We start from the raw sequence: 72,089 nt of genomic DNA, 5'->3' as shown, positions 1-72,089 counted from the left end.
TTTAGGGGGTGAAAACGGTATTTTACTATTTTTTCGGACTTAGTTTTAATTTTCTATTTTGCGTTTTATTTCCTTCTGAATTTCTAGGGTTTCTAGACGCTTATAGATAACGTTGTTTTTGTTTTTGGACGCAGTTGATTTTGATAATAATATTTTTGTTTTCACATAAACTAGGGTTTCTCTGATTACTTCTCCGTTCAGTCTGTTTTCTCTATACGTTTTGCATCAATTGGTATCCGATCCAGGTTGATTATCAATGGCTGAACGTAGACGTGGCAGTGGACGTGGCGGTGCTCTGAAAATAATATAATGCATGCACAATATTAACAAAACTGTGTTGATATTTGATTTTAGTTATAGATTGAAGTACTATGTGCATTTTAACATGACTATATATATTTATACGTAAATCATGCATATAATTAGTCAAATATTCATATCATCGTACCTATCACTCCGATTTGACTCTACAACAGAAGTAATTTAATTAATTACTCCCTCTGTCTCATTGAAGATCGGCGGCGGATCTAGGTGGGGTCGAGTGGAGTCGGCCACCCCACCGCCGGCTACGAAGAATTGCCGAGAAATGCTCTCAATCGACCCCCACAATCTCTGCACCTCTGCCCCGCCCTCAATATTAAGCTCTGCGGCGCCTATTTTGGCAGAGAAGAATGGTTTAGTTCCTTATACATTAGTTTTCTATTAAAAGTGAATTACATAAATGGTACCTGATCTTTCACTTTCGTACATAAATGGTACCTGATCTTTATTTTATATCGATTTTGGTACCCCGTGACAAAAATAACCCTAGGTACCAAACATGTGATTTTTTTGTTATGGAGGATATTTTTGAAAATTTCAATCAAATAGAACCAAATATGTGATTTTTTTTCTTCCTTTCTTATTTCTTTTTTTCTTCTTTAGATTATTCTTCTTTCTTTTTAGTATTTTATGTTTCTTTCTTCTTTCTTTTTTCTCCTTAGTTTATGTTTCCTCTTTTTTCTTTTCTCTTCTTTTTCTTCTTTCTTTTTAGCGTTTTTGCATACATTTAATTGCATTCATAATATAAATCAATAACAAAACACCTAATTAAATTAATTATTTAAAATAATAAATCAATTGAATATTTTTAATTAAATTATTTATACTCATTTTAGGGTTGAAACACCTAACTAAAAATATTCGAATCTTTATCATTATGAATATAATTCACAATTTTAAATTTGATAAGACTATACTGATTAGTTATTAATTTAATATAAAATAATAATTTTTATTTATTAATTACTACTATTTTTTACTATTACTATAATATTATTATTATAATACTTAAATATAATTATAACTATAATTATGATTAAGTTTATTTAAATGATATTAAAAAAGAAATTAATTATTAATTTATAACATCAAAGTGATAATATTAATATTGATTAATAATAATGCTATAAAGAGTGGAGAGAATGAGAGAAGATATGATAATATCACTTTTGGTACTAATTTTGTCAATGCCCAAAATATCTTTTATGGCACAAATGGAAAATTGAATTTGTTTAGAGGATATTTTGGGGTTAAAATTGCATCAGGTACCAAAAATGTGATTTATAGGTAACAAAAACGATATAAAAAAAGATCGTGTACCATTTATGTGCGAAAGTGAAAGATCAGGTACCATTTACGTAGTTCACTCTTCTATTAATTGGGCCGCCATCACTGCAGTTAATTTTGAAGCCCAATTCTTTTTACATTGTAATTTTAAGTACAAGTTTCAACATTAAATCAAATCTTCATAATAATTGAAGTTGAACGAAAATATAAAACTTTATTCTTGTATAAGTTTCAGCCTTAACATTAATAATATTCTAGTTCTTTCTCAATAAGGAGACTACTATTATTTTCTGTTTTTCAACTTTGTAGTACTAATCAATAATTGGTATATTCGCTGGTTTTGCTCTTATTCATAAATTTATTTGTACCCTAATTTAAATAATCATAATAATTGATTTTGATTATTGATTTCATTAATTTACTTTTTATGTAAAAATAAAATAATATTTAGTCATTTTTATATATTCATTGAATAAGCTATTAATAATGTACTGCAATATAACTAGTGCTATTTATATTTTGATAGTATTTTTTATTAAAAATAATTATTTAAATGTTGGAGTACTAACTAGTGCTATTTATATTTTAATGGAGTAGTATTTCTTATTAAAAATCATTATTTAAACATTGGAGTACTAATTATCCCATTCGTTCCGACCCCGCGATTATCAATTCCTGGATACGTTATTATTAAAGATGACTCACTTTCCTTGTTTGTTTGTCCCAATCAAAGTGACTCATTACTTATAGAAATCTTTTTATCTCTATTTTATTCATTCTCTCTTATTTTACTCTCTCCACTTAATACACAAAATCTAATTACATAAAATCTCGTGTAGTCCAAGAAAGGGGTCATCTTCGTTGGGACGGGGGAGTATAATCTAAACACGAGATTTGCTCCCATTTGTAACGTGCGCACCATCGGTAATGATGATGATTCACGAATTCCAACCTTTTCCAACATTTTTTCTATATATTTTGTCAGTTTCAATTAAGATACATATATCTTAATTGACATAAAATTTTATATATTAATGAGTAATAGAATATCTAATTAGAGATCAAAAGTGGATGCAAATATTAAAATAAAGAAAAAAAGGGGGAGATAAATATTTTAATTAAAGAAGGAGAAAAATGGTTAAGTATATTAAAGAGAGAGAAATTAAAAAAAAATAAAAAATTATTATCTTATTTGTGATAGATTACAAAAGGAAAACATGACAATTTGGCTGGGATCGAAAGCGTGTCAATTTAGTTGGCAAAGGGAATATTAGATTTCATTCTGTCTATAATTGTCTGGGATCGAAAGCGTGTCGATTTAGTTGGCAAAGGGAATATTAGATTTCATTCTGTCTATCTAAATTTTTTTTATCGATGGTATTTAAGGATATTACTCCCTCCCTTATAATTAAGCTGAGTCAAAACTTTTAGGTATGGAGATTAAGAAATTGTGTTCAAAAATAGGAAAACAAAATAAAATAGAAAAGATAAAGAGAGAATAAATTGGATGATGGAATAAAGTAAAAATGATTCGATGTGTTATTTTTTTATCAATAAAAAGAAATGACTTAACTTAATTGGGGTATTTCAAAAAAGAATATCACTCAACTTAGATGTAATAAAGGGAGCTATATTTATTTTAAAGTTACAATTCACACGAACTAGGTGCATATTCGACCTAGAGTTTCTTACCATTTGAACTAAAAAATCATGAATTTGTATAAAAGTGTAGTGGTACATGTCATGTACTCCCTCCGTCTAGTTGAGTTGTTTTTTATTTTTTTTAACAAAAACGATGCTCTCTCCATCCACAAAAACTAATCCTAATTATAGACGGCACGAGTTTTAATGAGAGAATTGGTAAATGAAGAGAGAAGGAGAAAGAATAAGTAAAGAGAAAGATAGAGAAAAAAAAATAGATAAAGTATGACAGAGGGGAGAATAAATGAGTTAAGTGTGAGATAGAAATTATCCATTTTAAGAAATGAAACTATTTTTTTATAGATATCCCAAAATTGCAAAATAAGATAATTTTTTTGGAGGGAGGGAGTACTCTCTCCAATTTAACTATTTAATACTATCATTTCTGCAAAACGGGTGTAAAAAAGAAATAGTCCAACTATCGTGGCACAGAGGGAGTACATAATTGGTAAAGTGATCATTACAGAAGTGGCTCTCAATACAAAGCGCAGGATCATGTGATTTGTCAATTTTATGCTTAATAATTAACCACAAAAGTTGTTCTCAATACAAAATTCAGGACAATGAGATTTATCAATCTTATGCTTAATAATTAACCAAAAACACAAAATATTATTATTAGTCCGTTTAGTTCATTCTATAAAATATGAATTTGAAGTCATTTGTATCTCATTTTAAGTCGTCCTTAATAAAATAATCTAAAAATAAACTACCAATTACCTAAAACTTATTTCCCTATGTTTGGTAATGTGTTTTGGATTAAGAGTATAGACCACAATCCTACCACAATCCTACATAATCGCATATTAAATCTAGGTAGTTAACCCAACATAACAAAATAATTATGAAATACAGGTAGTTAACACCATATAATCATAATTAAGGGAGAGTCTAGATTGTTACTAATTCCAATGCAAGAAACTTTGACGTAAGGCCGTAGATCAAATGAACTGATTGAAATGAATTATCCTTTTAAATTGTAATAGTAATAAATTAATAATCCCCAGTCACGTAAAAATATGTGCATTTTACATTTTCATCCATCCCATAAAAATACGTGCATTTCCATATATGGAAAGTTATCCCAAATTTATTATCCCTACACATCAAGTTAGTGGCGGACGCAGAAATAAATGGTGGTAGGGGCTGAAATATATATACTCCTTCGTCCGTGAATAATCGTCTCTTATTTCCTTTTCCCGTACGTGTTCGCATATTGGTCTCATTACTCTTTTGTTTCGATAAGTAGACTCCACATTTCACTAACTCGTCTCAATCACGATTTATAGTAGTAATATATGAAAATGTAACTCATAATGCACTAATTTATTGTAGTAATATATGAAAATGTATCTCATAATGCAATAACTTTTTTTTTTTTAATATAATTTTTAAGCATAGATTAAATCAAAGTAAGATGATTAATCACGGACAAAGAATAAACTACTCCTATTAAACAAAATATTCCAACTGAATAACTCAAAATGTTGTCCTAAGTAGTTGTAAAAGAAAAAAAAAATATTATTTGAGACAACTTCAATGTGAGCACCTTAAACTCTAAACGAACATTTTTGAAACAAATAAATATTTGTATAATAGAATTGTAAAGAAATAAAAAGAAAAGAAAAGAAAATAAAAAGAGTAAAGCAGTTATTTATACCACACTGTATATTGAAATCAACTGTCAACGCTACTTTCAAGGCCTTATTATTTTAAATATATTTATAATTAAGTATTTTAAAGGCCATCTTCTTCTCCAAAATAGCCGTAACAACAATCTTCTGCAAATTTGATTTCTCATATTTAACTCAGCAACTTCAGCCCCTTCTCAACATTAATCTCACACGATTTAGTCTTCGATAACCTTAATTTAGGAAGGGCTTAAGACTGGCTTTTAAAAAATTTAAAAGATTTTAGCGATAGGATAAAAGGAAAAAAAAAAATTGGGGAAGGACTTAAGCTCCTCCCTGGGCCTTACTGGATCCGCCACTGCATCAAGTTATTTAAAACCGATACAATCATTAAAACACTACACTATTAATAATAAGGATTCTACTATTCACTACTATTTTAACTGTTTTTTTTTTCATTTTACCAATATTATCTTAATTCCTATGTCATATCATATGCTAATATTTTTAGGAGACTGAGAGATTACTACTCCCTCCGTCCTATTTTAAGAGTCCCAGTTGAGTTCGGCAAGATTTTAAGAAATATAAAGGAATGTTGGTGAGAAAAGATAGTGAAACGTGGATCCTACTTTTATATATTAGTTTTACAATACAATGTGAGTGAAAAAAGGTGAGTGGAATGTGGGGCATATTACCAATTATGGAATATTTCAATCGGGACTCTTAAAGTAGGACATCTAAAAATAGTAAACCAGAACTCTAAAATAGGATGGGGGAGTATTAAAGACATATCAGGCTTTCAAAGCCAATGACGGATCTACCCTTAAAATTAAGTAGTAGTAATTATCTATAAATATAATCCAAACTATCGTAATTACATCGCCTCCCAAAGAAAGAAATAGTAACACATAAATAGAGAAAAATGTCGACTAAAGAAAGCAGAGCAAATCCGGCGCCGCATATTCTTATAATTCCGATACCACTTCAAGGGCATGTGAACTCCATGCTCAACCTTGCGGAGATCCTCTGCCTCTCCGACCTCCACGTCACCATTCTCCTCTCCGATTACATCCACGACCGCCTCCTCCGCCACGCCAGCCTCGATTCCCGCTTCTCCAGCTACACCAGCTTCCGCGTCGCTACCATCTCCGACGGCCTCCCAGACGACCACCCCCGCTCGGGCAGTCAGATGGTGGATGTCCTGCATAGCGTTCGGGAGGTTGGTGGGCCGCAGTTCCGCCGTCTCATGGTGTCGACTGATGGGATGAGTGACGGCGGGGCTAGGCCGCGCGTGAGCTGCCTGATCATGGACGGGATGCCGAATTTCCCTATTCCGGTGGCTGCAGAAATGGGGATTCCGTTCATATATTTTCCGACGATCAGCGCCTGCGGCCTTTGGCCCTATTTCTGTTTTCAAGAGGTCATCGACGCCGGCGAACTACCTTTGAGAGGTAAATTAATTTCCCTATTTGTTTTATATATTTTCTTCTGTTACTTAGTACTCAAACTTATATATCCCACCCCCTCCGTCCCTGAAAATTTGTCACTTATTTCCTTTTTCGTCAGTCCCTAAAAATTTGTCACCTTTCACTTTTATCATTTTTAACAGTGAACTCTACATTCTACTAATTCATTATCACTCACATTTTATTTAAAACTAAAATATAAAAGTAAGACCCACATGACACTCACTTTTTCAACCCAATTTCTATTACATTTCTTAAAATCCGTACCGGATCAAATGGTGTCAAATTTTAAGGGACGGAGAAAGTATTATTTTTATAACAAAATGTGAGTGGAATAAGTAGGGGGGATGTAGGGCCCACTTACCGCTATGATAAAAGTGAAATGAAATTATTATTATGAGACGGACTGAAATGGCAAAACAGAACTCTTATTGTGGGACGGTAGGAGCATTTGTTTTTACATAAGAATTTTTAAAACTAGTAATGTAGAAATGAGAATTTGGTGAAATTTTTTATTAAATATACTTCCTCCGTCCATAATTAAATGTCTCATATTTGATCGGCACCGATTTTAAAAAATTGTTTCACTTTATAAAGTAAAGTGGTATAAAAAGTTAAATTTGACACCTATTTTTATATATTGATTTTATAATAAAGTGTAAGTGGAATGAGTTAAGAATGTAGGGTCCACTTACCAAATATTACTAGTAAAAAAGTGAAATGTGATATTTTTTGGCGAACGGATGAAAAAACAAAAATGGGACATTTAATGACGGATGGAGGGAATACTTCTCATATGCACTCTCCATTTTCGTTCATCCCATAAAATATGAGCATTTCCACTTATGGGAAGGTATCCCAATTTATTATCTCTATACATCTAGTTATTTAAAAGTTATACCATCATTAACTATCATTTCCTTCTTCTTTTTATACTTTACAAATTTTATTTTAATTCCTGTTTGATATCATATATTTATATTGTATGGGACAGAGAGAGTATATGTAAATGACAAGTACATAGTACTACAAAATTTATTGTTTAAAGATCTAGGCCTTTCTTGGTATGGTGGAATGGAATGGGGAAATGGAATAACATTCCTACCTCCATTCCATTCCTTAGCTTGGTAAATATTTTTGTTAGGAATCACCATTCCTTTTGGAATAGCCATTCCATTCCATTTGGGAATATCCATTCCATCCATTTAGCTAAAGAATGGTCATTCCATTTTCTTTCTTCTTATTTTAAATTTTAACAATAATTATATAAATATTATTTTATATTATATTTAAATTTAATATCATCACAATTTTATAATAAAATTAAAATTTTAAAATATTTAATAATTGAAAAATCCCACACACACACACTTCCCGCACAACACACTACACACTTCACACATTTCACACACTACACACGCTTCGCACATTTCACACACTTCACACACTAAAACACTTCACACATTTCACACACAACACACACTTCACACACTACACACATTTAACACAGTTCGCACACTATACACACTACACACACTTCACACACTACATACACTACACACACTACACGCACTTCACGCACTTCACACACTACACACATTTCACATACTACACGCATTTCACATATTTCATACACTACACACATTTCACACACTACACCCACTACTGTGTGAACTGTGTAAAATGTGTGCAGTATGTGAAATATGTGAAGTGCGTGTAGTGTGTGAAATGTGTTCAGTGTTTTTTTTGGTAGAATCAACATATTAATTATTCATATTTCATTTCGTTCAATTTATATATTAATTTGTAGTTATCAAACATAGGAATGAAATCAATCAAGGAATAACAATTCCATTCCATTTGCATTCCTTGTGTTTACCAAGCACAAGCATGGAATGGAATTGTCATTCCATTCCTACCTTCATTCCATTCTCATCTCCATTCCATTCCCTCCTCATTTCATTCCACCATACTAGAAGGGCACTACAAAATATTTTACACACATTAGACGCCTTTAACAAATGATCCGTTGAGTCAGCTGAAAGTTAGATCTAAATTTGGAATTATAAACATTACACAAGCACATTATTAGTCAAATCGATATGGAATTTATGAAAATTTCCCTACGAAAATTTCGAATGGCCCTTGTATAATCGTTATCCTGATATTTTTCTTTAAACACAATCTATTGACAGTCAAAACATGATTTCACTTGTGCTCATGCAATTCTAAAACATATACTAGTACTATCAACAAACCAATTAATAAACTCAAAATACTTCATTTCCACACTCGCATCCTGACTGTTGATGGATTTGATTCAGATAAAAATGAAGACAAATTGACATTCTGGAGAAGGAGAGAGATGGACTTAATGGTAACAAGTGTGCCGGGAATGGAAACGGTCCTCCGGCGACGAGACCTCCCGTCGTTCTTCCGAGTCGAAGACGTCAACAATGCCGTCCTGCAGTTCGTCGTCGCAGAGATTAAGAGAACACGTCAAGCTATCGGACTCATACTCAACACATTTGAAGATCTAGAAGGTCCGATTCTTGATCATATCAAACACAATGCGAATCAGAATCTGTATTCCATCGGCCCCTTACACTTGCATTTGAAAGAATTGCTGAAGGCAAAGGGAGTGGAATCATCGCATCATTCTAGCAGCTTCTGGAAGGAAGATGACGACTGCATTGCCTGGCTAAATTCTCAGCCTCCCAATTCTGTAATATACGTGAGCTTTGGGAGTGTTGCCATATTGACAAGGGATGAATTATTGGAGTTTTGGTATGGGTTGGTTAATAGTGGGAAAAAATTCTTGTGGGTGGTTAGAGCGGATTCCATTGCCGGGGACGGGATTGGAAATGAGATCCCGGTCGAGCTTGAGGAAGGTACGAAATTGAGAGGGTTGATGGTGGAATGGGCGCCACAAGAACTAGTTCTAAGGCATAAGTCGGTTGGGGCATTTTTCACGCACAGTGGATGGAACTCGACTATTGAAAGTATAGTGATTGGAGTCCCGATGCTTTGCTGGCCTTATTTTGCGGATCAAATGGTGAATAGTAGGTTTGTGAGTGAGGTGTGGAAGATTGGATTGGATATGAAAAATACTTGTGACAGGTTGTTGATTGAGAGGATGGTTAGAGAGGTAATGGAAGTTAAGAGAGATGAGTTGTTGGAGAAGGTTCGTGGTATGGCGAATATGGCGAACAAGGCTATTTGTAAAGGAGGATCTTCACACCTTAATTTGAACCGTTTAATTCAGTTTTTGAAGTCCGGGGCGTCATCAAAGCTTTAATCAATTTAATTCAGCATCCATGTTTTGGAAACGAATTATAGTGTCTTGTATTATTCAGAACATGTGATGCAGTTTCAACGTAGAAATCGGGCAAAAGCTGGCGGTGTCAGATTGATTTGAAATTCGCACGAATTATAGTCGCGATGATGGACGATGGATTTTGGCCATCTGACATCGTTTAGGGGGCGAAAACTGCAATTTACTGTTTTTATCGGCTTATTTTTAATTTTTTATTTTCTGTTTTATTTCCTTATGAACTTCTAGGGTTTTTTAAACGCTTATAAATAGCGTTGCTTTTGTTTTGGGCCGCAGTTGAATTTTGATAATAATATTTCGTTTTTCATTGAAACTAGGGTTTCTCTGAATTTCTTCTCCGTTCAGTCAATTTCTCTATACGTGTTTTGCATCAACATGGCTGATATATTCTGAAAGTGCAAACAAATAAGTCTAAATAAAACGTTAGACATCCCTTTCAACACAAGTCTAAAATGGTCCTTTTTGATATACATAGAAAACCATCTCATAACAAAATATTTTGGTTCATAATTTTTCAAATTTGATACTCCATCCGCCTCATAATAAGAGTCACTTTTAGTATGAGCACGAGTGTTAAGAAAGATATAGAATAGTGGGTTGAAAGAGTTAGTGGAATATGGGCCCAGACCCACTTTTAGATTGATTTTGTAATAAAATGTGAGTGAAATGAGTTAGTAGAATGTGAGACCTACTTAACACTTGTGTTAAAAGTGAAATAAAACTCTATTATGGAACAGACTGAATGGAAAATGTGATCTTATTATAGACTGAGAGAGTAGATGCCAATAGATATTAACATGCATACATTTTAATATCATTAATTAGTAATAGTGGTATAGACTCTAATCACATGGTAGTATAAATATTATACTCCTTCCGTCTCGTAAGAGTGTGCACTTTTGGTTGGGTACAAGTTTTAATTGATTATAAATAGTTAAGTGAGAGATAGAAAGAAAAAATAATTAAAGTATTGTTAGTGGAAAATGGGTCCTACCCCACTTGAGTAAAAAAGAGTTTCCAAAAGGAAATATATAGTGTATGCTCTATAATTAGTACTCTCTTTGTTCCACAGTAATTGAATTATTTTTTTATTTTGGGTGTTCCATAGTAGTAGAGTTATTTTTTTTTAGTAAAAAGTACTCCTACTCTTACTTATGTCTCTCTCATATTTTATTATATCTTCTTTTTTTTCTTTCCTACACTTTATTAGTATCTTTTATTTATTACATTATCCCTTTCTCTTAATATCTGCTGAAAAGAAATGTTTCTACGACTATGAAACGGAGAGAATATTTACCTGGCAGAAAAGGCGGCAGAGAGAAGAGACGGTAAAGTTTGGTTGCCATATTTGTTTTCGAAAATTCAGTATTAAAGAACGGAAAGTGAAACTAATTAATAGCCTATTAATGGGTTTAAAGAAAGCGGAAGAAATATTAGGAAAATGGCCATTATGAATTTGACTTGGAATGGGCTGAAGAAAGCCCTTCAGATTGAAGATTTGGACTATCTGTAAGTACCAAATTGAGTAGGAGGAAGGTTCTTAGATAATTAACAATCTCAACGAAAGGGTAAAGTAGACAATTTACATAAAATTAAGCGCACAAGTTTTCATTTCATTTCTCAAAGTATTGACTCCACCTTCATCGCACCACTCACGCTGATTTTGCTCTCAAACACATCGATGATTTCAATCTCAACCACATCGCCACTGGACGATTTCACTCTCAACCACATCGCCGATTTCACTACTCCAACTACATTTCTCTCACTCAAAAACCAAAGAACAGCTTGAAACACTCCTTCTCCTCCGACGAAAAGCTCGACCTAGGGCAGATTAACAAATTTGAAGAAAAACGACAGTAAATATCAAATTTAAACTTCGAATATGTTTTGAACTTGCTAAAATTTCAACAGAAACGAAACTAATAAATTTATTTTGCAGTGAGCGGCTTCAAAAAAAGTGCAATGGTTTCAATCGAAATGCTCCTGCAGAATCGAAAGGTATTTTTCAATTTGATTTACCGATTTCTGATTTTTTGCATTGCAGTTTGAGATTTCTGATTTCAACAAAGAATTAGGGTTCAGATTTTGGTGAATGTGTTTATAAGCTTCTATAGTTGTGTTGTTGTTAGATTGATTTTTTATTTGATTAACATATGAGAATATGAATCTTCATTTGATTAATATTAGAAAGCTTTTGTTTACTATATCTAATACAAATATGGATATTAAGGTAGGTAAATGTCGATAATGTGTTAGCTATATATTGGTATTTGAGTTAGCTATATGTTGATATTGAGTTAGCTATGTGTTGATAGTTTGTTAGCTATATGTTGATATTGGGTAAGCTATATGTTGATATAGAGTTGCATATGTGTTGATGATGTCTTAGCTAAACATATGTTGTATGTTGTTCAACAGTATGTTAGAATGATTGTAGTACTTGACATAAGTTTGTTTGTAAGTTAATTATCATGGTTTATGTTTACCAAAAATATAGTTACAGGGAAAAGATCTAGACCAGATGAAGATGACAATAACTTTGACAACAGTGAGAACTTAAGGTCTTTTGTTGAAAAAGTTAAAAAGGCAAAAGCAGTAAAACAGAAACCAGAAGATAAAAAGGGAGTTGATGGCGATTCTTCAGAGGAAACAGAAAAGGTATTGTTGGGGTTTGTATACTAAAAGATGCTTCGAGCGTACATGCCTTTGTACAGTCAGCTCATGCATGTATACAAGAAACTCTCCATCCACTTGTTTACCTAATTATGAAAATAAATAACATAATATAATGGTTTATTATTGAAATATAATAAACGTGTCGAAGGCTTCTAACTAAGAAAGTTAAATTAGGGAAATAAGATGGCTTCCATATGTTCACCAATAGGGGACTTTACCAGATCTAGTAAGAAGAAAAACGTATTCACAACCTAGATAGGCATTGGCTACCTATTGGTATGGTTGCGGTGTTTGTGATAATTATCTCTTACCTAATAAGAGATTAGTAATACCGATGTGGTAAAGCACTGAAAAGATCTAATACGAAATGTATTCTTTATTGCTATCACTTAACTCCAAAAAGCTCCTAAGACCCTTGAAAAGTCCTCATTCTTAATAGCTAACTGTAGTGTCTACTAAGTGAATCTAACTCGCTAGAACTCTGTCACAGTTATGAAGCAAGTTATATTAAATCATACACGATTGTGTCACTCAATCATACAACATCAAAACTACTTAGGGAAGAAACAAAGTAAAAACAAAACGAATATTAGATAGAAAAAGGAATTGGTATAACCAAAGTCATTACTAACACATCCTTATAATCCTATGTGTTTAGTTACACATAATGAAATAAGCTAAATACATAGATTGAAGGAGGGAAGACAATTTGACCATAAAACTAAAGCAAATAAAACCCGTATCAAAACTGGACCAAATAATGGCCTTAAAATAGTGCAAAATCCGAGCGTATCAACTCCCCCAAACTTACATTTTTGTTTGTCTCGAACAAAACAATAAAGACACAAGAATAGGCGCACGGATTGCACAAGGACCAGACGTAATAATTGCCTCAAAAGATGAAACAACAGATTAAGCATGTATTAATGCAATCAAATCAAGCAAGGCTTATTAGTGCACTTTCATTACTAACTTGTGGAACACCTTGAATTCAGGCGCTCACATGTGGCAAACTTCCAAAGATGGGAAGTGTTCTCTCACTCTCGAAGTGTATGAAGGTAATGTGTATATAAGCACTCAAATCATGCATCGTGCAAACTTTACCATAGGCTTGCTCAAAGTCTAATCCATCCTCTACTAGATGTGATTAAGCATCAAAAGTCCAAAAGGTCTTTATCTTTGGTTGTAATGTAGGCTATTTGGTAGGTGAGGAATATTTGGCTAAAAAGTGACTAAAATAAAAAAAATATCCCAAGTAGAGTAAAAATAACTCCACTTTTCTAAACCAAGACATTTTTATCACTTTATTTTTTCTTCAACTCAGTTTCCAATCCTTTATTTTTTTCTTTTCTTCTTTTCACAACCTTTCACACTTTTTTTCTCTTTTTTTTTCTTTTTTTTTACACATCTTTTCCTTTCTTTTCTAAGATCAAACACATATTTGGAATTTTTCTCAATTTCACAACTTGTACTTTCTTTACATTAAGCACACTACTTTTTATACTTTCACCTTATCTCTCCAGTTCCTTTACAAAATAAGATAGTAAAAACTAACTAACCCAAGGAATTGTCCCCATTATATTGGCTTCCAAAGAATAGGCTTAAAGGCTCAATTTGGCTCCAAAGAGAAAAATTTTAAAATGTGATTGGGTCAAAACTTTTAGATAAAAGTAGGCTAGAAAAGATGACCAATCATCCTCCTAAATAAACTTAAACACTATGTAGACTTAGGTAAGACTAGGAGCAAGTTCTACAAACATATACATGAATGCAGATAAATCACACAAGAATGAAATAAAGGGTCAACTTCTCATAAAGTATAAAGCATGATTCAAGGCGAACAAGCAATTCACTAATTATGCACCTTTTCACCAAACCATCAAATCAAGACGTTAAACCACACTTAAACATAGATGGAATGTAATATCATTGGCAACTAGGTCTAAAGTGTGTCCCTAAGCATGCGTGTTTAAGTTCTTCATGTTAAGTTCACGACATGGATTCAAGAAAACATTTTTGGAACACAAAATTCTCCTACGGGGTTTTGAAAAATGAAAACAAAATCTTTTAAAACAAAAATCTAAACTCACGGTCCACCACTTCACCCCCCCAAACTTATTTACAACAAAGTTAAAAATAAGTTTGTAGAGTCGGTAGGGACGTGAGTGAATTACTGAAAAAAAACGTACCTTGAAAATATTCGCGTCGAGGCTTGACTGGGCGAAAATCGAAAAATTTTGAAGGCGTTCTCCCTTGGACACGTTTTGCATGTAGGATTAGATATCTCCTAGTTGGGCGGAGGTGTTTGCTTGAAACTCCTCATCGGGGTTCGGCCTTCCGCGGCGGCGGTTTGCTCTAGTCCGGAGGGGATGTCCCTCTACTTCCTCCTCTTCTTCTTCTTCTTGGCGACGTTGGGGCGGCGGTGGCGGGTGAACTTGACTCTCCTGGGCGTGCGAGTGTTCCCCTTCTTCAGTGTAGTGATCAATAGCATCGAATGCAGAGTCATACCTCGAAGATGGGGGATGCGAGCCGGTATATTTCTCTTCCTAAACTCCCCATTGATGGGGTTAGCCTCAATGGCTCTTTGGTGCACCGAGGTGTTGAGCTTCCAATTCACTTGGTTGGCCCAAACATCGACCTTAGTCAACTGCGGGATGGGAACGGGAAAGTGATCTACCGCCACTTGTAAGAAAAATCCTTGACCCCAATAGTTGGTCTTCAATAGCCCCACCGAAAAGAGCACCTCATAGGTGATAAAGCTCCCCGCCATCTTCCGTCAAACCGACAAAAGAACCTCCAAGTGCTCGGCGATCGCCGTGATCAAACCCCCACAACATATAATGCCTCCATCCTTCTTCGTGATCCGGTCCACATAGATAGTGAAAAGGGTTCCATAATCGAATCCCTTCTTGTTGAGGAGGCACCAAATCACATTCAACTCCGTTTGGGTGACACTTCCCCCATCGACCCTAGCAAACATAAGTTGGGTCATAGCTCGGTGGAGGTACCTCAAAACCGGATTGCGGATCGAAGAAGACTTGGCATAGCACGCGGCGTGCTCATACTCATTCGTCATCGCACCCCAAACCTCATTAAAGACATATTTCTTGTTGGCCTCGGGGACGGGATCGAAGCAATGGAAGATTCCGCAAAGATCCTCCATGGTGAGCAAGTGCCATCGGTTGCCTAGGCAGAAATCGATGCTAAGCGGGATGTTTTGTCGGCGGTCCTTGGTGACCTTCAACGAGCTTAGGAACTCAAGAGTATACTTCCTAAAAGACGACCACTTCCTCTCGAACATGTATCGAAGGCCGTTCCCGTCACCCACGTCACACAGCGCCCAGAAGTCCTCCGCGATCCCCAAAGTTTGGAGACGGTAATCATGGGGGTACCTCGAGGGCGCCGTCTCTCGCGCCGACAACTTCTTCCACATAGCCTTTTGTTCGTCCGAGGCAAGGCTAATGCCATAGTCTTCGCATTTTCGGGCTTTGCCTTTGATCCCATTTTCCTACAAAAAAAAGGTACAATATTTAAAAAGTATACCAACAATGGGAAATCAAAGGTTCCCCCAAACTTGCACTCTTATAAGAAATACCAAAAAAATCAACATATAAGTGCAAGCTAGGTGTTCAAAACTTCCTAGATGGTAGTATGGAAACATATAGAACATAAACATCTAAACTAGGAAACAAAGATCCATCCCCCAACGTGAATTCATCCCCCATGCAGAGACGTATCAACAATAAATCAATACATATCAACAATCTCTATGAAATACTCAAGTAGTACAATTCATGGAAGTAATAATAGCCTCAAAATTCTATGAACATGATTGCAACATATGAACAAGTATAAACAAGAAGGAATCATTAGTCACAAAGCTTCAAACTATCACCAAAACACAATATCACCATGGAAATCCAAAATAAGTGTACACAATCATCCCCCATCGTAAAATAAGAGTTTTCACCGAACAATTCATCCAAAACATGCTTAAATCCATGAAAGAAGTGAAACAAAAGTCAGAGATTTAGTTAGGATTCATACCTTGTGTTGATTGAGAATTGGAGAAGAAGAACTCTAAACTTGGAGAGAATTGAGATAATGATAGTGTGGGTGTGTGAAATTGGTGATTTATAAAGGTGGGGGTAATGTGCAAGGAAGGAATTTGAGAAGGAATGAGAAAAGGAATGGAAAACTTACCTTTTAATTAGATTTCCCGTCTCTGGACTGCGCGCGGCGGTCGCCGCACGCTGCGTGGTGGACCGCTGTACGGGTCGTTTAAAAACTGCGCTTCCTGGCGGGCCGCTGCGGCCGGTTCAGCGGTTCCTCCGGCCCGCCCTAAGCTTGCCCTAAACTCGACCTATCCTGCACATGTGAATACACGTGTGACGACCGCCACGCGTTAAATATATATATATTTTTTTAGACAAACGAATATTAAAAAAAAAAGAACAAAACTTTAAAGGAGTTGAGTTGTCTGCCAACAAGCGCTTTTGTTTTTAGTCGTTAGCCCGACTTGAAGTGGCCCACTACTTGGGCGGATCAGAGACCTGAGTACTGAAAATTGGCATTGGGAGCAACTTGGTCCCTAGCTTCTTCCACCACTTGTATTTCCCCTTATTGGTTTTGATAACATATATCTCAGGGTCCTCCTTGGGTGCTTTCTTCCTCTTTTGCTTCTTTTTCTGCGGGATAAAGGTAGACGGGAAGAGGAGTGATGGCGTCGCAGGTGGCGCGGTCGTGGCGGCGGGCGTCGTAGAAGAGGGAGGCGGGCGGCGGCGGCGTCGTAGAAGGGGGAGACGGGGAGGCGGTCGTGGCGGCGGGCGAGGGGGTTGGCAGAGCTTCGCCGTCTATTATTGACGGTTCCGTCAAGTTGGGACCAATTCGGGTCAGAGTTAATTTGTGAGGGACCAAATAATAAAAAAGATAATGTTCGGGATCAAATTGGTAAAACAGCCATATGTTGAGGACCATTTGTGGCCTTAACTCATTTACAAATATAGAAAGTCGACATCTTGAATGAGACAAAGTAAAAAAGAAAGGTGGACATCTTGAATGGAACAGATGGAGTATCTTCTAATTTGACTCTTTTGGTACCCTTTTAAGCTAGCTCGTACATTTGACTCACATGCCAGCCAGCATCTATGTTTCCATTTATTAGCCAGGTTACCACGGTTCCGGAATCAGCGGTTATGGTTCATAACCGCCGGTTCCGGTTTTAGAAATTTTCGAACCAAAATCGAACTACGAGGGTGTTTTGCGGTTACAGTTCCAGTTTCAAAACCGTCGGTTTTGGTTTCAGTTCCGAACCGGTGGTTTTCAGGAGATTCTTTACGATTTTTCACGGTTCCGAACCGTTGGTTTTCGGTAGTTTTTGCGGTTACGGCTTGGTTTCACGGTTTTTCGGTCGTTTTCGCAGTTCTAGTTGGAAACTGCCCGGAACCGGGGGTTCCAGCACGGTTTTGGTTCGAAAATTTTTGAACCTGAACCGAACCATGGTTCTAAAATCGATAGTTTCGGTTCGGATAAATTCCCACAGTTTCGGTTTGGAACCATAACCGCCGGTTATGGTTTCGCGATTAACCGGCGGAACCGTAAATCTTGGGCACCTCTAGCTGCGACCCTCTTGTCCGATTCTTATTAAAATTTTGGCATTACTTTTTTATCGAGAAAACAAAAATGTTAGATCGTTTTAAGTTTGAAAAGTAAAAATAAATTAGTAGTAGTAACAATTTTAATTTGAGAGTTGATATTTCCCTATAATTTCGTCACAATGCTAAGAACACATTATTCCATTAGAATGCTTATTTTTAATTACATCTTTCCCGTTTCAATTTATTTTATATATAAGAGTTACTACCTTCGTCCACGAATAGAAGTCTTATTTTTCCATTTTAGTCCATCTACGAATAGTAGTCTCGGTTCACTTTTATCATAAATGGTAATAGAATCTCATCTTCCACTAACTCATTCCACTCTCATTTCATTTAAAACTAGCCCCTATTCCACTAATTTTTTTTCCACCAACCTTTCTTAATATTTTTAAAACCCGTGCCGCCAAAAAATGGGGCTTCTAATAGCGGACAATGGGAATATAATAATTGTCATGTTGTGTGCCATTCATATGAGCTTATGTGGCCCAAGAAGGGTCAGATCCAAGAGGAATCATAGCAATTGATTAGCCCATGATCGAGGTATCATGTGCACGAGAGACTGAGGCTAGTCTCACAAAAATGCTTCATAATGTTTCATTACGTTATGGTTATTACACAATTAGTTTTAACAACTTGCAGTGTACTCCCTTCGTCAAGGAAGATGACCCCTTCTTTAGGCGACACGAGATTTTATGCAGTTTTATTTAGTGTGTGAGGTAGAGAAAATAAAGTAAGATAGAGTGAATAAAGTAGAGATAATTGAGTTTCTATTTTTAGTAATGGATCATCTTGGGGGGGAATAGACTAAAATGGGAAGTGGGTGATGTTCGATGGGACGGAGGGAGTATTCCCAACTAATTGTGCTTGCATATATCACGTCTTCTAAACCCGTGATTGCTTTAAAAATATGGCAATATATCACATCTCCCATATGTGGAAGTAACAGTATATGTGTTGAATGCAGCGGCGGATGCAGGTGGGGTCGCGCGGGGTCGGCCGACCCCACCGCTGTCCCCGGAGAACCGCCGGAAGACTCCTCCCAACAGCCCCCGTCCCCACGGCATCCGGAACTCCGCCCCACGACTCGTCCTCAAACCTCAAGCAACGCAGCTTTTCCGGTGAACTCAAGCAGCGCAGCTTTTTCCCATCTTCTTCTATTCATGTATTGGGCTTTAGGTTTAGGCTTTTTATTAATTAAAAAATATAATTTTATCTTTATATAAGTGTTTAAACTTTATTTATAAATAAGATGATTTCTAGTTTAATGATCATCTTTTAACCATAATTTATCACTTTTTAGTTTTATATTTTAGTACTTTATTGATTATTTTTTAACCATGTTTTATTATATTTTACTTTTATTTTAAACTAGTAGGAGTAGTAATTGATAAAATTTTTATCTAGTTTTAATAAATTTGCTTTTGATCATTGATTTTAATTACTTTTCATGAATGAATACATTTCTTTTATAAAGATTTTGCGCTTTCGTCTGTTCTTCTAGTACTAATATTGAACACGAACAACGACTAAAAGATATATTCAAAGCTATTTCCAATGAAATAACTTTAAGTTAGCTTCAAAACATGAATACTAGTAGAAGTCAATTATCGCGCTTAATATAAAATAGAGATATTTCATTTGCAATGTATTTTTATTACTCCCTCCGTTCCATATTAATGGAGGCGTTTCTTTTCGGCACGGAGATTAAGAAAAAATGTGTTAGGTGAGTTAAGTAAAGGGAGAATAAAGTGAAAAATGAAAAAGGTCTTCGTTCCATATTAATGGAGGCGTTTCTTTTCGGCACGGAGATTAAGAAAAATTGTATCAGGTGAGTTAAGTAAAGGGAGGATAAAATAGAAAATGAAAAAGGTAGTGAGATGAAGAGAGAAAAAAGTAAGAAATAGTAAAGTATGTGTGGAAAAATGTGTTGACTTCTACTAAAAAAGAAAATGACTCTATTACTATGGAACGTACCAAAATGAAAAAATGACTCTATTACTATGGAACGAAGGGAGTACTATTTTATATATTTAAATATTACTCCTTATACTATTAACTTTCTCGTCCAACCCCACCATTTTAATTTCTGGATCCGCCATTGGTTGAATGCAATCGATGATTCAAAGCAAAGAACTCCGATGAAACAGTAAAAAAGAGATGACAAAGGGAATTACATCGTTCGGTGTTAAAACTTACATCCAATGGAAGACAATCAAGAACAACGATAAAACTCAAGCTCAGCTCACTACCGTCAATGCATGAGCGCATGGCTTCACCCGAGCAATCCTCAACCGCTTCAACCAACTCTTGTTTGTGTGTTTTCAAGTTTGTACTCAATCTTGACTACTTGTTCATTTGCATTCACGATGCCAAAGTCAGGGCTAAATGAGTAATTTTCTATTATAAACTTACCTTTTTTTGAGAAATGCTAACTACGAATTAATGATTCAGTCAAAATTATGAGTTACAAATAAGAATTATTTATGACTAGAAAAATCCGTCACTAATCAGTGAAATTTCTTCACTAAACAGATTAGTGACAGATCAAGTTTGGGAAGATCTGTCATTAATGAACTTGTCGGTAAAAGTTTAAGTGGTGGTTTTTCCATCACTAAATTTACTATGACGGAAACTGTAAGCGACTACTTGGAATTAGTGACGGATTAATCTGTCATTAATTAGTGACTGACACTTTTCAGTCACTAGTTGTTGAGCTATTGGATGCCGTCACTAATTCCGTCAGTATTTTGCGTTTTTTTGTAGTGAGATAGTGTTTATAGTTATTTACTTTTGAGTTCTTAACATTGATAACATTCAATTTTTGAAATAATTATTAGTAATATATTTAGTTGAACTGGAAATGAATAGAAAAATTACAAATTGGAATTGATGAATAAGTATTTGTTGAAGATAGACGCGAAAGAAAAGATGTTAGGTTTAGGCATTGAGAAGCCCATGTCGATTCCACCTTGTCTGCCCTTACAAAGATGAACTGCTCCGTTGAAGTCTGTATGAATGCATTCATACTTAACAGCTCTCCCCCATCCATAATCTGCTCCATGTTGATCAACTTTTGTTGATCCTGCCACCCAAACCACCCTCTTCCCTTTCAATTCCGAAAGTATCTCTGATTGATTCTCATAAAACTCAGAAACTCTTGAGCTTTTCACAGCAATTTTAACTGCATCCGCAACCGCCTCCGCGGCAGCTACAAAGCCATCATTCCCTTTGAGTCTTCCACTGCTTGAAGCTGCAATTAATTGGATCGAGCAGTTGCCGAAGTAGTTCTCGGGAAGGGGCGGATTCAGCCGCCCGCGGCAATTGACTGGAGAGCATAAGTATTGTGACTCATCGTCGTCGTCGTTGTCGACCTCTGACTTGGCAAGGCAGCTCCAGAGATAAGCGCACGCCACCACGAAAGACGAGGGCCGGCCTATGGAAGGTTTCTTGATCGCAACCCATCTCTTGAGCTTCTCGATTTGGGAATTACTGAGGTGGAATGTTGCTCTGACTTTATCCGAAGGCGACGCTGGTGTTAGTGAAACAGTCGGCCTATTCGTCTTCATTTTGTCCCAATGAATCATGGTTAGTTTGTTTGAATCTTGAACGGAATCTCGGCCGTAGAAAGGCAGCTGATGGAGGAGCTGATCACCGCCGTTGGATCGGTTGATGGACGCCCACGTGTGGAGGAAGGAGGAGAGAGTGGTGGCGTCACAAATGGAGTGGTGGTGTGTGAATCCGACGCAGATCCCTTGGTCCGGAAACAAGGTGAGTTGAATAGCGAAGGGGCTGAATTTGATCTCGTCGGAGGAGTAAACAGCCGCCGGCATTTGTGTGACGAGTTGATGGAAATCGTGAGCAGGCTTGGGATGGTTGGACACTATGAAAGAGAAGTCATCGTCGGATGTGGCGATTGTGAGGGAGAGGGAGTCGCCGGCGGTGTAGCGGGAAATGGGCATGGCGGGGGAGGAAAGGGGGAAGATGATTTTGGATGATAGAGGTAGAAAATGTTTGAGAGTGAGGGATAATGAGTTTTTGAGATTGGCAACAATGGTGTCAAAGAAAAAAGATTGGGAGCATTTGAGGGGGTAGAAATGGAGGGTTTCAGTGAGAACGAAGTCGAGCCATATCATGTCGAAATACAAGAGTGGGAGCGTATGCTCAGCGGCGGTGGCGCCGGAAGACGGGGAGACGGAGTTGCTCTCTACGATTTTGACAGCCATTGAAATTCTGCTACGAAATCATAAATCTATGCTTATATATATATAGTATATGATTTTCCATTTCCATTTGACACGCATTTAATATTGATGGATTGAAAAGTATAGTTAATAATTGTAACACGCCTTCCTGTCAATATAGTTGGCCGAATTCTCAAAAATAGAAAAACGGCGTTCATGAAATGGAATTGCACACGTCAAACTTGCCGACTTTTAATCACTAGGAAGTTAGGTGCAGCCTCAAATTTATGAGCCTATCCAAATAATTTATTAAAGTTAGATTGTATTCTGTTTGAAAATAAAATAATAACAAGATATAACGTAGAATTGAGTTATGAGATTATTTTAGTCGTAGAGGTTAGCTATGACTAATTATATCATGATTATCCATCTACAATTGAATTGTAGAGTTAAATCTCATGAACCAAACACACTACAAATTTAATCGCAGATAAAATGTTGCAAATCGAACACATCCTTTAAAGTATTGGAATTGAAAACTTTTAACGTGATATTGGTTATAATCTTATGAGTTCCAAGACTACTCAAAAAATTAACCTAACATTTTATATTCAATAATTAAATACTCCCCTCGTCCATAATTTTAAGTCCCACTTTGATCCGATTAGTTAAAAAAAATTAAATGAAAGTACATTAAAAATGATAATAGAACGTGAATCCCAAATTTATTTGATGTCTAAGAGCGCACATAGATTTTTCTTATATCTAATTAAGAACCTTCCTCCTCTTCAATTTGGTAATACATAGTCCAAAGATTCATTCTTAAGGGCTATCTTCATTCTAAACCCAGCCCATTCCAAGTCAAATTCGTAAGAGCCATTTTCCTATATTTCTTCCCCTTTCTTCAAACCCATTAATAGACTATTAATTAGTTTCACTTTTATTCATTAGTTTCACTTTCCGTCCTTTAATTCTGCATTTTCGAAAACAAATTTGGCAACCAAACTTCACAGTCTCCTTTTCTTTGCCGCATTTTCCGTTCGGATAAGTGCTTTCTCCGTTCTATAGACGTGGAGACAATTTTTTTTTCTAGTATGGAGATTAAAAGAAAGGCGTATTGTATAAAGTAAAAAAACATAGAAGTGAGGAAAAAGAAGAGATAATAAAGTATGAAGGATGAAAAAGTATGAGTAGGAATACTTTTTACTAAAAAAAAATAACTCTACAACTATAGAACGTTGAAAATGGAAAAATGATTGTATTACTATTGAACAGATGAAGTACTAATAATAGAGTATACACTATTTCTTTTTATTCCGTCCCACAAGAATATGCACTTTCTAATTTTAGAAACTTCTTTTTTGCCCTAGTGAGGTGGCGACTCATTCTCCATTAGCAATACTTTAATATTTTTTTTCTATCTCTCACTTAAGTATCTATTCTGTATTAAAACTTGTGCCAAACTACAAGTGCACACTCTTATAGGACGGAAGGAGTATAATATTTCTACTATAGTATATGATTAGGGAATGTGATCAAATGAAAACTCAAAATATTATACAAACTCAAAACTATGATTTGGAACATTGAAAAATGTCAACAGATCACAAAAAAGCATTAACAGGAAAATGTCAACAGAATTTTAACGGTAGTCAATGATTGATGTTGTGTTGATACTGTGTTGACATTAAAATCTTGAAATTTTACACTGTGTTGATATTGTATTGAAACTATGTTGAAGCTGTGTTGAGGAGTTTTGAGTTTGTACAATATTAGGGGTGTCGAAACGGGTACCCATGGGTACCCGCACCCGATTCAGGCCGAAATTGTTGTCCCGATACTCGTCCTACACTATGTCGGGTATTACCCGATACCCATATAATAAGAGTCTGTACCACTATTACTAATTAATGATGATACTAAAATGTATGCACGGTAATACCTATTGGGATCTACTTTCTTTATTCTACAATAAGAATAACATTTTGTTATTCGGGTTGTTCCACAATAATGATAAGTAGGTCTCACATTTTAATAACTCACTTCACTCACATTTTATTATAAAATCAATATAAAAAAGTGGGCCTAGATCCTATAATCCACTAACTCTTCCAATCCATTATTCTTTATCCTTCATAAAACCCGTGCTCATACCGTAACTCTTAATAAGCGACGGAGGGAGTATCAAATTTGAAAATTATCAACCAAATATTTTTTATGAGATGGTTTTCCCTCATGTCAACTGTCGTAAATCACGTGGAATTAGGATGTTTCTATGTACTCCCTCCGGCCTCCGTCTTCAAAGAGTATGAAGTTTGGGTTTGCCACGGATTTTAATAAGTAAGGGCAAAAATTAAGAGCGAGATAGAAATGGTAGTGGAAATAATGTTAGTGGAGTGTGGGGTCCATATTATTATAATGTTATAAGTTGTAAATAAAATGATATGTAGGGGTAGTTTGTTATTTGAATTTTTCAAAATTAGAAATTTCATACTCTGTAGGGACGGATGGAAAAATAAATAATTCATACTTTTTGAGAAAGAGAGGAGTATATCAAAAAGGACCAATTTAGACTTGTGCACTCTTTCCTTTTTTTCCATCCCACAAGAATATATATTTTCCATTTTGGAAAACTCTTTTCTCTCTAATGAGGTGAGATTCTCCACTAATAATATTTTAATTACTTTTTTTTCTATCTCTCTATTATTTTACCAATTTTGCATTAAAACTCGTGCCGAACCCAAAGTGCATATTCTTTGAGAACAGAGGGTGTATACATTTTCTTTTGTCTCTTACTTTACCAGTTACTCTTTCTATCCGCCATTCATAATTTCATATTGACTTGGCACGAGGTTTAATTAAGATACTAAAATGAATTATAAGTTTTAAGAAATAATTTAGAAGAATTAGTTATAATTTGCTTATCGACCACCAAATTCCACATGAAAACTTATCGACCACCAAATTTTATTTCCTCAGTCCAATAATAGGAGTCATATTTGATTTGGGCACTAAATTTTAAGTCAAATCTAGCCCTTAAAAACATACTCCCTCCGTCCCTGAAAATTTGTCACATATTTCCTTTTTCGTCTATCCTTAAAAATTTGTCACCTTTCATTTTTACCATTTTTGGTAGTGGACCTCATATTTCACTAACTCATTCCCATTCATATTTTATTATGAAACTAATATATAAAAGTATGATCCACATGCCAACTTTTTCAACTCACTTTCCATTACATTTTTTAAAACTCGTGTCGGGTCAAATGGTGACAAATTATTGGGGACGGATGGAGTACAAAATTTCAATTATACAACTTTAAAATTAATACCCTCAAAGTTCTCCCTCCGTCCCACATAATTTTACCTAGTATTCCATTTTGGGACGTTCCACATAATTTTACACACTTCACTTTTACCATTTTTGGTAGTGGACCTCATATTCCACTAACTCATTCCTACTCACATTTTATTATAAAACTAATACTTTAAAAGTAGGACCCACATCCCACCAACTTTTTCAACTCACTTTCCATTAAATTTCTTAAAACTCGTGCCGGGTCAAAGTGGGTAAAATTATATGGAACGGAGGAAGTATTATACTATTCGTGAATCTTGGTATTTAATTGGATCCCCTTGCTTTTAGGATGTTGGGTGATGCGAAGGTGTTGAAAGGGACTATTAAATCCCTCGCCAGCCATAACCAGCAAGAGCTGTCCCTATTAACGTGGCTTCCTTAAATAAGACAGTTAAAAAATAGTATTATAGTAGTACAAAATTCAATACTGCCGACAATTGAGAAACCCAATTAAGACAATGAACAATCTCCACTCTACATATATATAAACACAAATATAGATTGAACAATCACAAGCAAAATCATAAGTAATAGTAATTCAGTAGTGGGAAGCATGAAGATCAGAGTGAAAGAATCAATAATGGTCAAACCAATGGAAGAAACTCCAAGGGGCAAAGTGTGGCTCTCCAATTTAGATTTAGTTTTTCCTGACAACTACCATAGTCGGTGGATGTACTTGTACCGCTGCGATGGCGCCGCCGGCTTCTTTAACACGACGGCGCTGAAGTCAGCTCTGAGCCGGGCCCTTGTTGAGTTCTACCCGTATGCAGGCAGGCTGAGAAAGGACAACAGCGGCCGCCTTGAGATCAACTGCAACGAGGAAGGGGTGTTGTTCATGGAGGCGGAGTGCGAAAGCACCCTCGATGACTTGGGTGATTTCTGCACCCTTAGCTCTGAACTCAACCTCATCCCCACTGTCGATTACTCTCAAGGAATTTCCACCTTCCCTCTTTTTCTGGTGCAGGTGCGTGGAGTATTAGTATTATCCAAAATTATTTAAGTGTAGATATCTTATTCTTTAATGTGATTTGGGTTGCTACATGTAGTTAACTCGTTTCAAGTGCGGCGGAGTGAGCTTAGGTTTTACCAACGAGCATCACACATCAGACGGGATCTCCGTAAACCATTTCATCAACACGTGGTCCGAAATCGCTCGCGGCCTAACCGTCGTCCCTCCTATTTCCTTGGACCGCCGCGTCCTCTCAGCGCGCAACCCCCCGCAGCCCCGCTTCCGCCACATCGAGCACCAACCCCCTCCGCGGCTCAAAACCCCAATCCACGGCGGAGACACAACATTCTCCACGTTCAGGCTAAGCCGCGATCACATCAACGCCCTCAAGCAAAAATGCAATGATGGTTCGAATTATACGACTTACGAGGTTGTGGCAGGCCACGTGTGGCGCTGCGTGAGCATTGCCCGCGGCCTGCCTCGGGATCAGGAGACGAAGCTGCAGTTCCCTCTGAATGCACGGCAGAAACTACGGCCCCCTCTCCCAGAGGGTTTTTTCGGCAATGGGATTTTCTACACGGGCGCATTGGCTGTGAGTGGGGATCTGGAATTCGAAGCCGTTGAGGTTCGCGGTGGAGAAAGTGCACGAGGCAATCACTCGAATGGACGACGAATACATGAGGTCTGCTTTGGATTACTTGGAGTTGCATATGCGGAATGTTGAAGGCATTGTTCGTAGCCAAAACAATGTCAAATGCCCCAATTTCGGGATAACCAACTGGCTTAGGCTGCCATATCTATGAAGCGGATTTCGGATTGGGGAGGCCTGTTTTTGTGGGACCCGGTGGAGCTATCTTCGAAGGGAAGAGTTTTCTGTTTGCTGATCCTCAAAATGAAGGGGACGCGTTGCTTGCAATTACGCTGCACCAAAACCACATGAAACGATTTCAAAACTTGCTGTATGCTAACGACGATTCATGCCTCGTGTCTAAAATTTGAGCTTTTTGAATGTGTTGTGTTTTTACTTCTCAAAATTGAATTCATGTACGAATCGTTTTCATTTTAATTTATATCCTTATCACTCTTAAATTGTTGTGATTCGATATGCATTGAATATGAAGATCAAAAAGAGGCTCTATGTGCATACTCCCTCCGTTCCCAATTAAGAGTCATACTTTTCCATTTCGGTTTGTCCCCAATTTCGAGTCACACTTCATTTTTACCATAAATAGTAAGTAGGTCTCATATTCCACTAACTCAATTTACTCACATTTTATTATAAAACCAATATAAAAAATGGATTCTACATTCCATTAACTTTTTCCACTAACTTTTCATTTCATTTCTTAAAACTCGTGCCCGATTAATCGGGGACGGAGGGAGTACTAACTAAGCAAAGTAGGAGTAACACTTGATTATTCCCTTTGACAGACTAATCACATGATTCTGCGCAGCTCATTTCTCATGTTCACTTACCATAATAACTAAGTTCTAGGAACAATACAAATATGGCGGTCATTTATGACTTATTTTTCCAACAGCAGTAGCTCTCTTTATCTCAACATGTTGTAACTTGAGGTTTTAAAAATCAATGCTGATTTTGGCTTTTTCATTTTAAATACAGTGGATTATAAAAAAGGTCTGTAGATAATAAAGCTTGTGTCGATCTTGTTCCTTCTTACCAATTCTTATTTTTCTATGATAATCAAAACTGATCTACACAGTTTTTATCACATACAAACTCATTTAATATATTCACTCCTGCTCCATTCTCACACACTACTGTTGGTATTGCTGAATTGAGAGAAATTGGTGAAATATCAAAATTAAATTTAGTCTCATAGATTTCGAATTCAAAGAGTCCTTTAATTTGGGTTATATCCTAGTCGACATATGTATTCAATAAAATGGGTGAATTGCAATTGAGGAAAACAAAGGAAGACATTGAATGTTGATGGGAAGAGAATTTCACAATGAAAAGAGAAACGAAAAAAATAATTAGATGGCAGAGGCAAAGCGCTCACACGGTCGCTCTATTTGAGCACTAAGGCCATCCGTAATGCATCTCTTAGCGGTCTCGATCTCGTCTCCATCTAGTCGCTTGGCACGTCCCGGAGAGGCGTCATTGAAGGTTTTTTTATGATGGCCAAGGTCTTGAGCTTGTCGATTTGGGAATCAGTTAGGTGGAATGTTGCTCGGACTTTATCTGAAGGCGAGGGAAGCGTTAGTGAAACCGTCGGCCTATTCGCCTTCATTTGGCTCCATAAGGCTATGGTTAGTTTTCCGGAATCTTGAACGGAATCTCGGCCGTAGAAAGGCAGCTGATTGAGGTGTTTGACGACGTTGGATTTGTTGATGGAGGCCCACGTGTGGAGGAAGGCGGAGAAATTGGTGGCGTCGCAAATGGAGTGATGGAGTGTGAATCCGATGCAGATCCCTTGGTTCGGAAACAAGGTGAGTTGAATAGCGAGGGGGCTGAATTTGATCTCGTCGGAGGAGTAAACGGCCGCCGGCATTTGTGGGACCAGGTGATGGAAATCGTCGGCGGGGTTGGGACGGTTGGACACAACGTGAGAGAAGTCATCGTCTGACGTGGCGATGGTGACGGAGAGGGAATCGCCGGCAGTGAAGCGGGAAACGGGCATGGCGGAGGAGGAGAGGGGGAAGATGATTTTGGATGAGAGTGGAAGGAAATGAATGAGAGCGAGGGATAATGAGTGTTTGAGATTGACAACGATGGTGTCCAAGAATCTGAGAATGGGAGCAATTGAGGGGGTAGAAATGGAGAGTTTCGATGAGAAGGAAGTCGAGCCATATTAGGTCGAAATATAAGAGTGGGAGAGTAAGTTCGGCGGCGGCGACCGAAGACGGCACGACGGAATGGCTCTCTAAAATTTTCACAGCCATTTTCAAATCCTATCGGAGATTGCAACGATATCAAATCAACGAGATACGAATGGGTCATATATATAAAATATTGTTGGATTGAAAGTGAAATCAATAATTGTAACACGTTTCATGTCAATATAAAATATTAAAAGTTGCTTGCCTCTAATAGTCATGAATTTGAGTCCACCATGGTGTTTAAAAATTTGTGTTTATGAGTATAAAAAAATCTGCTAACTTTAGAATGGCAGATTGGCAGGGTAAAAACCTTAACGCATAAAAGTTAAAATTTGATTAGTCTCTATATTGAATTGAACCTAGAATATAGTAGTACAATGCTATGTTTCATGACTAATTCGAGATTTTAATGATGTTATAATTGTGTATCTTAATAATAGTGATATTTCTTTTGGGCGTGACTTTTAAGAAAATTATGTTAATTAGAGATCAGAGAAATAATAAAGTAGATAGATGAAAAGAAAATATAGTAAAAATATTGAGATGTATTGCTTTTTATCATTAGGCAATACATCTTGCTCGCCTGATGCAATAGGTGCCTAGTTGTTCGCCGAGCCGGCTGACGGTGGCTGGCCGTCAATTGCTAGTGCTCTTAGTTCTGATGCAGAGTAATTATGATTATTTTTGGGCCAGATTTTAATAGAGTTGGGCCAAATGAAGCTTTTAAGCAAAGTGGGCTATTTAATAAGTCCTGAGCCTTGACAAATTGATGGACCGTATGATAATTTCCAAGAAGATAAATAATTTTCTGGAATTGTTAGTTCCTGAATTGTTAATCCTGGGAAAGTAATGTCTCCGCATTAATTATCACAGTTAATTAAATACACTGATCCAATTAACTCAACTGAACTCATAAAATTTCCTAAGTGAAGTGGATGAATAAAACAAGCAATCACGGAGGATGCATGCATTCTATTTAAATTCAATGATTTCACAGAGCCTAATATGATCTGAGAATTAAAATAAAATTGGTAAAGCAAGGGGGAAATTGTAGTTAAAGTAGTGATAGTGGATAGTGAAACCTACACTATTATTATAATAGTATTTTAATAGCGGTATATAAGTCTCTTTATTTATTATGAATACCTCACATTCCACTATATTTTATGCTCACGATTCATTATAAAACTAATGCCCCCGTCCCACTCAAGATGTATACATTCTTGACTGACACAGAGTTTTAGGTCGAGTATTTGTTTGTGATAAAGTAGAGTGAACAAAGTGATTGAACATTTTAATAAGGAGCGGGGAGAGAGAGGGATTTATTTTCAAATATTGAAAGTGAACATTTTGTATGAGACAAACTAAAAAGGAAATGTGGACATCTTGAATGGGACGGAGGTAGTACTAAAAATGAGACTCACATTTCACTAACTTTTTTATTCACTTTTATTTACAAAATCAAACAATTTCTTAAAATTTATTCTGAGTTAAAATAGCTCTTTAAATAATGGACGCGGTCTACACTTTAGTGATTATATTAACCGGGTATTCTAAAATAGTGATACACATATGACATGTTTGATAGGGATGATAACTCATCTAGGAAGCTCACGCGCGTCCTAGCTCCGCCGTCACTCATCGCATCACTCGACACCATGAGGCGGCACAACTGCGGCCCACCAACCTCCCCAAGGCTTTGCACGATATGTAAAATGCGTTTTCCGGAGCGGGGGTGGTCGTGTGGGAGGCCGTCGGAGATGGTGGTGATGCGGAAGCCGACGTAGCTGGAGAAGCGGGAGTGGAGGCTGGCGTGGCAGAGAAGGCGGTCATGGGTGTGATCGGAGAGGAGGATGGTGACGTGGAGGCCGGAGAGGCAGAGGATATCCGCAACGTTGAGCATGGAGTTCACATGCCCTTCAAGTTGTGTCGGAATTATCAGAATATGCGGTGCCTGATTTGCGCTTCTTTATTCACTCGTCATCAGGTTGACCCGATAATTACCCAATCCGCACGATTTGCCAACCCTATGAAAAACCATCATCATAACCGAAGGTGCACACCTTACGAATGGGCGAAACAATAATAAACTACAATGATTATATAATATGCACGAATGATGAAAGAAATTTATGGGAGTAATTAATGCAGTACTCCTTCCCTCCCACAATAAGAGTCTTGTGTTGCTATTTCAGTCTGTCCCACAATAAGAGTCCTATTTAACTTTGAAAGAAATTTATGGGAGTAATTAATATAGTACTCCCTTCGTCCCACAATAAGATTCTTATTTTGCTATTTCAGTTTGTCCCACAATAAGAGTCCTATTTAACTTTTATCATAAATGGTAAGTAGATCCCACATTCCACTAACTTATTCCACTCCCATTTTGTTATAAAACTAATACACCCTCCGTCCCTAATAATTCGTCACCATTTGACCGGGCACGGGTTTTAAGAAATGTAATAGAAAGTGAGTTGAAAAAGTTAGTGGTATGTGGGTCCTACTTTTACATATTGGTTTTATAATAAAATGTGAGTGGGAATGAGTTAGTGGAATGTGGGATCCACAAGCAAAAATGGTAAAAGTGATAGGTGAAAAATTTTTAGGGATGGACCAAAATATAAGTGACAAATTTTTAGAGACAGAGGGAGTATATACTATATAAGTGAGACTCATATTCCATTAACTTATTCAATCCATTTTCTTTACATTTCTTAAATCCCGTACCATAACTAAATATGACTCATATTTCGGGAGGAGAGAGTAATATTCATCTTTCCTTTTTATTTTGCATTCAAAATGTCATTTTCTACATATGGAAATAAATCTCTCTCATCTCACATCACTTTTTATTAAAATACTCAACTATTTTTCTCTCTCTACTTACTCCATCTAACAAATCTTTCTAAAATACTCCCTTCGTCCCTATGTAGTAGAGGCGTTTCTTTTCAGTACGGGATTTAAGAAAAGCTGTGTTATGTGAGTTAAGTAAATGACTAATAAAGTAGGAAAGGAAAATAGTAAAGAAATGACTAAAAAAGGATACAACTCAGCTACAGTAGAACAATCTAAATAAGAATACGACTCATCTTGGAGGGAATACTATATATGCCACTAAAATAGATGTTCCCTCTTAAATATAAGGCAAACAAGATTCCTGATCTTGACATGAAATAATACACTTGGTTAGGAAATAAACTTGTACCACATGTGTCACGAGTGTAGTAGGTTGCTTAGGGTAGGACATGTATCTCTTTCTTTATCCTAAAAATAATGTAAATGTATACCTACTTTCCACAATTTCTATCAACATTTGAACATTAAGTGGAGTAGTATTTTAAGATAACCAAAATGTCTTTCATTATTGTTCCCGTAACAACCCTAGATTTTCTAAGCTAAGAATCTTATGTTGCGAATATTTAATTGTAGTTCTTAAAAAGTGTCCATCAAATAAAAGCGTCCGTCAAATGTTACTCCCAAAAATCTTACTCCCTCCGTTCACCAAATATTGTCCCACTTTAATTCGGCACGAATTTTAAGAAATATAATAAAAAGTTTAGTTGAAAAAATTAGTGAAATATGGGTCTTACTTTTATATATTACTCCCTCCGTCCCAGATAATTTGATCCAGTATTCCATTTCGGGTCGTCCCACATAATTTGTCTCATTTCACTTTTACCATTTTTGGTGGTGGACCCCATATTCCACTAACTCATTCCTACTCACATTTTATTATAAAACTAATACTCCCTCCGTCCCAATAAATATGAAACATTTGGTTTCCGGCACAAGATTTTATGCAGTGTTGTTTTGTGAGTTAATAAAGAGAGAGTAAAGTAAAAGAGAGGGAAAAGTAGAGAGAGTGATGTTTCCATTTTAGGAAACGTTTCATTTTTAGTGGGACAACCCAAAAAGGAAAACGGTGCATTTCTAATGGGAAAGAGGGAGTACTACTTTAAAAGTAGGACCCACATCCACCAACTTTTTTAACTCACTTTCCATTAGATTTCTTAAATCCCGTGTCGGGTCAAAGTGTCCCAAATTATCTGAGATGGAGGGAGTAGTTTTATACTCCATCCGTCCCGCTTTAGGAGTCCCGGCTGATCAATTTTGGGCATCCCGCTTTAGGACTCCCGGTTGAGATAAATTAATAAAAAATTCCTACAAAGTGTTAAAAGTGTTAAAAGTGGGTCACAACATCCACTACAACTAATAAAAAAGTATTAAAAGTGGGTCCCAACATCTACTATAACATTTATTTATTGGACACTTAATTAAAAGTGGGTCCCAACATCCGCTACAATATATATTTATTACACACTCAAACACTTTTTTCTTAAAACATGTGCCCGACTCAACCGGGACTCATAAAGCAGGACGGAGGGAGTAATAAAATGTGAGTATGAATGAGTTAGTGGAATATGAGGTCCACTACAAAAAAATTGGTAAAAAGTGAAATGAGACAAATTTTGTGGGACGGACGAAAATGAAAAAATGGGACAAACTTTCAGGGACGGAGAGAGTATGTTGTTAGATAAATTTACATCTCAAACCGGAATTGTAAGGTCCGAGTACATACAGATGAAATTCCGACGGAATAAAATTTTTACAAACAAGTGAGTATTAATCTATTACAGATCTATAGTGTGGTCGTGCAGGTCTCTATTAACCATATATTGTGCAGGTCTCGATCGTTTTACAATGTTTTTTTATTGTTAGAAATAAAGGGATAAAATTCCCAAGCCGTTACAGGCGGTACTCTAACTATTACAATCGAAAGGAAAAACAACAATAACTGGAATCGAAATTACAATGGAAATAATAAAACAATCCAACAATAAGTCGAGTCGAGTGAAGCCCTCTTTCCGCAAGAAAAATTACGCCCGGCTAGTGCTCACGGAATGACGTATTGCCCCCCGAGATAAAAACGACTTCCTCCTAGAGTGTAGAAGTACCTCAAACCCGCTAGGCACCGGCGAACTTGATGGAGTTCCAAGAATCGAGCTATGCAATGCTCCTATCAATGCGCACTATGATGTAGAGAGCTAGAGAAAGAGAGAACGATTTTTGTTGGTGTATTTTCCATCTTCCAAACTCCACCTATTTATAGAATAGGGGAGGCCACCTCAAAGGTCTTAGCATTAAGGGATATCATAAACCAAATGGAGGTTACAAGAACTTGAAAGGCCAAAGGACTTAGTCACATGAAAGACCAAAAGCCTCTTATTTATCACACGTTTTCAACAATCCCCCACATTGGTTAGAGCATTGCCAGCTCAAACCAACACAAGACGTGTATGCGTGCATGCAGACTCTTCGCTCAATTCTCAAGAAACAATATTGCATTTGGAATAGTAGCTTGGGGCTTTGAACTTTCCATAGTCAACACTATCGGGCATACCGGCGGCCTGGTGGACGTGATGCCTTGAACCATTCCTCCTTGGTGTATACCGAGACAATAATATTGACACAATACTATTTACAAACTCATCAGTTCTCATGTTTGTATCCTTTACTGGCCATGGAACACCACTTTGGATTCATAAGTGATTCGCATGTTGAAGCGGCCTACACTTTTTCACTTACATAGGTGATTCTTTTCCAGGTATCCTGCAATACCCACCTCCTCGAGGTTTCTAAGAATCATTAAAAGTCAAAACTTAGCCACTTACCACATGCAGGTTACAACACTCAATGCTTTCTAAAGAATGGGCGAAGATTAAAAAAAATCTTCCGAGTGTTACAACTAGAGTCATATAGCTTTGTTTTTCCATTGAACCAAGCCTATGGGATCTCCAATCGTATGGTTGGGTTACCACTATAATCATCTTTTAAAATGTGGTTTTCAGTCTCATTCCTTTTAGCAATTTATGCATTTGATCACGGTTTAAACTTTTCGTTAACGGATCCGCTAAGTTATCCACTGACCTCACATAGTCAACTGTGATAACTCCAATTGTGATCAACTGCCTCACGGTATTGTGTCGCCGACGAATGTGTCGAGACTTACCATTGTATAAGCCACTATGTGCTCTCCCTATAGCCGCTTGGCTATCACAGTGTATCACTACTGTCGGCACTGGCTTCTTCCAACATGGAATATCTTCTAGGAAGTTTCTAAGCCACTCGGCTTCTTCCCCTGCTTTGTCTAAAGCGATAAACTCAGATTCCATGATGGATCGAGCTATACACGTCTGTTTCTTTGATTTCCACGAAACAGCTCCACCCCCCTACGGTGAACACATACCCACTTGTCGAGAACGAGTCTTTTGAATCAGAGATTCAATTTGCATCACAGTACCCTTCAAGTACTTAGGGATATCTTGTGTAGTGCAGCTCAAAGTTAAGAGTATACTTTATGTATCTCAAAACCCAACGCAGAGCTTTCCAATGTTCCTTGCTTAGGTTGCTCGTATATCGGCTCAGCTTATTCACCGTACACGCAAGATCTGGTCGGGTGTAGTTTGTGATAAACATCAAACTCTCTATGATCCTTGCGTATTCTTCTTGAGCTACAGGCTCTCCCGTGTGCTTACTCAAATGCACATTGGGTTCCAATGGAGTCTTAGCTGGCTCACAATTAAAGGAGTGAAACTTCTTAAGCACTTTCCCAATGTAATGAGATTGTGTCAATGCAATTCCCTCATGATTCCTTTTAATCTTGATTCCGAGAATCACATCAGCGAGGCCCATATCTTTCATGTCAAAATTTCTCTTCAACATATTTTTGGTTTCGTTGATAATGGCACTATTACAACCCATAATCAACATATCATCATCTACATAGAGACACACAATAACAAAACTGTTATCTGTGTTCTTAATGTAAACACACTTATCACACTCTTTGATAGTGAACCCATTGGACAACATCACATTGTCAAACTGCAAGTGTCATTGCAAAGGCGCTTGTTTTAATCCATATAGAGACCTCACTAGTTTGCATACCTTCCTTTCTTGGCCAGGTACTACAAACCCTTCAGGTTGCTCTACATAAATTTCTTCTTCCAATTCACCATTTAGAAATGCAGTTTTCACATCCATTTGGTGAATTTCAAGAATGCAACAATCGCAAGCAGCACCCGAATGGAAGTGATTCTCGTAACGTGTGAATACGTGTCAAAGAAGTCATATCCTTCTTGTTGCTTAAAGCCTTTCACAACTAGGCGAGCTTTGTACTTTTCAATAGTACCATCAGTTTTATATTTCCTTCTCAAGATCCACTTGCACCCTAAGGTCTTACATCCTTCTGGCAAGTCTACTAACATCCATGTGTTATTTCTCATAATTGATTCAATTTCACTATTGATCGCTTCTTGCCAGAATGGCGCATCTTGGCCAACAACGCTTCTGCCAATGACTTTGGTTCGTCATCCAACATAAAAGTTATGAAACCGGGACCAAATGTCTTAGCAACTTTAACTCTTTTACCACGTTTTGGTTCTACATCCTCAAGACTTGACCTTGTCCTTTTTGGAGGATTGGAACTAGTGGATTCATCCATCATTCTTTCACTAGAACGATCCTCCTGCCTCTTGCAAGGGTAAACATTCTCAAAGAATATAGCATTCCTTGACTCAATCGTTGTTCCTTCAGCCATGCCAGGCACAACTGACTTATGAATTAGGAAACGATATGCACTACTATTAAGTGCATGGCCAATAAAGATGCAATCAACTGTTTTAGGGCCTATTGCAACTTGCTTCGGAGGTAGCACTTCTACCTTCGCTAAGCACCCCCACACTTTGAGGTATGAGTACGAAGGTTTCTTGCCTTTCCACAACTCATAGGGAGTCACATGCCTACTTTTAGTGGAATCTTATTCAGGATATAATTTTCCGTTAACACGGCCTCCTCCCACATGTTTTGGGGTAAACTTGAAATAATCAATAGAGCATTCATCATCTCTTTCAGTGTTCGATTTTTGCGTTCAGCAACACCATTCGATTGAGGAGAATATGGAGCCGTGGTTTGGTGAATTATACCACTTGCATGACATAATTCTGCAAACGGCGCCACATATTTACCATCTCTATCACTTCGAACACACTTAATTCGACAATTAAGTTGATTTTCGATTTCATTTTTGAAGTCTTTAAACGTTTCAATTGCTTCATCTTTACTTCTTCATAAGTAAAGATAGCAATACCTTGTGCAATCATCTATAAACGTGATGAAATATTTTTTACCACCTCTTGTTTGCACTAATTTCAAATCACATACGTCTGTATGGATCAACTCAAGAGGTTTTGTGCTCCGCTCTACCGAATGGAATGACAGCTTAGCCATTTTGGCTTCAACACACACTTCACATCTTTCTCGTGAGTTAAACTTATCAACTTTTAGTAAATAAAGATTTACTAATCTTTTTATAGCATTTAGATTTACATGTCCCAATCTATTATGCCATAAATCAGAGCTCTCAAGCAAATAAGAGGATGTGTCATCTTCCTTATTGCATATTCATTTTCCATGGTGAATGACCGTAACATTCAGCTCAAAAAGCCCATTCACTAGGTGGCCTTCACCTATGATTTTTTTATTCTTGGTCAATATAACCTTTTCACACTCAAATTCTAGTGAAAACCCATGATTTACGACTACCATATACTAAGCATCACATACTATCTAGAGACACAGAGTTTTTGATTTTTGGATTAATTAAACTAGACAGAAAATAAATAAACAAATAACAAAAAACATAAAAACAATGATACAAAGCAGGCGTAAGAAAGTAGAATTTAAGGATTCAAAACACAATTGACTTCCTTGAATTACGGTTTCTAGAGTTATTAAGTCGGTCACTTAACTAGATTAAACCCCCTCCCGAGGTGAGAAATCCGTAGATTAGGTGTAATAATTGAAGTCCCCTTATAATTCTTAGACCTAACTCTTAAAAGGTCGTTAAGACTTAAGACCAATGACCTCACGTGAAACCTCAACTCTCCCGAGTTCTATTGAATTAAAGTGTGAATTATCCCTTTTCCAAGTCAACTATTTCGTCTCCCGGGTACTCTAATCAACTCTAACATATATTAAGAGGTAGCTAATCAATTGAATATAGAAGGCACAAGGATAAATCAAATAACTGCAAGAGCTAACAAGGAAAATCAATTTAATATCTTCACCAAAAAAATCCACAAAAGTTGTTCTACTCATAGACAAGTAAAAACTACAAATAAAGTACGAGACATGAAAGAATAGATAAAACCCAAGGTTGAATCTTCAATCTTCAGTCTTCTCTTGCCTGGATCTGCAGAGCTCCGCTCCAATGGAAGGTGGAGGAATATATGTAGAGGGGGAAAGATTGGAGGCTCTGAGATGAAGATTAAAATTAGTTTTAGAGGTATTTATAGGCTAGAAAAAGGTTATTTCAAGATATGGGAGAGATTTGGCTTCACAATATAATAATTTATTTTCTTCCGTGAATTTCCGTCTAAATTCCCGTCAGCTTTGACTGCACTGCGCAATGTTCGTAACATAGCCATAACTTTCTCCACAGAACTCTGATTGAGACGTGCGAGACATCCACACGAAGCTCTTTCAAAGACGAAGAGAATGGTATGAACTAAGCACTGATTGGACTTCAAAATCGCTGGCAGAATGAGCTCGAACAGAGGCTGCTGCACCTTGGCCTTTTTGCACCTTTTTTTTCTATCATTTATCAACAAACACATCAAAAATACCAAATGTATAACATATGCAATTTAATAACATAATTTGCATGACTGACATTTAAAACGAGTCAAATCTAGCCCTTAAAAACATGCAAAATCCACACTTCAAACTCGACCTATTTATAGGATAGGGGAGGCCACCTCAAAAGTCTTAGCATTAAGGGACATCATAAACCAAATGGAGGTTACAAGAACATGAAAGGTCAAAGGACTTAGCAACATGAAAGGACAAAAACCTCTTATTTATCACACGTTTTCAACAATTATTTCTAATATAATCGTACGTGTTGCTATGCACCTAAGTGGTTTAAACGTTTAAATTAAAGTGTATCAAGAGGCAAAATCAGAGATATCTATGTAAATCATTCTGTATATAATGTAAAATTTAATTTATTGTCGATTGATACACAGATATAAATTTTACGATAATCCAACTTTCAGAAACAGGAGCCATTAAAAGAAAAAATATAACTCGAGCATCTGAAGGCCTGGAATCTCTGGATGGAAGATCCAAAATCATGTAAAGTTAAAGGCTTTAATAAAGTGGAGTGTCCTTGTTTATAAAGTGGAGTGTCCTTATTTATATAAAGTGGATGGAAGACAGCTTCGTTCGCCTAAATATATTAGAAATGAAATCAAACCAACCAGATATGCAGGGTCACATGCATATTAAACTAAAAATATAGGGTTATTTTGTTAATTAACTCGGAAATTATTAGTATATTTTGTTTGTTATTGGTTTATCTAAAATTACATGTTATGTTCATTTATCCTTTGAGGGTCAAACATATTAGGTAGTGATAAATGTACATAATAGTATATACATAATAAAAAAAAAATCACATTTTTTAAAAAATTGAAATTTTAACTTAAAATAAAATACTCCCTTCGTCCGCAAAAATATTGTCCACATTTGACTCATTGCAAGTTTTAAGAAATTGTTTGACTTTGTGAAAAACATTAGTGAAATGTAGGTTTCATATTTATATATTAGTTTTATAATAGAATATGTATGTAATGAGTAAGTGAAAAGTCGGTCCATTCACACCAAAAATGGTAAAAGTGGATAACATTTATATATTCATGGATTATTTTAGTTGCATTGGAAAATAAACAGAAAAATTACAAATTGCAATTGATGAATAAGTATTCGTTGAAGACAGACGCGAAAGAATGCATGTTAGGTTTAGGCATTGAGAAGCCGATGTCAATTCCACCTTTTCTGGCCTTACAAAGATGAACTGCTCTATGAGAGTCTGTATGAGCGCATTCAAACTTAACTGCTCTCCCCCATCCATAATCTACACCATATGGATCCAGTTTTGACGATCCTACCACCCAAACCACCCTCTTTCCGTTCAATTTCGAGAATATTTCCAATCGATTCTCATAAAACTCCGAAACTCTTGAGCTTTTCGCAGCACTTTTAACTGCATCCGCAACCGCCTCCGCAGCAGCTACAAACCCCTCATTCCCTTTCAGTCTTGCACGGCTTGAAGCCGCAAACAGTTGGATCAAGCAGTTGCCGAAGTAGTTCTCCGGAAGGGGCGGGTTCAGCCGCCCGCGGCAATTGACCGCAAAGCTTAAGTATTCCGTCTCGTCGTTGTTGTTGTTGTTGTCGTTGTCGACCTCTGACTTGGCCAGGCAGCTCCAGAGATAGGCGCACGCCACCACGAAAGTCGAGGGGCGGCCTGTGGAAGGCTTTTTGATGATGGCCAAGGCCTTGAGCTTCTCGATTTGGGGATCGGTTAGGTGGAATGTTGCTCGGACTCTATCTGAGGGCAAGGGAAGTGTTAGTGAAACCGTCGGCCTATTCGCCTTCATTTTGTTCCATTCGGCTATGGTTAGTTTGGTTGAATCTTGAACGGAATCTCGGCCGTAGAACGGCAGCTGATTGAGGAGATGATCACCGCCGTTGGATCTGTTGATTGAGGCCCACGTGTGGATGAAGGCGGAGAGAGTGGTGGCGTCGCAAATGGAGTGATGGAGTGTGAATGCGATGCAGATCCCTTGGTTCGGAAACAAGGTGAGTTGAATAGCGAGGGGGCTGAATTTGATCTCGTCGGAGGAGTAAACCGCCGCCGGCATTTGTGGGACGAGTTGATGGAAATCGTGAGCAGGCTTGGGACGGTTGGACACTACGTGAGAGAAGTCATCGTCTGACGTGGCGATGGTGAGGGAGAGGGAGTCGCCGGCGGTGTAGCGGGAAACGGGCGTGGCGGAGGAGGAGAGGGGGAAGATGATTTTGGATGAGAGTGGAAGGAAATGGTTGAGAGTGAGGGACAATGAGTGCTTGAGATTGACAAGGATGGTGTCCAAGAAATGAGATTGGGAGCATTTGAGGGGGTAGAAACGGAGACTGTCGACGAGAAGGAAGTCGAGCCATATTATGTCGAAATATAGGAGTGGGAGGGTATTCTCGCCGCCGGCGCCGGAAGACGGCGAGACGGAGTGGCTCTCTAAAATTTTCACGGCCATTCAAATTCTATGGGAGATTGCAACGATATCAAATAAATGACTCAGATACTCCTATATAAAATATTGTTGGATTTAAAGTATAGTCAATAATTGTACCACGCATTTCATGTAAATATAAAATATTGAAAGTGGGATAATATAAAATATTGTTGGATTGAAAGTATAGTTAATAATTGTAATATGCGTTTCATGACAATTTAAAATATTGAAAGTGCAGGCGTGTGTGGGCTTAGCAGTTATAAAATTAATGATTGGACTAAAGGTCATGAATTTGAGAATTTGTAAGTGGCGTTTAAAAATTTATGTTATTTGCCTTTTGTAGGGTCTCGGTGGCGAACACCCGAACTCCACATTAGTATGATATTGTCCTCTTTGGGTAAAGCCCTCACGGTTTTGCTTTTGGGGTACTCCCCAAAAGGCTTCATACTAATGAAGTAGGGGTAGTCCATTTATACACTTGCAAGTCTTGTTCATTCTCCAATGTGGGATATGGTTTGCTCCCTTTCACCTTTAATTGAGAGCGTCAGTGTAGCCGAAATTTATGAGTCTATCAAAAAATCCGCTATATTTACCGCATCAATCTTCAAAGAGTATGAACATGGAGTTCGGCATGAGATTTAGTAAATATGAAAAAAAATAATAGAGAGAGAGAGGATAGTGGAAATAATGTTAGTAGAAAATGGGAGTCACATTATAGTCAGTAATGACATAAGTTGTTAATAGTAATGGTATATGTTATAAGAGTAATATGTTGTTTGACTTTTTCAAACTAGAAAGTTCATACTCCCTCCATTCAATTTAAGATAATCCACTTTTCTTTTTTATTTGTCCCAATCAAGATGACACAATACTAAAAATTGAAATTCTGTTCTCTCTGCTTTATTACATTTCTCTTACTCTCTCCACTACACACACAAAATAAAGTTGTATAAATTCTCGTGTCATTCAAGGAAGGGGTCATCTTCCTTTAGATGAAGAGAATACTTTTCAGGGACGGATAAAAAAAGAAATAGCTCATACTCATTGGAGATGTATATAATATTTAGGTTTAGGTTAGGGTGGTATTGAAAATTTACCCAATTAAAGTCCACTTCTGCTTGATTTCAGACTTGGCCGAGATGGCAGATAGCTCGGCCCAAATAACAACTCTAGATGAAAGTGCATAACTTGCAAGGCCCATCTTAATAGACATAAGCATAGAATTAAACCTTTACATACATTGTATACAGATCAACAATTAATTTAAACATAGATACATTTACGATCTCAGAAGACCATAATATCACATCGCTTCTCCATCTTTTAAATTTGGCAAGAGTCTGTTATTTAATGGGCCAAGTTCGCATTAGTTTGGGCCGGACTTTATTAATAATTAGGTAGTTGAATGTGCTCTTGGTTTTAATTTTTGTATGGTTGGATTTTAATCAATGTTTAGATTTAGTTTTGAATTAGTATTGGGATTTTCAACTGAATTGTTTGGACTCGGATTTTAATTAATCTCAAGTAATTATATCTCTAAATTTCAGTAAGTCTTAAGCAATTAGGGAGGTGATCAATTGCTAACTAATTAGCAATCCAAAACTATGACTAATTTTTTACCATTAGATTATAAGATCTAGTGGTTGATATCATGACGAGTAGGCCTGTCAAATTGGATACCCGCGGGTACCCGATCCGAAAATTTCGGGTACCCGATCCCGAATTTCCTAAAATCTAATACCCGATACCCGATCCGAAAATAATTTTGGGTACCCAAATACCCGACTCGGGTATCCAGTCCCGAAAAATCGGGTGTCCAATTCCGATTTTGGATTTTAATTTTATTTATTTTTATTATTTTTTAAGAAAATTAACTATAAACTTTTAGTCAAAATTTTAAAATAATAAAATAAATACATAATTTATTATATTTAATTAAAAAAATCGGGTAATTCGGGTAATTTGGGTATACCCGATCGGGTATCGGATAACCCGATACCCGATAATCCAAAAATTCTATACCCGAACCCGATCCCGAAACCCGAAAAATCGGATATCGGATATCCAATTACCCGATATTTCGGGTTTGGATATCGGGTATCCAATTCCCGATATCCATTTTGACACCCCTAATGACGAGTGTATTATGTTTTAAATTTAAATAATTATTAAATAAAATTAAAGAGTATTAACGTCAATTCCCTCTTATTAAAATTATCCTAAAACTTTAAATTTACGTAACTCTCTCAATTTAAATTACTACTCCCTCCGTCCCACTTTAGGAGTCCCGATTTACTACTTTTTGGTGTCTCACTTTAGGAGTCCCGGTTGGAATATTCCATAATTGGTAATAAGCCCCACATTTTACTCACATTTTTCCACTCACATTTTATTATAAAACTAATATATAAAAGTAGGACTCACATTCCACTATCTTTTGCCACCAACTTTCCTTTAATTTCTTAAAACTCGTGTCGAGCTCAACTGGGACTCCTAAAGTGGGACGGAGGGAGTATTTCGCAAAAAAGTATATCAAATTAAAGGTAAATTTATAAGGATTCTAACGAGAACTCAATTGCATATGTTCCGACGATGTTCGGATGATAAAATTTGATGATTTTATTTCAATTTTGGTATATGTTGATGATTTGACGAAATCTCAATATAATGGATATAAAATCTCAATATAATGAATGTAAAATCTCAATATAATGCATGTGAAATCTCAATAAAACTGGGTTGATATTTTCGTGTAATTGTGCTGAAATACTCATGTCATTGTGTTGATATTTGTAATAGACTATGTTAATATAAAAAAATTACGAAAATTATGATAAGATGATGAAGTTTTTTATTTTAGTTTTCGTATATGTTGATGATTTGACGAAATCTCAATATAATGCATATAAAATCTCAATATAATGAATGTAAATCTCAATATAATGCATGTGAAATCTCAATAAAACTGGGTTGATATTTTCGTGTAATTGTGTTGAAATACTCATGTCATTGTGTCGATATTTGTAATACACTATGTTAATATAAAAAAAATACGAAAATTATGATAAGATGATGAAGTTTTTTATTTCAATTTTCGTATATGTTGATGATTTGACGAAATCTCAATATAATGCATATAAAATCTCAATATAATGAATGTAAAATCTTAATAAAATGCATGTGAAATCTCAATAAAACTGGATTGATATTTTCGTGTAATTGTGTTGAAATACTGTTGTCATTGTGTTGATATTTGTAATACACTATGTTAATATAAAAAAAATACGAAAATTATGATAAGATAATGAAGTTTTTTATTTCAATCTTCGTATATGTTGATAATTTGACGAAGTCTCAATATAATGCATATAAAATCTCAATATAATTTGACGAAATCGACAAACCCGCAAGTGTTTTTGGGAAAAGGTCACCGACGCTTGCAACGAGCAAAAGCCGAAGGGGGCCCGCCGCCGCAACTTGAAGATACTCCGCAGTCATTTTGACCGATGCGACAGAGGTGTCAAAAAATTTTGCGGGCTCTACAGGAATGAAGCGGCGAATTACCAAAGCAGAGCCAGTGGAGCCAACATTCTGGCCAAAATAGCCTCAACATTGCTAATTAAACTAATCCCCCATCCAACCAAATCATCATGTATGATCAAATGTTCTCTTATTTGTTCTCTAATCTCCAAATCATCCCTATATATAAACATTAAACCCCAATTTATAAAACATCCAATCAATTTCTCCACAACAATGGCAACAATCTCTCTCCACTCCTCCTACAACCTACGAGCCACCGCAACGGAGCCGCCTCTCAACACATGCACCGTGCAGCAGCCCCGCGCCGCCCTCAGCCGCCTCCACATGCTCCTCCACGCCGCCGCCGTCTCCGCCCTCCTCTACCACCGCCTCTCCACCCTCCTCTGGGGCTCCGTCCCGCACCTCCTCCCGTGGGGCCTCATCACCCTCGCCGAGCTCGTCTTCGCCGCCGTGTGGGCCCTCGGGCAGGCCTTCCGCCTCCGCCCGGTGGCGCGCGCGGCGGCGCCGGAGAATCTCCCCGGCGACGAGAACCTCCCCGGCGTGGACGTGTTCGTGTGCACGGCCGACCCGAAGAAGGAGCCCGTGGCGGAGGTGATGAACACGGTGGTGTCGGCGATGGCGATGGACTACCCGGCGGAGAAGCTGGCGGTGTACTTGTCGGACGACGGAGGCGCGGCGGCGACGCTGTATGCGATGAAGGAGGCTTGCCGTTTTGCGGAGAGCTGGGTGCCGTTTTGTAGGGAGTATGGGATTAAGACGAGGTGCCCTGAGGCGTTTTTCTCGTCTCTTGGTGAAGATGAGAGGGAAGCTTTGGAGAGCGATGAGTTCAATGCTCAACTAGATAAAATCGAGGTGAATTCACTATACATTCTATTTCCACCTTCAAAACTAACGACATGCAAACATTTTTCTAGAAGAGATTTTAATAATTCCTATGTACCTGAAAATTTGTCACTTATTTTTTTTTTGTTCATCCTTAAAGATTTGTCACATTTCACTTTTATCATTTTTTATAGTAGGCCATACATTTCACTAACTCATTCTCACTCATATTTTATTTTAAAACTAATATATAAAAGTAGGACTCACATACCACTAACTTTTTCAACACACTTTCTATTACATTTTTTAAAACTTGTGCCGGATCAAATGGTCCAAATTTTAAGAAACGAAGGGAGTACTTTATATAATCACGCCGTTCTTTTAGATAATTGTATTTAGTGGTTAAATGAATAGATAATAAAATAGGAGTAAATGAGAAATAAAATGATAAAATAAGGTAGACAAGGGGAGAAAATGGACAAAATATAAAAATAATTTTTTTATTTTTAGAAATAAGACTATTTTTATTTTTTTTATGGAGGAAGATGTATTTATCTTCTAATTATATTATTTGAGTTATGTAGGCACGGCAATGTATATAATCTTAAAATGAGAAGCTTGAAAACTCTCAGTTTAAGACACGAAATATATTATATTTTGTGCTATTGTTATTAAAAGTCTCATTTTAAAATTGATAAATTAAAATAATTTTCTCTTTTAAGTTTTTGTGAAAAAGAAAAAAACCACTCAGAACGCGGTCCTCCATGCATCTTATAATTATGTTAGTCATAATCCAATCATTTAACTCTTGAATTGAAATATAAAATTACTAATATTTTCTCAATTGTCGATGGTCAACTAAAAGTAAAATATTCCTAGCAAAATTAAATATAATATGATAACAAAACAATATTATTTTGATAAAATGATATCAATTATTTTTTATGTTATTTAAAATATGTCTATATATGGATTTATTGCTATATTAAGTATTTGATTTTATGACATTAGTTTTGATGAACAATTGAAAAAAATTAAAAAGTTGTGATTTCATATTATAGTTTCAAGTGTTACGAGATTGGCCAACAATCTACGAAAAGTTATGATTAAAATGACAATTATTCCATTATTTTACTTATTTGTTGCAAATTTGGGTAATACATGCATCAGTTCACGAAAAAAGTTTCACTTATGGAAAAAGTAGATAAAGTAGGAGAAAGAAAGAGAAAAAGTAAGAGAAACATAATAAAAAGTGGGTAATGTATAAGAGAAAGTTTTATTTTTGAAATATGACTATTTTTTTTTTACATCAAAATGACAAGATGACATTATTTTTTATGAACGGAGGGTATCATTTCTTTGTTTTTCATATTAAGACTTAAACCAGCTCAATGTAGACTGGTATGATGTTATCTTTATAATATCCAGAGGAGGTAAGAAATATTAGGAACAGTTAATTGTCAATTTTCAGGCCCCTTTATAATGTCACCGGATAGATACGCCATGCATTATAATCCAAACTAGACGTCTATGTAAAAATGAAATGTTGCTATATTACTATATAACTATAGTGATTATCGTAAATATTGTATTTTACTTGTTGGTAAACTTGTCTGTTTCTAATGACTACATATTTAATTACAATTTGCATATATATGCAGTCAAAATATGAAGCGTTCAGGAGAAATGTCGAGAAGGCGGCTGAACTTGAAGATTCTATCAATGACGATAGACCTCCTCATGTTGAGGTAATATTACTATAATATTTATAATTGATAAGTATTCGTTATATTTTACTGATAAAAAACATTAGTACACATGATACCTCTATCACTAATTAATGATACTAAATGTGTGCATTTTCATACCTATTGGCTTAGGATCCAGGCCCCAATATTAGTGTTTTGGCTAAGATCAAATTTGAACATTTCAATCAAAATATTTTTTTGTAAGATGGTTTTCCCATATATGAAATATCAACTGTCCTAGATCATTAGATGTTCCTCCATATATCAAAAAAGGATCTTTTTAGAAATACTGAGTACAAGAAATTTCTTACTACTACTTATTTCAGAGATAGGGGAGTCTATAAAAAAGTAGGAGTATTCTGATTTTCATAATTAATAAATTTATAAGATAAAAGATCATATCTGTAGTATTTTTGAAAACTACCTTTTCCAATAAATAATAAGTAATGATTTTCTTTTTTAGGACCAATTAATAGGTCTTTTTTACATGAATGTTGCTTGTTGAATTTGCCCTTTTGGCTATAGAACACAAATGAAATCTATTTCGCCATTTTTCTGGTATTAATTTGCCTTTCTAACCGGCTTTTCCAATGACTCATTTCATAGCCCCGAAGTTCGTTATTTGCTAATTTCAATTGGTTTTTATATTGACGTTGCAGGTAATATATGATAATAAGAAGAATGCAGGAAGAAGCGAGAATCAGCCTAAACTGCCACTTCTTGTCTATGTATCCCGTGAAAAACGGCCCGGTCACCCCCATCGCTTCAAAGCCGGAGCTCTCAATTCCCTCGTACGCTTCCCTCTCTCTCTCTAGAAAATTGAGATTTATATGGTGCATATGGTAATGTTTGAAATCGAAGGTGTATACGATGATTGCAGCTTCGAGTGTCGGGGATAATGAGCAATGGCCCTTATGCATTAGTGTTGGACTGTGACATGTACTGCAATGATCCCACCTCAGCTAAGCAAGCAATGTGCTTCCATCTTGACCCCAAATTATCCCACTCTCTCTCATATGTCCAATTCCCTCAAATCTTTTACAATGTTAGCCAAAATGACATCTATGATGGTCAAGCTAGAGCTGCTTATAAGGTACTTCATTTCTCTCTCCCTCTCTCTCTTAATAATGTTCAGTTAAATTAATAATCTTGATGAATTTCATGGGCAGACCAAATATCAAGGAATGGATGGGCTAGGAGGCACAGTTTGTGCTGGCACTGGCTACTACATCAAGAAGAAGGCTTTGTTCTCCAATTGTAATCAACAAGGTACAACTTTTATTTGATTGCTAATTACTTCATCAAATTAATCCATAAGCTAAATGACTCTTTTATTGCTTCGATTTAACCAGATGAAACCCTCCGGGAGCCAGAACACAACTTCGGTCTCTCAGGAAAGTTTATCGATTCAGTAAAAGCACTCGACACTAAATACGGAATTTTCCCAAAACATGTCAACACAAAGGTAAATATATCCGATTCAATCATTGAAGAAGCCAACAAACTAGCATCTTGCACCTATGAACACAACACCAAATGGGGAAAAGAGGTAAAGTCTCCATAAATAGATTCTAACCCTAACCCTAACCCAAACCCTAGCCCTAAAAACTGAATTCTTGATGATAAAACAGATTGGTTACTCGTATGATTGTTTGCTGGAGAGCACCTTCACCGGGTATCTGATGCACAGCCGGGGGTGGAAGTCGGTCTACCTCTACCCGGACCGGCCATGCTTCCTGGGATGCACCACAATCGACATGAAGGACGCCCTGGTGCAGCTCATGAAATGGGCTTCCGGTTTGGTACAAGTCGGCCTCTCGAGATTCAGCCCTCTTACCTATGGCGTCTCCAGGATGCCTCTCCCTCAAGCCTTGTGCTACGGATTCTTCGCCTTTTCCCACTTCATATCCGTTGCTTGTTTCTTGTACGGCACAGTTGCTCCCATATGCTTCTTCTACGGAATTCCCCTCTTTCCCAAGGTATAACTTCAAACATCAATTAACTAGCAAAAGTACTTGCAAGATATTCTTGTCACCGTCTAATAATACGCAGCAGAAATTATAGACAAGAATGTGACCAGGGTTCTTAATTTAAATTGCACCATTCACATTTAATTTTACAATAGAAATAATACTTACTCGTTGCGTAATTTATTTTTCTTAATCCTATATCTGATTCAATTACTTTCGGTATCCATGTGTCTATCAATCTGATTCAGTAGCAATTTTTGGTACAAACTCTTTGATAGAGGTGTGGGTATTTTGTTGACAAAATAATTCAATTCATTAGTTAACAAGCAAATTTTAATTAATAAAAGTCCAATATCTTAATCCATTCCATATAATATGCAACTTCCAGGTCAATGGCAAGTCAACATTTTTCCACTGTGATTTTTGGATACAAAACCAAACCCTAATTCCAAACCCTAATTTTGTCAGGTCACAAGCCCGTGGTTCGCAGTTTTCGCGGGCGTGTACGCTTCCTCAGCCGCGCAGCATTTCTACGAAGTGAAGTCAAGTGGAGGCACGGTGCAGACAATGTGGAACGAGCAGAGGATCTGGATAATCCGGGCAGTGACGGCCTGCTTGTTCGGATGCGTTGATGTGTTGATGAAATACGCAGGCGTGGCGAAGGCCAACTTCAGGCTGACAAACAAGGTAGTGGATCAAGAGAAGCTGGACAAGTACCAGCAAGGGAAGTTCGATTTCCAGGGAGCCAAGATGTTCATGGTGCCGCTGACGCTGCTGGTCTTGCTCAACTTGGGCTGCTTCGTTGGCGGCGCCAAGGGCCTCGTGTCCCGAGGGAACATGGCGGAGATGCTCGGACAAGGGATGCTGTCTATGTATGTTCTTCTCCTTAGCTTTCCTATTCTTCAAGGACTCGTTCCAAGGCTAGGGAAATGAGTAGTCACTTTGTTTTCTTCTTTGTCTTCGTGAATTTTATGTTTGTTGTGTGTATGCTTAATACGAAGATTTCAATGAAATAACGGATTATTTGTAAAGTTGTATAAATATATGTTAAGAAATAATTACAGAAAATGTAAATGTACTACACATTTTCAGTATAATACACATTTTCGGATATAATTTTCGTGAAATCTGAAACATATGTAGGCACAAGCAGTGAACTCTAATGCTAGTAACAATAGAAATCAGGTTGGATTTAAATATGTGTTGTCGAAAGTGGTCTTGAAGATAGGTTGGACTCAAAATATAATGGAAAACGGGTTAGACTCAAATCGACATTTTTATAAAAATAAGTTTGGATTTGGCGTAAATGAAGGGAGATAGATATTATAATTCTGATTCTGTTGCCATATGTCAATTTTTTTTATACTAGCTTTTAATCATTTTTTTCATCTTAATTTTCATATAAAGTGGTTTATTATTAATAAAAAAATTACTACTCCCTCCGTCCGATGACCCATTTTCTTGGATGGCACAGAATTTTATGCAGTTTTAATTTGTGTGTTAAGTAGAAATAATAAAATAAAAGAGAGAATAAAGTAAAAATAAAAATGTTTCTATTTTTAGTAATGAGTCTTCTTGAGTGTAATAAGAGCATCCGCAGCGGTGCTCTTAGCACCGTCCGTCCGTCCGTGCCGCTGAGCACCCGTCGTCCGTCCGCCGCTGCAGCTCGTCCGTCCGTGCCAGCGGCACGAACGAACGTGCTCTTAGCTAAGAGCACGTCCGTGCCGCTGAGCACCCATACGTGGCAACGTCTGATTGGCCAACGGCTAATTCGATTTTTTATTTTTATTTTTTTAAAATTTGAAATTTATTTTAAAAAATGTTTTTAAATAAAAAATATATATTTTTCCACTTTCCAAAAAATTATATTCGTTTTCTACCCACTTTTAATTTATTTTTCAATTTTTTTCCCCAAAATTCACATTTTCATCTATAAATACCTCCACTTCAACACAAAAAAAATCACATTCTCTCATCTTTTTTTTATCATCTACATTCTCTCATCTTTTTTCTCATATTCTCATCTTTTTTCTCATATTCTCATCTTTGTAGGATTTTAATTATGTATTTTTATTTTTAAAGATTTTAATTATGTAATTTTTATTTTTTAGGATTTTAATTATGTAATTTTTATTTTTGAATGTATTTTTATAATGTAGAAATATTTTTAATAATTGGAGTATTTAAATTGAATAATGGAATGGTGGGGCCTTTGAGCTTGTCCTTAGCTAAGAGCACGGATGTGGGTGTTGTGCTCTTAGCTAAGGACAAGGAGTAAAAGTGGGTCCGGGCCCACTTCCGTGCTCTTAGCTAAGAGCACGGATGGGGATGCTCTAAATTAAAAAGAAAAGTGGGTCATCTCGGTGGGACGGAGAGATTACTAATTGAGGTACTTTTGCTATGGCCCTTCTATCACCATGGTTGAGCCCAGGAAGAAAAAGACATATTGGGCTAGGAAAAAGACATCACAGTAAAAATGGGCCTACTGAATCTCTTTGATCCAAATTGTTTTGTGCACTATTTATAGGATTTAGTTGGGATATAATGACTCAAAAATCACAAGTATTGGCGCAGCACCTATTCTAGAACAAGGGGTTTAAATCTCGACCCGTTGATTATATAATTATTTAAAAATGTAGATATAAATGAACACTATAGGACCTTTGCTGAAATGTCATGATAAGTTCTAAAATAAGTGAAGCTGCACATAGAATTCAATTGACAAAGGCAATACCTATTGTTTTTGCTTCATGATATCTCAAATACTTAAAATTACTAGGCTATTTATAAGTTAGTTTCACACTTAACAATACTAGACTTATAATAAGGGAACACTTGGTGTGACTCTAAGGTAAGCCTCCAAGCATCATTTATTAAACACAATAAATAGCTTTATTAAACACAATAAATTAATAACTTCAAATGTCTCTTTATTTTAGGCTACTCGTATTGAACGAAAATACAAATTTTTATTCTTCATATGGAGGACTTTAAATTAAATGTGATATGTAATGAGTCCATACTTTACGTACGAGTTAATCGGTCCATCAAGTTGAATAATATTCACCATATATATGATCTAATATAAATTTATTTTGGACTTAGACTTTTATATAGTCAAATGATCCTTTATGGAGTATTATTCTTTGGTATATATCTCCATGTAAGAATATGAGTATATTGGAAAGAGGAAACTAATATAAACAGTTTCAAAATCATTTGCGATGCTTTCAAAATTAAATAATCAAGATTTACATAGTCACATGCAAACCCACAAATTTTGCGATTCAAGGGAATGCAAGTTTATACACGATTCTTTTTTTTAATGTGAATAATAATAAACTTGAATATGAAGTTAGAATCTTTCTGCCAATAATTTGCAACTGAAATATCTCCATACGCCTTAAATAATTTATTGGAGCTGGTAGACTACAAGTTCGACACTTCAACCAACAAGGGTAAACGTTGTAAAATTGATAAAGGTCTCTTTTCCAAATTAAATTGGAATTTTTTTTTACAAATTTCAAATGACATTAAAATTAATTACTTCCTCCTAATCAAATTAAAGTTGGGATAATCAATCTTGAATTCAAGGAAATTGTTAAAATAGAACTGTACAAAATTTATTCCTTTATCCTATCCAGATTGTGAACGTGAAAATTTAATGTGGAAATCAAATTGCATGCCTTATACCTCAAGAAAATTCGACGCTATAGATTTCTAATTGTGGAAAACACTATAGAATAAAAAATCCTGAACTTTCTATCTATAGATACCACACAGCTCATGTGTTTTCTTCTTCATCGTCATCCACGTTAGTGGTTAGCCAAAGATGAGTTTTTAAAATATTTTATGATTTTCATGAAACAAAGCACACTAACGAGCACAATTGATTAAGCGTTTTTACTTGGGTTTTACCGCAGGTGTTTCGAGCCAGCCTTAAACAAAATCAGATTAATCTTGTTCCTCTGAATTTACAGATTTAAGCCGATCGAAAGTCTCCCAGCAGGTGAGGGAGTTTGGACCAGTGACCTCAAGGTTTAAGCCGACTACAGCTCTACGCTGCCAACTGCGCTATAATGAATAGGACGAAGATTTAAGTCATCTAGCATATGTGTATTTAAAACAATCAATGTATAATAACCCAAATAATAAAATTTAGTTATATACTTAAAATCTCACATCTTTTATTGTGAACAATTCCCATCAACCAAAGGGTGGAAGTGGAACCATATATTTTGCGCTTATATATTGTCCAAAAAGAATTTTAAAATAAAATTAAATCTAAATAAGAAGAAAAATTAAATTACAATGTTCAATAAATAAAGTTAAATGAAAATTCATTTATCTAAAGATATAAAATATATAAGCTCATCTCCAGAAAAATTACTTATAAATCTCAGGAGTAATTGTTTTTCGACATTTGATTTTATGCACTATAGTGTTGTTTTCATTTAAAGAGTATGTCGTTTTTATTGGAAACACAAACAGAGAAACATTTAATTTAGATTTCGGCACGAGAATGTATGTAAAGTTGTTTTATAAATTAATGAAGAGATACAAAAGTAAGAGAGACGAAAAAATAGAAATAATAATTTTTATTTTATAAAATATTTTATTTTTAATGAGATAACCCAAAAAAGAAATATTTCATTTCTTTTTAAAGTTGTTGAGACCTGTGATTGTCTATAAATAGTTGAGACTAGAGGTGCCCACGGTTCAGGAAGCGGCGGTTACGGTTCAGAATCGCCGGTTCCAGTTTTGGATATTGTTGAACCGGAACCGAATCGCGAGGGTGTTTCGCAGTTACAGCTTCGGTTCCGAACCGCCGGTTTTCTGGCGGTTTTTTTATGATTTTTCATGGTTCCGAATCGGCATTTTTTTGCTGTTCCCGCTTGATTTCAAGGTTTTCCAGCGGTTTTTTGCAGTTCCAGCACGGTTTCGGTTCGAAATTTTTTTAACCTGAACCGAACAACGGTTCAAAAATCGACGGTTTCGGTTCTGAATCGTAACCGCCGGTTCGGTAAACCTTGGGCAGGTCTAATTGAGACTTGTGATTGTCTATAAATAGAGAGTATTTAGTTCATTTACAACCAAATTCAAACGAAAAGAAATAAAAATATCAAAGGCAATGGAGAAGTCGTCACTCCCTCTAAACGAATGGCATTCCATGAAATCTCAGAGAGCAATAAACCGCCTCCACTCCTTCATCCATGGCGCCGCTCTCTCAGTCTTATTCTACTACAGAATCACTTCCATTTCCGCCATAGCCAAAACCAACAGCCCTATTCTGATTCTCCCCCACCTTCTCATCTTCACAGCCGAGCTGACTCTCTCATGTTTGTGGCTCCTCAGCCAGGCCTCGCTGTGGAACCCGGTGGCTCGAACCGCCTACCCCGAGAGGCTGCCCGGGGACAATCACCTGCCCTCTGTGGACATGTTCGTTTGCACTGCTGATCCCGCGAAGGAGCCGAGTTTGGAGGTGATGAACACCGTTATATCGGCCATGGCGCTCGACTATCCTCCCGATAAGCTTCACCTCTATCTCTCGGACGATGGGGGATCCCCTGTCACACTCCGCGCCCTGAGACGGGCGCGGGAGTTCGCTAAGGTGTGGATCCCGTTTTGTAGGAAGTATAGGGTGCAGGAGAGGTGCCCTGGGGTTTATTTCATGAGAGAAGAGAGTGGTGGTGGTGGGAGTGATGATCACTTCTTTGTTGACAAGAAGGCTATTGAGGTTTGTCTTTTCTTAGCCCTTACCAAAACATGGTAGGGCAAATTATCGATAAAAATATGAAATCCGATCAAATTCTGATTGCGTGGCAAGTTTGAAAATCGACTACTAATATAAAGTTATACACATTATTTTTCATGATATATGTCCCATGTAAAAAACTATTGTGGGTTATGTCTTAAATCATTAACGTCACGCATAGTGTCTTAAAATTAATAGCGTGGGCTTAGCTAGGAAATACTCCCTCCGTCCCTGATTAAGAGTCACACTTTTTCTGCGTGGGCTTAGCTAGGAAATACTCCCTTCGTCCCTGATTAAGAGTCACACTTTTTCTTTTCTGTTCGTCCCCAATTAAGAGTCACCCTTCATTTTTACCATAAATGGTAAGTAGGTCTCACATTCCACTAATCCACTTCACTCCCATTTTATTATTAAACCAATATAAAAAATGGATCTCACATTCCACTAACTTTTTCAACCAACTTTTATTACATTTCTTAAAACCCATGTCCGGTCAAAGGGTGACTCTTAATCGGGGACGGAGGGAGTATAATTTTAAGATTTAGGAAGGAACGTGAATAATGAATATCTATAGTGTTATGGAGAAATTTGTATGTAAATAATGCTCCCTCCGTCCCTGAAAATTTGTCACCTATTTCTTTTTTTGTCCGTCCCTAAAAATTTGTCACCTTTCACTGTTACTCGCTCAATTTCTTCATAGTTGAGGCGGAACTTTCGGCACGGAATTTTAGAAATGAATGTTGGGGGTGTTAAATAAATACATAAAAAAGTAAGAGAAAAAAAAAGGTAGAGAGAATAAAGTATAAAGTGAATAAAGTAGAGAGAATAAAGTAAGAGAGAGTAAAGTAAGAAAGAAGAAAAAGTTACCATATAAGGAAAGGACTCAACTATGAAGAAACTTTCCGAAATGATAAAATGACTCAACTATGAAGAAACGGAGGGAAGTACCATTTTTGGTAGTGGACCACATATTCCACTAACTCATTCTCACTCACATTTTACTATAAAACTAATATATAAAAATAGGACCCACATATCACTCACTTTTTCAACTCACTTTCTATTATATTTCTTAAAACCCGTGCCGAGTTAAATGGTGACAAATTATGGGAGACGGAGGGAGAATATAGACTAGTGAGACAGGGTGAAGGGCGGCTTTTCCCCACCTACCCGAGCGTGATTAAGGTGGGAAATTTGCGGAAAATGTATATATAAATCTAGATATTGATAGGTAGGTAATAGGGATCTATGGATGGCCATTTATTTATTTGTTTATTTACCAACCGATTATTTTACTCGCAAATGGTATGTGGGACACATTATGAATTTAATTAATCTATATATCATAGTTAGTATACATTAAATTTTACATTGAAACTACTTTTATATATTGAAATATGTATTACTATATATAGAAGGTGCATATATAAGTAGTAGTATTAAATTTTGATAGGTACATGATCATGGTGATTCGAGTATAATATATCGCTGTTGCTAAGATCATAGGAATATTTTGTATTGTGCAGAAAGCATATGAGGATTTCAAGAATTCTTTGGGCAATATTATTGCTGAAGCAGACGTTAAGGCCAGCAGAGACCATTCACCAATCATTGAGGTATCGGAAATTACTTAATCTGATATTTAAATACTACCCTCCTAGTAGTTTTGTTAATTAGAAATTAGTATAAGTAAGAGTAATGGTCAATTTTAGTCATAAATATATGATTAAAATACGGATTTAGTCTAAAATTAATATTCACTTCATAATAAATGAAATCTTTATCGGAGTGGTCTTTTTTTACGGTTCCGTAAAAAAATTAACGGTTATTGCACTGTGCAATTAGCGTTGATCATTAGTTATTTTTACGGAATCGTCAAAAATTGAACTACTTTATCGACATTTTTATTTGTTATAAACTTATTTTTCAAAAAGTGAATATTTTGGACAAAATTTAAGATAAAAATTGATCCATACTCTATAAGTAATACCGAAATTTCCATATTGATGACTGACATAAGATGCAGGCAATTAGATACTACTCCATTTTCGGCAATACTTAGATCTAGTAGAAAGTTTTGAATCTTTTATTAGAAGATATTAGTGGAGTAGTTTTTATATACGGCCTGCAGATTTCACGTGACTCCATTAATAAAATACAAAATAAATTTAATTAACATAGAAAGTTTTGGAATAGTCGCAATAGTACGATTCTTCACTTGGAATCCCCTATTCGATTTTTGGTGTCAACCAGTGATTTAATCACTTTTTTATTATTTTAAATTAATTATTTTATTTGTTTTAATTTAATTAATAATAACAGATCAGGTCAATTATTGTAAAATTTAAGAAAATCATTTGAAATGGGGATAATTAAACCGTTATACTAACCCTGCTCCCTATTCACCCATTTTTTTTCTTGCAAAATATGGGTAATAAAATGTAGTAATTAATTAACAATTAATTAATTAGAAAAAATATTAAAACGATAGTACTAATATTAGGTCAAGATAACAGATCATTTCATACTCTAGAGTTCAAACAAATTAAAAAGTTGAAAGTGTATACAGTATACCCACTAATATATTAGAGTGTGACATGCCAGCTTTATGATTTCTTTTATCTAGGCTCTTTGTTTTATCCGAAAAGGTAAATCATTTATTATTGGAATGTATAATCAATAATAAACCACTCAGTCCTATAATGACTTGTCACATAATATTTGTTTAAGTAAATGTTCAAAACAAATTAATAGGTTTAATTAACATTAAAATATTTTATCATACCACTTTCACCAATTTTTAATTGAAATTATGACTATTAATTTCTGTTATCTCATTTTCCCATCGGAATTATTTAGGACGAAAACTAAATATTATTTGAATATAATTAAAATTTTAAGTGATATTAATTTCCATAATTATAAAACTAAATCAGTTATAAATTATTGAAACTCACAGAATTTTAATGCAAAATTGGTAAATAAGAAAAACAGAAAGAAAAGTGTGTCAGTGGAATACGGGTCCCACCTTGTTATAGAGAAAGAAATTTTCTTAAGTAGAAAGTTTATATTTTTAAGAGACTGACCAAAAGAAAATGATTTTATTTTTAGGGAACGGAGAGAGTATTAAATAATAGAAAAAATCAGATCTTTTATTTGTCATTTTAGATGTAAAATATTCTATTCTTCACCTAACTATCGCAACAAATGAATTAAGAGTCGTTATAACAAAAAAATGCCTCACTCTCCTACCTAGTTTTAGCCATATTCCAGCCCTTGAGAACACCTTATTTATTGATCGACATGCATGCCGTAGCACATATGATCTGTATATATCATAATGAACCAATAGTTGAAAAAATAAGAAGACCCTTATCACATGATTAATTAATTTCCACAAATTGATATCTCGTCTAAGTCTAAGTCTAAGTCTAAGTCTAATTCTATGTGTAAGGCTATGACACATCTATCTTTTATATTCATATTTATAGGTGATCAACGACGGAAATTCCAATGGTACAGATTCGAGCAACGATGATGAGGTGCCACTTGTCGTGTACGTTGCTCGCGAGAAAAGGCCGTCTCATCCCCACAATTTCAAAGCGGGAGCCCTCAACGTTCTTGTAATTAAACTATCAAATATCCGAGTTTTTTCAATATCTTATGAGTAACGTCTCACCAGGAATTTAAGTTGATCTCTTTTTTTTTTGTGTGTATAGCTCCGAGTATCGGGTATGATTAGCAACTCACCGTACATTCTATCGTTGGACTGTGACATGTACTGTAACGATCCAACATCGGCCCGTCAAGCAATGTGCTTCCATCTCGACACTAAACTCTCCCGGAATCTTGCATTTGTTCAGTTCCCTCAAATATTTCACAACATCAGACACAACCACGATATCCACGATGGTGCATTGAGATTTATATGGGTAACAATTCATTCTTTTTGTTGTTGTCACATCAACTAGTTATGGATAATTTTGCATAATTTTGAGTTGATCATTGAAATATTTCAGACGAAATGGGAAGGCTTGAATGGGCTCAATGGGCCAGGCTTGGCAGGGACGGCCTTTTATATAAAGAGAGAAGCACTCTATGGAATTCGGAAACTTCAACCAGGTAATGTCATATATTACTATTCCATTCGTCTCATTCAATATGGTCATCTTTCCTTTTTTATTTATCCCAATCAAAATGGTCCCTTTCTAATTTCGGAAATAACCTCCTCTCTCCTCTCTCCTCTCTTCTCATTAAAATATTCAACTATTTTTTCCCTCTCTACTTTATTCCACCTGACAACATTTTCTAAAATCTCGTGACACTCAAGAATGTATATTTTACCAGTTTTGTGCGTACCACAATAATAAATAAAGTACTCCCTCCGTTTCACCGTAGTTGAGTCATTTTACCATTTCGGGAAGTTTCTTCATAGTTGAGTCGTTTCCTTATGTGGTAACTTTTTCCTCTTTCTTACTTTACTCTCTCTTACTTTATTCTCTTTATACTTTATTCTCTCCACCTTTTCTTCTCTCTTACTTTTTTATCTATTTATTTAACACACCCAACATTACTTTCTAAAACTCCGTGTCGAAAAGTTTCGCCTCAACTATAGTGAAACGGAGGGAGTAGCTCATAATTTGAAAGTGTATTTACCCTTTTTTTTGTAGATGCTAATCCTAACCAACTCAAGGAGCATTATGGTTCGTCCAACGATTTCATCAAATCGATTTCCAAAATTTTTAGACCAAATTACCCAACCAATGCACTTCTCACCGATGTGGCATTGCAAAAAGAGGTGCAATTGCTAGCTTCTTGTAGCTACGACAATGGCACAAAATGGGGGAAAGAGGCAAGTAGTCCTATGTAATTTCAAATCAGTCCATTAATTAATTATTTCAACATCATTGATGATTTATAGATATAAATCAAAATGTAGGTGGGATATAGATATTTTGCAGTAGTTGAAGATTACTTCACAGGGTTCAATCTGCATTGCGAGGGTTGGAATTCAGTGTATTTGAATCCTTCAAGGCCATGTTTCCTAGGTTCATCTCCGATGAGCCTCGGGGATACTCTTGTCCAAAACACGCGGTGGTTTCTCGGACTCGGCCAGGTCGCTTTGTCCAAATATTCCCCCTTAGTCTATGGGGCGCTGCGAATGTCGGTTCTGCAAAGCATGGTCTATGCAGAACTGGCATTCTACGCGATTTACTTCCTCCCGGTTTACATTCTCGCCCTCGTCCCTCAGCTCTGCCTCCTTGCCGGCATCCCTCTGTATCCCGAGGTGCGTTGCAAATTTATCATAAGAAAATTAGGTATGAGTAAATATGAGGAAAATGTTATCTTAACATTCAATTTGTTGTTTTGTTTAAGAAATTTTTGTCACAAAAAAATGTTAATATTTCAACTTATTTGTGTACTTAACTTGTTGACATTTACTAAAGAATTATGTTTTACAATGTGTTTTAACATATTAACGGCTCGATTTACAATGTGTTTTAACATATTAACGGCTCGATTGGTGGTTAGACCGGTCCAACTGATTAAACTATGAACTAATATCTTCGCCAGTTCGCTTACCAATCTGGTTTTTAAAAAAGGTCACGATCTATATTTGTGGCCACAGGTTTCAAGTCCATTTTTCGCGGTGTTTGTGTTTATCTTCCTCTCATCGCAACTCAAGCACGCGCAAGAAGTGATGGCGTATGGGGATTCACTCACGACTTGGGTGAACGAGCAAAGGGTGTGGGTGATGAAGTCATTGACATCTTACTTCTTTGCTTCCGTGAACGCGATCTTGGAGAAAATCGGCTTGACCAAAGCTAGCTTCGTGCCAACGAGCAAAATCATGGATGATGAAGTTGCCAAGCTTTACAAAATAGGGAAATTTGATTTTCAGGCCCCGCCCATTTTCATGGTGATATTGTGCACCCTTTATATGGTAAATCTTGCTTCCTTCGTCGTCGGGTTCGGGAGGATTTTGCAGAATGGGAGGATGAATGAGATGGTGATGCAGGCTTTTGTACCATTGTTTGGTGTAGTTATGCATTACCCTTTGATGGAGGGAATGGTGCTGAGGAAGGATGTGGGAAGGGTTTCTCCATCGGTTTCGATTCTTTCTGTTGCAATTTCCTCTATAGTCTCGGCTTATGCAGCCCTAGTTGCTTGTTAATTAGTATAGATCTAGTGATGGTGATGTTACTTATGATGTCTCAATAAATGTATGTCTCATGTTATAAATAAGTTACGATGAAAGATTCAGTATTTGTGCACTCTAATCCGATGTAGGAACTATTTCGCGGTTAAATTGTCTACTTAAAAAGCTCAAAAACATATATGCCACATAATTCCATGTTAGTTTCGGACCTTTGGTGGGTTAAGTATAATTTTGCAATTTTGTTTTTACTAATCCAACCACACCATTTAATTTACTTAATTGTTAGTAAAATTTAATTTTACTTAAAACCGTCCAAATCTGTAAATTCATAAAATGGAAATTTACGATTTAATAGTCGAGAAAAGAGATCAATCGGAGTGTTCAAATTTATGTTGTGCCTAAACTCATCCCATATTAGTGAACAAGAAAAATTGAAATTGGTGTATAGGTATTTTTCAATTTCAATTATTATTAAGTCTGTTAGGATTGATTAAAAAATATATCTGCGTGAAATTGGACAAAAATAGATACATTAACATTAATGTGAAATTAGTTATATGCAGTCATGAATCTTTACAATTTAGCACTGTAGCACCCTGACTTTATTTATCCTTTTTAGATGTTCTCAAAAGAACGTCAAATGGATAGTCAGAATTTTTATTATTATATTTTTCCGTTTGACGACTAAAGGAGTATTGGACATTTACATTGGATCTAGAGGAGTTTCGATTTTAGTTTAGTATTTGAGATGTGAAGTTCATGTATTTGTATTAAAAAAAATATAAAGTTTAGATGAAAAAAATAGAAAATATTGAAAGTTTGTGTATTTACGAACAAGTAACCCCTTAAAATAACACCAAATATTAAATGTTAAATTAACAACAAGAGGAATTTAAATAATATTATTTGGACCTAATTTAATTACAAATCACAAGTTATTTTGACCCGAGAAATTTTTTAAATACCACTTTTGTGAGCCTAAAATCCTTAATTTTTGTTGAGCCAAATCTAATAATTCCTTTTTTAAGCCCAAAGCCAGCACATCTGGAAGATCCAATTTGAAAGTTGGGCAAGCTCATCTGGATCAGGGAGTGACCAGTACGAGTGGCGAATCAAGGAATCTACATCTACCATCACTACTAGATCAGGATTGAGAACAAGGGAATCAAGGGTTTGGTGGCCAGTACAACAATCAAAGGTCGAATAACCAATATAATAATCATCATGGAAATTTTCGACAGAATCAAGGTCAAGGACAAAATTTTGGTCAATTCAACTTCAGACCACAACGGAGTTTGGATGACATGGTCCATGATTTGGTAAATTCACAGCAGTTCATGCAAGGTAACCTACATTCCAACAATGACATGGTGCACAAGTTACAAGATGCTCAGTCAGAGCAAAAAGCCGCCATGGACATGATGGCAAAACAACTTTCCCAGATCGCAGTTTCCTTGAACGAGATGCGAGGGAATGAAGGCAAACTTCCTGCTACCGTCAAACCGCCAGACCGAGCAAACATTAGTCAAATCACTTTGAGATCTGGGCGGGGTTACGAAGGGCCGACGTTGGGAACTGATGAGGAAGCGCCTATGCAAGCTAAAGAAGGGAAACAGAGTCAGAAACAGCAAGAGGGAGGCACTGAACCAAGGGAGATCATTGTTCAGAGAGACCTCCAGAAGGAAGATTTAGGGGGATCTCTACCTCGACCAAGGGACCCGTTCTTCCTAGACCCCGAACCTGAGGAAGTAAGTAGGGAAGGAAACAAAGCAGTTGATGAAACCCAGGCTGGTACTTCCACAAATGCAGTAAAGCGAGCAAAACCATTTCCATATCAAGGGGAGGCGAAGAAGAAAAAAGATGACACAGAGGATCTCATGGAGATTTTCAGCAAGATTGGAAATCAACTTGCCATTCTTGCAAGCCTTAAAAATGCCCACCTTCAGTAAGTTCATCAAGGAGTTTATTGCAGGGAAAACCAAGCTAGATGGGAAGATTGTGATTGGAGAAACTGTGTCTGCTGTGATACAAAAAAGAAGGATGCCCTCAAAATGCACCGACCCAGGTATGTTTACATTACCCATTTCTTTAGGGGATATCAAGGTCGAGCATGCCATGTGTGATCTAGGGGCGTCAATAAATGTTTTGCCACTTTCAATCTATAAGAAGTTAACTGGGGTAAGAATGGTTGATACCAAGGTAGTGATCCAGCTAGCCGATAGAACTTGCATTTGCCCTGAAGGAGTGTTGGAAAATATTATAGTCAAAGTGCATGAATTTCTATATCCTGCTGATTTTTACGTGATCAAGATGAATGATAATGAGTCTGCTGAGTCTAGTGGGGTACTTTTGGGGAGGCCATTTTTGCGTACGGCTAAGACCATTATCGATGTGTTTGATGGAACAATTTGCTTGGACTATAATGGGGAAAAATATACCTTTAGCATAGATGAGGGGATGAAAAGACCTTTAGATGTTGAGAATCTCTATGCTATTGATGTTATTAACCCTTTAGTCCAAGAATATCTTGAGACAGAATTGATACAGGAACAAATCGACAACTCGGAGTTGAGCCATTCAATTGACAAAGAGGTTATGGGGTGGTGTGCAGCAGTGAACACAGAGGAATTGACAGATGAAGAGCTCACAGAAGCCATTATGGAATTCTGCAAAGCCCGGAATCAGCTAGGTCCAAGGGATCAGCTTATGTGGCCAGCTTGGAAAATTCTCCTGGGTCGGGGAAAGAGACTTCACCGGAAATTTCAGAAAAAAATCCCTTGCCCCAGGAGACGAATGGAACGAAAAAAGAGCTGAAAACACTTCCACCAGGTCTTAAGTACGCTTACTTGGAGGAGGACGAGACATTTCCAGTAATAGTCAACAGCAACTTGACCAAGGAACAAGAGAAGGAGTTGTTGGAGGTCATCAAAAGGAACAAAAAGGCAATAGGATGGACTCTCTCAGATTTGGTGGGAATAAGTCCAGATCTTTGCATGCACCACATCCGTTTAGAAGAAAGTGCAAAGGCTCATCGAGATGCACAACGGAAGCTGAACCCGAACATGCGAGAGGAAGTCCTAAAGGAGGTATTGAAGTTGCTTGCTCTAGGAATCATTTACTCCATTCCTGACAGTGAGTGGGTCAGTCCTGTCCATATGGTGCCAAAGAAGTCTGGGATACAAGTTGTCAAAAATGAGAAGAATGAATTGGTACCCACCAGATTAGTGACAGGATGGAGGATGTGCATCGACTACAGGAAGTTGAACGAAGCCACAAAGAAGGATCATTTTCCTTTACCTTTCATCGATCAGATGCTGGAGAGATTGGCAGGCAAACAGTATTTTTGTTTCCTTGACGGATACAGCGGCTATTTCCAAATCTACGTTAATCCGGAGGATCAAGAGAAGACCACTTTCACGTGCCCTTTTGGTACATATGCATACCGAAGAATGCCATTTGGATTGTGTAATGCACCGGGGACTTTTCAACGATGTATGATGAGCATTTTTTCGGATCTGTTGGAAGTGTGCATTGAGATATTCATGGACGATTTCACCGTCTATGGGAACTCATTTGATGCTTGTTTAGCCAGCCTTGATCTAGTGTTGCAGAGATGTCAGGAAAAGCATTTAGTGTTGAACTTCGAGAAGTGCCACTTCATGGTGACTGAAGGCATTGTCCTAGGTCACATGGTTTCTGAGAGGGGTATCCAGGTAGACAAGGCAAAAGTGGATGTGATATCAAAACTACCATACCCTACGAATCAAAAAGAGGTGAGAGGTTTCCTAGGCCATGCAGGGTTCTATAGGAGGTTCATAAAGGATTTTGCAAAAATCGCTCAACCACTCACTCGGTTGTTACAAAATGATGTTGAATTCGTCTTTGACGAAGGATGCGAGAGGGCATTCCAGCTGCTTAAGGACAGGTTAGTATCAGCACCAATAATCAGGGCACCAGACTGGAACCATCCTTTCGAGATAATGTGTGATGCAAGCGATTTCGCTGTGGGAGCTGTCTTAGGACAAAAAATTGATGGAAAAAGCTATGTGATCTTCTATGCTTCCAAAACACTAAATCAAGCTCAGAAGAATTATGACACCACGGAGAAGGAAATGTTAGCCATCATGTATTCCTTTGAAAAATTTCGACCCTACCTTCTTGGGTCAAAGGTTATAGTCTTCACGGATCACGCAGCAATAAAGTACTTACTGGCTAAGAAGGAGTCGAAGCCAAGGTTAATCCGTTGGGTGTTACTTTTACAAGAATTTGATTGGGAAGTACGAGATAAAAGAGGAACGGAGAATAGGGTAGCAGATCATTTGAGCAGAATCTTCCAAGGAGAAACAGAAGAGGCCATACTCGATGCCTTTCCCGAAGAACATTTGTACCTTTTGGAGAAATTTCCTAGACCACCTGACTGGGAAGCAGTTTTGGCTTTGACCGGTCTAGGGGAATCGGATAAAGGGAAGCGCACGCTGAATGCAGAACCGTGGTTTGCTGATCTAGCCAACTACTTGGTCACGGGAGAGATGCCGATTTCAGAAGAAGTTTCCCGGGCCCAAAGGATGAAGATTAGAAGCGAATCAAAATTTTATTTTTGGGATGATCCTTACCTGTGGAAAATGTGCTCGGATCAAGTGATTAGGCGTTGCATTCCCGAATGGGAACAAAGAGATGTGTTAAATCATTGCCACACGTTAGCATGTGGAGGTCACTTTGGGCCAAGGAAAACAGCGAGGAAGGTTCTCGACAGCGGATTTTATTGGCCAACATTAAATAAGGATGCTTTTGAATTCTGCCAGTGTTGTGAGAGATGCCAACAGACAGGGGGAATTTCAAGGAGAGATGAGATGCCTCTGATCCCAGTGATCGTGTGCGAAATTTTTGATGTGTGGGGAATGGACTTTATGGGACCGTTCCCGTCATCCTGTGGGAATACCTACATATTGGTTGCAGTGGATTATGTATCTAAGTGGATAGAAGCTAAGGCCACCACAACTTGCGAATCGAAGGAGGTGGCGAAATTTCTCAAGGATAATATTTTCAATAGATACGGAGTTCCTAGAGCCATCATCTCAGACCAAGGAACACATTTCTGTAATCGCACCATCGAGGCTTTGATGAAGAAATATGATGTTCACCATCGAGTGTCAACTCCTTACCATCCTCAGTCTAATGGCCAGGCAGAGATTTCTAATCGCGAGATCAAGGCGATATTGGAGAAAACAGTTAATCCGTCAAGGAAGGACTGGAGTAAAAGACTCGGGGATGCATTGTGAGCCTACAGAACTGCTTTTAAAACACCTATTGGAATGTCACCCTACAGACTTGTGTTCGGTAAGATGTGTCACTTACCTGTAGGAATTGAACACAAGGCGTACTGGGCAGTGAAAGAAATGAACATGAAGCCGATAGCTTGCGAAGAAGAGAGAAAGTTGCAATTGCAAGAGTTGGAGGAACTTCGGCTGGAGTCGTTTGAGTCTGCCATGTGGTACAAAGAAAGAACGAAGTTATGGCATGATAAAAACCTCGGGGTCAAGGAACTTCATGTGGGACAGAAGGTGCTCCTTTTTCAGTCTCGGCTTAAGCTAATGCCAGGGAAACTGAAGTCTAAATGGATTGGCCCATACACCATCGTTGGCATCCGAGCAAATGGAGCAGTGGAGATCCAGGGAAGTGCTCCAAACTCTATTCCTTTCCTTGTAAACGGTCATAGAGTGAAAGTCTATAGGGATAATTCCGAGTTGTGTGTTGTGGACGAGATTCCACTACACACACTCCCTATTATTGCCTAAAAGGACGAGGGGTAATTTCCGATGAATTCCTGGGTCAAGGGGTAAGTTGATAATTTTGAAAATTCACAACTGACCCAGGGAATCTCGGAAATACAACATGTAAATAGTTTAATCATTCTCTAAAAAAAAAAAAAAAAAAAAAAAAAAGAAACAAAAAAATATATATATATATATATATTTTCGAAGCACCAGACTCCAAGGGGAAACCATATTTTATGCCCTAACCTCGACCTAGGGGTCTGGAACCTTCATATTTTTTTTTCAGGGCAAGGTCGAGGGGATTCGCCAGGAGGAGAGCCTGAAGGAAGGAGTCAAGGAGGGAAAAGATATTTTGAATTTCAAATTCTGGCCGATAATTATGGGAGACGTACGGTTGCTTACATCACGCCTGCAACCGCACCATCTTTTCACCAGAAAAGGCAACCGTCGTCCTTCTCTCTCCACTCACTCCAAATTAGACAAAAATCGTGTTTGCTCTTCCTTCTCTCTTAATTCATCTTCTCTCTCTAGAAGAACGGACGAAACCCTAACCAAAATTATCGCCCAGTTCCTTTAATTTTTTTCAGATCTATACCGATGGATTCTACCAAGGGCACTGAGTATGACCCCACCTTGTTGGCCGAATTGACACAGAAGGTGGGAAGCATAGAGAAAGCAAAGGAGGTGTATGCCCTATTCGCTGCCAGTCTGATGCCGTCTGCGCCGACTTTACCGTCACTAAAAATTCCGGCGGATTCGGCCGCGACACCGGCAAGTCTCTCTGAAAAAGGATCGCAAGTCGCTGAACCACCGCATGCAAAGGCCGTTTCGCAAGTGGCGGAGAAAGAGGAGGCCTTACACAGACAATCGGAGGACGGTGAACCGACACATGACGAGACCTTGAAGGAGACAGAAGGTAATGTACCGGAGAACCCTAATCTTGAGGGTGGGGAAATGTGTGAGGGGGAAACCCCTATTGCTGATGAAATTCTTGAGGGGGAAACCTCTATTGCTGTTGAAATGTGTGAGGGGGAAGCCCCGATTGTGGTTGAAGTACGTGAGGGGGAAACCCCGGTTTTCTGTTGAAATTGCTGAGGGGGAGACCCCTGTGTTTGAGAAGGCTGCTGAGGGGGAAACCCCTATGTTTGAAACAACTATTGAGAGGGAAACCCCTACTTTGGAGAGAATCGCTGAGGGGGAAACCCCTATTCCAGGGAGATGTCGGGGGGAGAACCCCATCTATATCGAGGGGGCAACCCCAATGTTGATTGGAGAGGGGGAAACCCCAGAAAAGCTGTTGGCGGAGTCAGATCTACATTCGACGGAGGTACCGGAGCCCGAGGAAGGGCTGAAACTGATCGTGGACCTGGTTGATGACCAGGAAGAGAGTGAACCCAAGATTGATGAAAGGACCGAAAGGAGGCGCACTAGGAGAAGCCTCCTTGATGAAGTTGATGACTTCATACCTGAAGCGACAGAGACAGCAGCGCGCTTGGCCAAGGAGAAAGCAAGAAAAGGAAAGGCGCCGGCGACTACATCTACCCGGTCAAGGAAAGCTCCCTCCGTCCAGGAGGTCGAGGAGACCCTTTCCCCTGTGACCGAGGAACCATTTGTCGAGGAACACGACGAGCTCATCCCTGAGCCCAGCTATAATTCTTAGGAGGTTGAAGAAGAGCCGATTCCCGGACGTCCGGTGATTTGGCTGACTAAGAGCTTGCTTGGAGGAGATGAGACAGTTTGACGACCAGAAGAGGATCGCGGTATACAAGGAGAGATGTAGCGCAGGGAAGATGGCCAAGTCGGGGAAACAGTATAGCAAGAGGGAGCTCAAGATGATTGCATGTGATAAAGAATTCCGCGCCTATATCCAGGCAATAGGGTTTGAGTGGCTGTTGCAGCACAGCCAAGAGAGGGTACCAGTGGATCTAGCAAGGGAGTTTTTCTCCACTTTTCGCTTGAAGAATACCACAGACCTGGACGCGGATTCTATCACATTCAGGCTTTTCAATCAGGAGCACAAGTTGAGCATTAGGGAGTGGTCCCTACGGATGGGGTTGTTCACTAAGGAAGAAGATGAAGAGGGGGCATGGAACGACAGGATGGTGGGGATGCCAAAGAACACGCCTGGTTTCAAAGTCCAGACAGCATGGGAACTGGTCACGCACTCTAAATCAGGGGCGTTTAAATCCAGCTACTCCAAAGCCTCCCACATCGAAGACCGGATCCTCCGTTTTGCTCAAACATTTATCAGCTACAATTTGATGGGCAGTGCGAATTCAGCCCTCACTACTACCGATCTCTACTTCACATGGTGCATGGCGGAGGGTGTGAAGGTGCACCTCGGATATTGGATGGCGCAGGCGTGCCACCAGATGACGAGCAACCCAGGACGTCATATGTACACCTGCCACCTCATCGGCGCTTATCTCCAGAGGAATCTAGAAATGAGAATTGCCAAGGCCGCCCCGCTAGTAGTCATGTGCGACCCCCCAGAGGTGTTTAGTGTTGATTATTTCTTCAACAAGGGGTTGCTGCAGACTCAAGGCACCAAAACTCTCTTCTATTCATTAGGAGACAAGGTGAAGGCGGAGCCGGAGGAAGCCGAAGAAGCCATGCCGAGTGAAGAGATCGAGGAGCTGCGGAAGGAAGTCCAGGACATGAAAAAGGAGATGCAGATAATGCGGAAAGATATGATCAAGGAACTCGGTGGGATAAGGAATGAATTGATGGGAAATCGGGAGGCAGTGCAGACCCTGAGGGGAAATATTGCTGATTTGGCGGTGAAATGTGCCAAACAGAATGATAGGATGACGGAAGCGGTGGAGCTTTCAATGAAAATGTTGAAGTGGATGCAGCAGACGCTCCCCTTGACCCAGTTGAGGACAACTCCTGGGTCCAGCAGTGAAGTCAGGCAGCCCACTCAGAGCAGTCCCTCCGTCAAGCGACCACAGCAGTCGTTTCAGATGATCTCTTCGACCATTCCCGTGCAAGTTCCAGCCCCACCAAAAACAAAGTCTATCGTGAGAAAGTCAGTACCGGAAATCCCAGAGCAGAAGGAGGAAGAGCTGGAGCAGCCAGCTAAGAAGAAGGTGAAAGTGACCCGCCCCGGAATCCCACCCCAGTCTGGCTCTCGAGGGAGCCAGCCCCAGAAATGATCAAACATCTCTTGACCAAGTAACTTTTATTTGTCGTTCTTTTAATTTTTTTTATTATCTACCTGTTATATATGTGTTTAACATTTGTTATATCTTCTCCCACTTAGCCCACTGCGTGGTCTAAGTGTGAGAAGTTTGTGTTTTCTGTTGTTTTATTTGTTTTCCTATGTTTTTTCTGTGTCTTTCTCCCACTTAGCCCATTGCTTGGTCTAAGTGTGAGAAGTTTTATGATTTTGGTTTTGCATTGATCTCTCTGTTCCCCCCTTCACGACGATGGCTTAGGGACAAGCTTGAGTGAAGTGGGAGGGGGAGAGGAGTCAATGCATTACCCGTGTTGCATGTTAAGAGTCTGTTAGTTTTAAGTGTTGTCACATGAGCCAGTGGATTTAATACGGCATGATCCCCTTAGTGAAAGTAATTGAAGATATGAGACATTTCAACTTAGAAGCTTTTTCCTTAAATGAGCCTAGTTAATTTGAATGAAGCAAGAATGACGGAGAATGCCTCTACTTACTTAGTTGTGAAGCCCTACTATATAGTGAGTTATAAACCTCAGATAACTTTGAGCTAACAAATGTTTAAGGGTCACCACTGAATGCTTAGGGAAGAAGAGCTATAAAGGAGAAAAAAAGGGAATTGGGTTATGAAGGTATAAACTGGACGAAGTCCAGGGGAAGGTGTTATAAGCTGGACGAAGTCCAGAGGAAAAATTAAAGGAATAAGCTGGACAAAGTCCAGATGTTGAAAAAAAAAAAAAAAAAAAAAAAAAAAAAAAAAAAAAAGAAAGAGAGAGGAGGAGGAATAAGCTGGACGAAGTCCAGAGGGGGGAATGGTCTAAAACAGGAATAATAATAGCCTGACCCAGGAAGGAGAAAACTCTCATAACCCAACGCTTCAGTGGTGTAGCATTAACTTAAGAGAGAATCGATCCTAACATCCCTGGTGAGGAATGAGTGATCGAGTGAACCTAACAATTGGGTAACGCTTCAGTGGTGTAGCATTAACTTAAGAGAGAATCGATCCTAACATCCCTGGTGAGGAATGAGTGATCGAGTGAACCTAACAATTGGGTAAGTAGAAAGCTATCTTGACAAGCTGACAGATTGGCTAGGTAAAGGAAGGGAAAGGGCCTATTTGGAGGAGTGCAAACTATTGGAATGACCTTAATCTTGTGGGGACAGATGCCTAAAATTGAAACTAGCTCGTGTATATATGTGTTTTGCGTGTTTGTGTGATTTTCTTATATTTCTTAGTTTTTCTTGTGTCTAGGTCTAGGAGTCGGTCAAGAGATAACCTCGCTTGAAATTTGCCTTATTCTTTTTCTTTTCTTGTCTTTATACTTGAGGACAAGTATGGTTTAAGTGTGAGCAGTTTGATAAGGCTAATTTCATGCATCGGTATGTGCAAAAAAATGTTATAATTTGCTGGGTCTAACACGTTTCATAAGCCAGGTGTGTGAAGAAAAGCGCTAGATCAAGGAAGTAAAGAAGGAGATGGTCTAGCGAGAGAAAGGAATGAAAATGAGCAGAATTTACAAGGAAAAGTGGCGTGACAGAGGAGTCTACAGCTGAGGGCAACAAAGTCATTATCAATACCTTGCTGGGCCCACTAAAACGCCTA

General features: G+C 37.4%; 5 protein-coding genes and 1 pseudogene across 5 annotated transcripts; 4 read left to right on the top strand and 2 right to left on the bottom strand.

The window, feature by feature from the left end:
* Positions 1–5,862: 5,862 nt before the first annotated feature.
* On the top strand, positions 5,863–10,074 carry LOC125202427 (7-deoxyloganetic acid glucosyltransferase-like). Its single transcript, XM_048100821.1, has 2 exons — positions 5,863–6,391; positions 8,731–10,074. The coding sequence occupies exons 1-2, from the start codon at positions 5,863–5,865 to the stop codon at positions 9,702–9,704; spliced, it is 1,503 nt and encodes a 500-aa protein (XP_047956778.1). The 3' UTR covers positions 9,705–10,074.
* Positions 10,075–20,941: 10,867 nt separating this feature from the next.
* On the bottom strand, positions 20,942–22,299 carry LOC125185291 (anthocyanidin 3-O-glucoside 6''-O-acyltransferase-like). The gene has a single exon (XM_048081811.1). The coding sequence runs from the start codon at positions 22,297–22,299 to the stop codon at positions 20,950–20,952; it is 1,350 nt and encodes a 449-aa protein (XP_047937768.1). The 3' UTR covers positions 20,942–20,949.
* A 3,863-nt stretch (positions 22,300–26,162) lies between these two features.
* On the top strand, positions 26,163–27,578 carry LOC125202393 (annotated as a pseudogene).
* Positions 27,579–40,139: 12,561 nt separating this feature from the next.
* LOC125218255 (anthocyanidin 3-O-glucoside 6''-O-acyltransferase-like) lies at positions 40,140–41,573 on the bottom strand. Its single transcript, XM_048119894.1, has one exon. The coding sequence runs from the start codon at positions 41,561–41,563 to the stop codon at positions 40,208–40,210; it is 1,356 nt and encodes a 451-aa protein (XP_047975851.1). The 5' UTR covers positions 41,564–41,573; the 3' UTR covers positions 40,140–40,207.
* A 3,725-nt stretch (positions 41,574–45,298) lies between these two features.
* On the top strand, positions 45,299–50,600 carry LOC125200771 (cellulose synthase-like protein G2). Its single transcript, XM_048098536.1, has 8 exons — positions 45,299–45,937; positions 47,569–47,655; positions 48,315–48,446; positions 48,536–48,748; positions 48,825–48,924; positions 49,008–49,204; positions 49,287–49,634; positions 50,094–50,600. The coding sequence occupies exons 1-8, from the start codon at positions 45,299–45,301 to the stop codon at positions 50,556–50,558; spliced, it is 2,181 nt and encodes a 726-aa protein (XP_047954493.1). The 3' UTR covers positions 50,559–50,600.
* A 3,994-nt stretch (positions 50,601–54,594) lies between these two features.
* LOC125214972 (cellulose synthase-like protein E1) lies at positions 54,595–61,661 on the top strand. The gene is made up of 8 exons (XM_048116238.1): positions 54,595–55,362; positions 56,907–56,996; positions 58,872–59,003; positions 59,100–59,312; positions 59,400–59,502; positions 60,051–60,232; positions 60,320–60,667; positions 61,010–61,661. Exons 1-8 carry the CDS (start codon positions 54,757–54,759, stop codon positions 61,553–61,555), a joined length of 2,220 nt encoding a protein of 739 aa, XP_047972195.1. The 5' UTR covers positions 54,595–54,756; the 3' UTR covers positions 61,556–61,661.
* The last annotated feature ends 10,428 nt before the right edge of the window (positions 61,662–72,089 follow it).

Source organism: Salvia hispanica, chromosome 1 (assembly GCF_023119035.1).
Source record: "Salvia hispanica cultivar TCC Black 2014 chromosome 1, UniMelb_Shisp_WGS_1.0, whole genome shotgun sequence".
Classification (NCBI taxonomy): domain Eukaryota; kingdom Viridiplantae; phylum Streptophyta; class Magnoliopsida; order Lamiales; family Lamiaceae; genus Salvia; species Salvia hispanica.
The sequence above is the reverse complement of the archived record's forward strand: the minus strand, read 5'-3'. Positions and strand labels throughout refer to the sequence as shown.

What these genes read in the sequence shown, in the direction of transcription:
- LOC125202427 (XM_048100821.1), top strand. Translation starts at nt 5,863, where the DNA reads ATGTCGACTAAAGAAAGCAGAGCAAATCCGGCGCCGCATATTCTTATA. An exon ending in CGGCGAACTACCTTTGAGAG is followed by an intron (nt 6,392 to 8,730) that starts GTAAATTAATTT and finishes GATTTGATTCAG; the next exon opens with ATAAAAATGAAGACAAATTG.
- LOC125185291 (XM_048081811.1), bottom strand. Translation starts at nt 22,299, where the DNA reads ATGGCTGTCAAAATCGTAGAGAGCAACTCCGTCTCCCCGTCTTCCGGC.
- LOC125218255 (XM_048119894.1), bottom strand. Translation starts at nt 41,563, where the DNA reads ATGGCCGTGAAAATTTTAGAGAGCCACTCCGTCTCGCCGTCTTCCGGC.
- LOC125200771 (XM_048098536.1), top strand. Translation starts at nt 45,299, where the DNA reads ATGGCAACAATCTCTCTCCACTCCTCCTACAACCTACGAGCCACCGCA. An exon ending in ATAGACCTCCTCATGTTGAG is followed by an intron (nt 47,656 to 48,314) that starts GTAATATTACTA and finishes TTGACGTTGCAG; the next exon opens with GTAATATATGATAATAAGAA. An exon ending in CTCCAATTGTAATCAACAAG is followed by an intron (nt 48,925 to 49,007) that starts GTACAACTTTTA and finishes CGATTTAACCAG; the next exon opens with ATGAAACCCTCCGGGAGCCA.
- LOC125214972 (XM_048116238.1), top strand. Translation starts at nt 54,757, where the DNA reads ATGGAGAAGTCGTCACTCCCTCTAAACGAATGGCATTCCATGAAATCT. An exon ending in ACCATTCACCAATCATTGAG is followed by an intron (nt 56,997 to 58,871) that starts GTATCGGAAATT and finishes TCATATTTATAG; the next exon opens with GTGATCAACGACGGAAATTC. An exon ending in GCATCCCTCTGTATCCCGAG is followed by an intron (nt 60,668 to 61,009) that starts GTGCGTTGCAAA and finishes TTGTGGCCACAG; the next exon opens with GTTTCAAGTCCATTTTTCGC.